This window comes from Adiantum capillus-veneris, chromosome 22, assembly GCF_014529385.1.
Source record: "Adiantum capillus-veneris isolate H3 chromosome 22, ASM1452938v2, whole genome shotgun sequence".
Lineage (NCBI taxonomy): Eukaryota > Viridiplantae > Streptophyta > Polypodiopsida > Polypodiales > Pteridaceae > Adiantum > Adiantum capillus-veneris.
In genome coordinates this window covers 112,769,888-112,841,976 of record NC_140952.1, presented here as the reverse complement: position 1 = coordinate 112,841,976, position 72,089 = coordinate 112,769,888, and the positions used below count along the sequence as shown (strand labels likewise).

The following is a 72,089-nucleotide window of genomic DNA, read 5'->3' as shown; positions in this document are numbered from 1 at the left end:
AAGGTGACCTGCGACGGGAATTAACACTTAAAGCACACACACGGCTCAGAAGCTAGAATGCTCCGAGCGTACGCCGACAACCTGTAGGCCCCAATATTGATGCCCCTTTCGGTATTTCTTTATTCTTTAGGAGGGTAAATTACAAAGAAGAGTCCTGGGAATCCTTTAACTGTATCCCGCTAGATACTGCCTGTTCTCGCAAAATTTCGACAGCATAACAACCCCAAAACTTATATATATACCTAGATGAATCCAGGATAAGCCCAGATTCACCCATAAAGGAAAGTGCAAGGTATAGACCCATGGTAGTCACCCACAAGACAATATAACCATCAGCTTCATCATGCATAGTATTGACTAAATACCATGACATCCCCACTAACGTCGTCAGTGCCCAATTGTGGGTGTAGAACTAGGTACTAACATATGCTCCCAAACACAACACCACACACACACACACACACACGAGCATACATCAACACAAAGTTCAACGTACTGAGTTTCTATCATGACTCCGGAGATCAAGGGCAGACTCAGCCATAATGAAGCCTAGCACTAATAGAAGCATTAAATCGGAAAAATTAGTACAAAAATGAGGTAGTTGATAGGGCATACGCACCACAAAAGATAGAAAGAATTAGCACAATATCAATTGGTCGTAACCCGGACGAAAACTTCACAATGTGAAGTCTGCATGTCCGCTATACGACTAAAAAATATACCTAGACGAAAACTTGCCGGAAACCAATTCCCCCGTTGGAACTCACTTCTACTGGCATAAATCCTCTGATTCCTACCCAAAAACAGTAAATTCAGCACGCTATATTTATTTGGTTTTCATCTGTTTTCAGCCCTAAACAGCCCCCGAACTCTCGTCTAACAGTGGGACACGCTTCCCAATGCTTCTGGCGTCTGTTATGTCCCACTCACGAGAGGGGATCTAGCGCAGACGCCATCGGGATGGGCATCCAATGTCCGGGCGGACGTATTGTGAACACGGCGAGTGTGGCCGGCCATTATTATAAAAGGGAGGGCAGGGCCTCATTTGCAGTTATTGACCCCCACTGGCAGAGTGCGAGGGTTAGCCCGCGAGGCTAGGAGTGTGCGAGGTTACCTCAAGGAGGTGAGGCCGGGTGGTATGGGACGCCTCGGTCTTGCAGGTGCACGCCTACTTCGGACGCTGGCCCCAGCACGGGGGAGCTGCCGGATGGTGGCTATGGTCGGGTGGTTTGTCCGACGCGTGTCTGTAGGCGGTCCGTGTAGCCGGGAAATCCACTCTCCACGTTCGTTTCATGGTATCAGAGCCGGCTTGGCTGCACGAAGGACTGTGTGCACACCTAGTCGGATAATCACTGTTTTATGTGATTTTTGATGATATAACTGTTTAATCAATTATTTTCTTCTCATGAGCATGTTTGCAGGTGAAATTTGATGTGCTTGTTGCTGATTTTTTATTAAATTCAGCAATTTAGCAGACGAAAAAGCTGAGTTTTTCATTAAATGTACTGTTTTTTGACAAAAATTAGTAAATTTTTCATTGACCTGCTGATTTTAGAGTAAATTCAGCACACAGTAATCTCTCTGTGTAATGCTCTCTGTGCAAGGCATGGAGTGAATAGAGAGGGAGCCTCTCTTGGTAGTATGAAGAGACAGAGAGAAAGACAGAGAGAGCTCTATACCTGCCAATTTACTGGTGGCTTTCCTCAATGCTAGAGAGAAGTGCTAGAGAGAGAGAGGGAATTTTTCGATTGCAAACTCAGCGTGGAGTTCTTTTGCCAGTGTGGAGTTTTTTTTTCCTGTGCTGGCTCCTTGCTGGCGCCCCTTTCGTGTGTTGGGCACGGAAAGGCACAAGCGCAGGCAGCGAGTTCTTCTTCTCCACGCGTCCCCAGATGCCCACGCTTCGTTGGATTTTTTTCCCACGCTGCCTCAGCCCTTAGCGTTGAGTTTTTTTAAGAAAACGCTATAGCTGCCCTTTGGTATTGTGGCCAAAAACTTATTGGGATTTTTTTTAAAAAACAAGTATGAAACCTGCAGTTATTAACTCACTTACAGAGAGTGAGTTTCTTTTGCAAAGAATCCACTTTTAAGCTCTCTGCTTCTCTCTCGAGCCTTCTTCTCGTACTCCCGCGCTCCCGCCATCACCTGCTTGTCTTCGGACGCGTACGCCAACGCATAGTGCTTTTCAGAGTTCAACTTTTCGCGATCGAAAAGTGCACAAAAGGTCCAGTTTCGTGTGAAACTTCCAGTTTTTCACGCACTTCGCCATGGATTCCTCCAGCTCGGATGTGCAACGTGACGACGCGCCAAGTAATGTTCAAATTCCATTCACGCATGCTCTCTACACATGGATTACAAGTACTTTCCAGAGCTTCGACCAGCGTGTTACCGCTCTGGAAAACGCGAACGTTCAGACGAACATTCGCTTGGCCTCTCTCGAAGGGGTCGTGCAAGGGCTTAGTTCCCGGCTTACTGCTCTAGAAAATACGGCTCAGTCCACAACTATGCGTATTTTCGAGGGCGAAACTCTGCCGACAACTATGCCAACTATACGGCTCAGTCGACAACTATGCGTATTGCGGACACAGATTGCTGCTTTTGGACGTTCAAAGGGTGGTCCAACTGCCACGATTCCGTACAAAACTACAAATTTCTCAGGGGAGGAGAAAGAATGTACGGAATTGGCTGTAAATAACTGGCTGCATCAGTGGACCACGTATTTTGACCTCCATGGGGAGCATGATGAACGGAGGATTCAGAAGATTCCTCTCAATCTACACAGTAAGGCGCTTACCTGATGGCGCGACATGACAGAGAAGCCTACGACGTGGGCTGATTTCTGTGTGAAATTCAAGAGGGATTTCGCCAAAATGGATCCTTTGAAAGCTTACACCAAATTGCAGAGTCTTTCAATGAAAGCTCTATTTTTTGATAAGTATACGACATCTTTCAAAGAGGCGCTCACCTTCTGCAAGGTGGATTCTACGCACGCTGTGCACATGTACCTGCTGGGATTACATGAGGATTACCATTGGGCCTTAATCAAGGACAAAGCCCCGACTGACGTTGAGGATGCACTGGCAAAGACCAGGACGTTCCATTTGATAAATGGAGCGAATTATGAGAAGAAAAGAACAGCAGGCCATCAATCAGGTGAGGGTGCTTCGAGGAAGCGACCCCGATTCCATCATAAGTCCAAATCACCGCCGGGATCTTCTCAAGAGAAGAAGAAAGCCAAAAATGCTTCAGTTGTTGATGTAGTGAAGAAGGGGGCTTGCTTCAGATGTGGCCAGATGGGTCACCAAATTAAGGATTGCCCCAAGAAGAAGACAAAGAAACTGCAAGGTCGTCCTTTGGTTCAGATTCATGAGATCTCATGTAACTCTGATGTCATTCAAGTTGAAATCCATCATTTAGCGCACAGTTCATGCACTAATTGTACTTTTAACACCAAAGTGTTTGGTAAGCACGATCTTCTCCGTTTCCCCGAGAAGATCAATGGTCACAACGTGACCGTACTCCTTGATAATGGAAGCTCACACAATTTTGTGGATGCAAAATCGACATTGTCGGCAAGTCCAAGCATTGTAGAGATTTGTGCAATCAATAGTAGACCGCTCTCGCCATAAAGAGTGGGGCCTTCAGAGGAGGGTTTTGACAACATTCTGGTGTCGTATTCTTCTCTCTCTATCTCTCAGTCTCAACACCTTCATTCACAGTGTTCATCACTTTGTTTGTGTCCATTGCACTCTCTCACTAAAGGAACGGGAGGCTCTCCCTACCGTAAGTAAAAGGAACCCTTGAGTACAATTTGGAGCACTCATCTTGAGCAAAGTTCAACATTCACTTCTGTTGCACCTAACATTGGTATCAGAGCTTTGGCATTGTTCTATATCACTCAAAAAAAGAACCACTGAATTTTTTTTAGCTTATTGCGGTCGCACGTAACCCAAGTTCTCTTGGGTGTGTCGATTCCTAATCGTGTTGTTCAAGAGTGACAGGAAACCCAAGGAAGAAGGGCTTGTCCAGCCTCCCCTTGTACCTCTTTTCACTCATTGAGAGCGGACCGTGCACTTAGCGGCCAGCCAATCGACGTGAGGTGGGAAAAAGCAACCTTGGTGTGAGCGCAAGGCCGCCAAGGGGTGCGCCCGCAGGAAAGAGTGTAGCTCGGGTGAAGAGACGATCCTTCTCTAACACAGATTGCAAGCTAAAGAAGAACCTCAAGACTCTCAAGAACCTCAAGGACTCAAGAACTCAAGAACCCCAAGAACTCAAGAACCAAGACCCACAAGAACCCAAGTTCCTCATGAACTTAAGAACCCGAGACTTCAGTGGATGGTCATCACCCAAAGCAGAATGGATACTTCGCATGGAGGTGGTGAGCATGGGAGTGGTTTTCCCCACCAAGAGGTTTTTCCGACCCTCCCCCTTCCCCATCTACGCCCAAGATTGCACTAACTCCTATGGAGGCTTTCGACAAGATGATCATGGACAGGAAGTTGGAACGCGAAGCAAGGAAGTTAAAACGCGAAGCACGAACAGCAGAAAGAAAGGCAGAAATTGATCGTAAGTACCAAGAATGAATGGCAGCCATAGCGCATGAGAGCGAGCAAGCACGCTTGAAAGCCAAAGAAAGACAAGCCGACTTGGATCGTGAGCGCGAAGTAAGAGAAGCAACATTTGATCGCGAGAACAAAGCAAGAACAGCAATGAACGACCGACACATGAAAGAGATGTTGCGACTCTTTTCTCAAGTGCAGGCACAGATGCACGAGATTCGGGAAAAGGAGACTCCCTCCGTCTCTTCTTCTCCCAAGCATGACACACATGATTTGCATGATTATGATAAGCATGATGATTTGAATGACAATGATAAGCATGATGAATTGCCTGATAATGACAAGCATGATGATTTGCATGAAGATGATGTGATTGTTCACAAGAATGATGTGTTAGTTGATACTTTGTCTAGTGAAGCTAACCTCATTACAGATTCAATAGATCACGAAGAACAGATCTTGGCTCTTGAGTCGAGGTCCACAGAACCCCCATAGGAAGATTCGATCAATCACGAAGAACCGATCTTGGCTCTCCAGTCGAGGTCCAAAAAACCCCTACAAAAATTATTATGTGTACAAATGATTAGTCTGTACGCATTGTTCGAGTGTTTCATTCGTGATGCTTTCCTGTATTTTAGTCACCGTCCTTATGTGATCCCTTTTCACAGGCATGCCATATTGTATGATGAGCACGATGCACTCATGAATGAGCACGGATGTATGCGGATTACTCATGAAAAGATGAAATGTTTGCACCCAAGGAATTCACATTTTATGTCTCTTCCTTGGCTTGACACAATATCAGAAAGAGCACAAGAAGGATTCAGCATCAAGCATCGGCATTTCCATGTTGTGTTTTGCCACAGTTGATTAATTTAGATCAGAAAGTCAAGTTTCGATCCCATTGTTTGCGTGTGTTTGATGAACGGTTTGGCACTCCATCGCTCTGTTCATCTCCATTGCATACACAGTTTTTTCGAAGGAATAGTATTTTTCCAGTCACTGTACATGGAATGGGTATGTTCATGTTTTTGTGTTGGAAGTGGTTTCAAGAATTTTCACCCTCGGAGATTCTTGAAGAAGATAGACGCATGACTATCGATGAAATTGAAGCATTGAAGGAGCCACACATGACGTTGTGTCGCTTTCGGCGCGGCCCAAAGAAGCAAGCGTTGCAGACCTTTATGAAGTTCAAGTATCGCACGACCCACGCATCAGAGTGGCCGGCGAACAGTGCTTCACAGGATTCCAGACGCTGTTGGCGATCTCCCTCGACGCCATACAGTTCGGTACTAGTACCTCACTTTGATAAGGAGGGGATGTCACGTGCACATCTAACCCTATGTGTACGTGGACAAGCTACTTCATGGCAAGGGTTCAGTTCAGTTAAGTCAGTCTAGAATAAGAAGTGATCTAGCACTTTTGTGAGTCTGTTCACAGACCGTGCATGTCCAGACACTTAGATTAGATGCATATCCGCTGGTTGCACACAGCATGATCATCAGATTTCCATCAGAACCCATTAGGAGCATTTTTACAGTGCATAGACCTATTTTCTCTATTTTTGACATTTTTCACTTATTATTTTTAAGCGACTTTTGTTGGGAACTGGGTAGAGCAAATTCAGTAAGGATGTATATAAGAAACCTAGCGCTAGCAGATTCTGGAAGAAGAGGCAGTAGGAACTCGGTTCAACAGGCACCTTCTCAGCAGGACCCCCAGCAAGGCCTAGCGTTTTTCAGCAAGAGCAACCCCCTAGCGTTTTTGCATTGAAGATCAGCCGACGACAGCAAGGACCTAGCTTTTTTGCAACAAGAACAGCAGATCATCGCTAGCGTTAGCAGATTTTCCACAGCAGAGCCCAAATCAGCCCTAGCATTTTTGCATCAGCCTGGCACCTCAGTGTTTTTGCAGATATTCGCGACAGGATCAACAAGTAGACCAGCATTTTCAGTTTTCAGCACATAGACATCGCAGAGCAAGTCCCGAACCTTGCAAATCTCACCTTCCCGTAGCAGATCCTCGCCACACAGTCAAATCCAACGTAGTTTGCCGATTCAGCCCTGAAAACACAGATTTCAGCATCTACGTTTTCAGCGCGTCGTCGTCGCATCGTCGCCATCGACATCGTCATCGACATAGAGTTAGAATTCAGCAGATAAAGATTTGCAGATTTCAGCCCTTAGCATTTTCAGATTTCAGCCCGTCTCGTCGTCGGCAACATCGTCGGCAAAGCATTGTAGAGATTTTGTGCAATCAATAGTAGACCGCTCTCGCCATAAAGAGAGGGGCCTTCGGAGGAGGGTTTTGACAACATTCTAGTGTCATATTCTTCTCTCTCTATCTCTCAGTCTCAGCACCTTCACTCACAGTGTTCATCACTTTGTTTGTGTCCATCGCACTCTCTCACTAAAGGAACGGAAGGCTCTTCCTTCTGTAAGTAAAAGGAACCCTTGAGCACGATTCGGAGCACTCATCTTGAGCAAAGTTCAATGTTCACTTCCGCTACACCTAACATAAAATGCGCCACTTGGCACGATTACAAGCATTTTCCTGTTTCCGGATTGCCGCCTAAAAATCTCCCGACTAGTTGCCCAATTGACTTTGCAGCAGAGTTGTAAAATGTTTCCCTTGTCATTCCGAAGGTAATGACGGAACACATTTCATGGCCCAAAATAGCAATTCCCTAATTTTTAGGAGATGCTTCCGTTGGGCTCCCACTAGTCTTCTAACCATCTATCCCCATTGGGACCGCATCCAAAAATGCAATGTGGCCCAACTGTCGGGTATTTTCCTTTGGTGACCCACCTTGGCTTTATGTCTTTATTGAGTTCACTTCCTAGTATCCATCAACTTGCTAAGTGCGACAGGGGGACCTACATGATCTTGAACTGAGCCTAGACATCCTCTTACTATACGAATTCCAATGCGGACCAACTTCCCGTCTGCGGGTGAAACTACCGTTTACATTGGCCATAGAATGTCCGACCATTTGCAACTTCAAAAAGAGAGGGTCTCAAAAATAAAACAAAAATCATTGGAAAGAAACCAACAACTAAGGTTAGTACTTGCCACGAGGAACATAGTTAACAGTTGCCACGTCCTCGTGACAGTACACTCTTTGTCATGGTACTGTAAGTGTAGGTTTCTTCTTTAAAGCAGACTTGAGAGGCGAACGGATGGCGGCACGCCATCGAGAGTGCACCTTGTCAAGTGGATGCATGGCCAAAAATTTCGCATTCTAGGGATCCTTGGAGTACCGAAGCATCTGTCGAGCACAATTGTCGACCTGCTGTTGACACTGCATCTCCATTCTTTCATAAGTTGTGGGTGGAGACGGACATATTCTTCTTCCAAATCATGACGAGGTCGATGTTTATTGGAATCCCCGTTGTTTTCTTCTATTCCCAAATGGTCAGGTGCAACAGTTTCCTCCTGGCAGGATTCGTCGACTGAATCCATATGTGCAGCAAGTAAAGGGATTGGATCCTCCATAGAAGAAGAATCGTCTGAGCTCTGAGACCACTGTAATAGACTTGGATACTCAAACCAAAGATCTAATGCAACACACGCGAGAGAAACTGAAAGAACTTAACAAAACTGAGAGAAAGAGACAACACGGTATGGTGGAGTTCCGCGCCCAGAGGTACTAGCCCCAAAGACCGGCGTCCCTTCTCGGTATTTCATTATTATTAGGCTTACACAAGTACAAGGTCTGAGGGTCCTCTCTCTCCGTAGTGCTCCCAAGCTAATCTGCTGGCAAAGGAGGCCCTGGCATCGTTTAAAAGGCCCTTGGCTTGTGAAAAGGAGTTAATGAAAAGCTAAAGGTCTAAAAGCATCTGGAACCCCAAAAGCTAGCGTCCCATGGTCTGTCGTCCGTAGGACTCCGTACTGCCACGTCCGTAGTTGGTTCCGCATTTTGTGCCACAAATCGCAGGCATCCGTACAGCCTACCACATCATCAACCTCTTCGTAGGTTTGGGTCTAGCTTTTATTAAAAAGGGTTTTAGGCCCCTTGGCCGGGGTGCCATAAGTTGGTACAACTTATAAATGAGTTCTTTTTAAAAATTGGGCCTCTCGGGTAAGTTCCATAAGTTGGTCAAACTTCTGCTAGCTCTTTCACTAGGGTTTTGGCCCCTTTCTATCCAGAGTCCGTCATTTAGGCCATGCCACTTCATCTCTTTGTGACACATTGTCATAAACTGATGATGTGGCAGTGCCCAAACACTCACACACGCGTTGGCTGGCTGTTGTACGGAAGCCCGTGATTCGCGTTGACTGGCTAGCATGGCAATTGTACGGAATCCCACTAAACGCGCTAACTGGGTGCTGACGTGGCAATGCGTACGGATTTCCACTTTTTACGCTGGTTGATAGTACGGATTTCCACAGCTTACGCTGGCTGCTTTTGGCTAGCATATTTTTGAAGTCAATGCTTTTGGGAGCCATTGTTTTTTATTTGAATTCTTTTTGGGCTCTGCTTTTAGCACCCCTTGTAACCTTTAAATTAAACCCAAGCGGGACTCACTCTGCAGACCATCTGGACACAGAGTCTGAGAGCGAGCACCCGCGGGTCGGTTGTACTTTGCTCAAAGATTAATATAAAAGAAATACCGAAAGGGGCGCCACGTTTTTGGGGCCACTCTCTTTTGATCTATGAAATATTTTGAAGTGAATCTTTGTTGTGTCGCGATAGAATCTTGACTTGGGGTGTCCAAGTTTGTTGCAGTGGTATCAGAGCACGGCCGATTTCTCTTCTACCGAGAAATCCGATCCCTTTTCTCGCGACACTCATGGATTCCGAAAAGAATCATTTGACTTCTTCTGCAATTGCTAAGGCAACGTCGACAACAAGTTGACGAGTACACAAAGCAGATGCTTCAGTTTGCTAAAGATCCTCAGTTTGCAAATTTTTTGTCTCAGTAATCCATGGCTTAAGTGCAAACTCAGATCAGTCAGCTTTTGGACACAAAAAATAAATCGAAAAAGCAATTGAAGAAGCGCAAGAAGGAGACTGACTACCCTAGTTACTTGGGCCGTCAATCTTCTTTTGCATCTGCAAGAACGCAAAAGAAGCATGTGCATTTTGAAGGACTACCCAGTTCGTCTTCTTCCTCTTCTTCGGACAGTTCCTCTAGCTATTCCGACTCGAGCCAAGAGGACAAAAAGGGCAAAAAGCGAAGCAAAAAGCAAAGCTTCGAAAAGCGCAAGAAAAAGGCAAAGAAACTCAGATTCCGACCAGTTTCTAATAGCTCTACGGAGGAGTCATCCTCTGACAGTTCGGACTCCGATGACCACATGTTTTATGCGAAGAAGAAGCACTTCTACAGAGCCAACCAATATGACTTCCTCGAAGACAAGAGCAAGAAGACTAAGGAGTTCAAAGAAGGTGGACAATTGATAAAATTTGAATCCTTTTCTAGATTCTAAGATGCTCCGAGGGCTTTGGCTTTCATCCACCAGTAATTTGACATAGCCTTCTCTCGAGGGTATTACTCTGAGCACTCCAAGATCAGGACGGCTGCATCCTTTCTAAAGGGAAATGCTCCAACATGGTGGTCCACTCTTCTTCTGAGGAAAGAAGCTCCAATCAAGTGGTTAAAATTCAAACGGCTTTTTATTTCTTCTTGGCTGACCTGGGAGTATGAACGGGATGTACGAACCGCTTGGAACCATCTTCGGATGACCAAGGGAGATTCTTTGGACGCTTACTACGAGAGGTTTCGGGACTCTTTTCTACCAACCTCTTCATTTAAAAAGGTCACCTTTTAGGAACAGATTGAGCGGTTTTGCTGCGGACTCCCTACAGAGATCCAAGATTACTGCCTTGAACAAAAGTCGGATTCTATACAAGAATTAATGGGTCATGCAAAATGGGGTTTCTCGATACATTCGGAGAATTTGACTTACCCCACTGATGAGATCTTGACTCAAAGGACCATACACACCTCCAACAATGAAAGTAGAAAGAAAAAGAGTTCCCAAGAAAAGAAAGATACACGACCCTGATTGACTCTTCGAAAAAGGGCTAACTATCTCAAAGAGGGGAAGTGTTTTGGTTGCGGGGAAGAAGGGCACATCTCCGCAAAGTGCCCCAAGAAGGCACAGCAAGGACAGACTGAAGATAGGCGAGAGAGTTCTAGAGCAGCAGAGGAACGTGGTAGAAAAGGAAAGATGAAAGCTGGACTAGTACCGGATTGCATGGGAACTGACCCAAGATAGATCGATGAAAGCACAGAACTTTGCCGAGCTTGGGGCAAAGTGAAAGATCAAGAAGCCCTTATCTTTTTCGATGGAGGAGCCAAGGCCAACTTCATTTCACTTGAATTGGCAGCGCGGCTCGAGATTACGCTTGACAGGATGGGACCACCAGCAGAGGCAGTTCTAGCAGCACCCGGACGGGATATAGCCATTACGCTTGTCATTGGCAAATTTCGTTTGCATTGTTAGGGGTATTTAGGGCACGAGGACTTTTACATCATGCCTTTGGAAGGGTGTGACGTCCTCCTAGGAGTCCCTTGGTACCATGAGAACAACGCCATGGTCGATTATCGGGCCAAGAAAGCAACTTTGACAAATGAAAAGGGCAAAAAAATTATACTTAATGTAAAACTGAAGGGCGAGTCCGTCCCTATTGTATCGGCTTCGGCCATGTCCAAATTAATGAAATCCAATCTTTTTGTTTACTCGATCTATTTGAAAGAGTTGAATGATGGACACAAAACGAACATGTCTAACGTGACAAAGAACGCCAAGATTTTCTCCATACACATGCTAATTGTTTCTCTGAAGGCCTGCCAGGCAAGTTACCACCATCTCGTCCTGAGGATCATACTATTGATCTGATTCATGGAGGCACACCATCGAACTGGCCACCTTACCGTGTTAGCCGAGCCCAGAATGAAGAGATCATGAACCAAGTGAAAGACCTTCTTGAAAAGGGTCTTATCCAGCCGAGTACTTCACCCTACTGCTCTCTAGTTTTGTTGGTATTAAATAAAGACGGATCTTGGAGAATGTGCATTGATAATAGAGCTCTCAATAAAATCACTATCAAGAACAGATTTTCGATTCCAAGGATCGATGATATTCTTGACCGAAATCGGGGATCCTCTTGTTTCAGCACGATTGATTTGAAAAGCGGATATCATCAAATCAGAATCGCTCCGAGAGATGTCTACAAGACAGCCTTTCACAGAAGTTTCGGTTTGTATGAATTTTTGGTGATGCCTTTTGGCCTTACCAATGCTCCAACAACTTTCGACCGAATGATGGATAATATTTTCCGAGAGTATTGATCTTTTGTCAGCACTTTCTTTGATGATATTATAGTTTTCTACAAGGATGAAGCAGAACATCGACACCATCTGCTACAGGTCTTTCAGGCATTGCGTGATCACAAATTAGTTATCAATGCCAAAAAGAGTGAATTTTTCTTACCGGGGATACACTTTCTGGGACACATCGTCTCAGCAGTTGGAGTATAGATGGACCCGGCCAAGATTGAGACTATCCGCGATTGGCCACATTTGAAGAATGTTTATGAAGTTAGAAGCTTTTAGGGCTTGTGTTTGTATTACCAGCGGTTCATTCGGAAGTTTTCAGAGGTAGCTTCCCCTTTGCACATATTGACTCAGAAAGGAGTCCCTTTCTCGTGGGGACCGACAGAGGTGACTGCCTTTCAGACACTTAAAGAAAAATTGACTATTGGACCAATGTTGACTTTGCCAGACTTACAAAAGTCATTCAAAGTATATTGTGATGCTTGTGGTCGTAGTCTGGGAGCGGTCTTAATGCAAGAAGGCCATGTGACTGCCTATGAAAGCCGATTGTTCTCAAGGCCAGAATTGACAGCACAGATTTATGAGAGAGAGCTATTGGCAGTGATCCATGCTCTTACTCAGTGGCGCCATTACCTACTCGGAGCCGATTTCACGGTCTTTATTACTGATCATCAGAGTTTACGCTACTTCTTGTCACTGAAGCAGCTTTCGGAAAAGCAGATGCGTTGGGCTAACATCTTGTCACATTTTCACTTCCAGATTGTCCATGTTCAGGGACAGAAAAACTTGGTGGCAGATGCATTGTCTCGGAAGCCCCTAGTCTTGGCTATTTCCGCGATTCATCATAGAAGTTTCGAGGATATGGTTGATCAGTACGCAACCGATCTGGATTTTTCCGATGTATTCAATCAAATACAGAATGGGGAGGTAGTAGTGGGATATTCCATACGGGATGGCTACTTGATGAAGAAAACGATGTTGTGCGTCACACAGCCATTGAGGGAAAAGGTTTTGACTGAGTGCCATTGTCCACCTTTTACGGGTCACCACGGCATCGACACACCTTGAAAGGTGTGGAGCGTTATTTCTTTTGGCCGAGACTCACGAATGATGTGGACGACTTTGTTCGCAGTTGTTTAGTGCCAAAAGGTCAAGTTTGACAAGCATAAGGCACAGGGATTACTACAGCCTTTACCCATTCCCCCCCGCCCCTGGGAAAGTATTGCAATGGATTTCATTTTTTATCTCCCGAAGACACAGAGTGTGCATGATGGCATTTGCGTTGTCATCGACAGATTCAACAAACAAGCTCGCTTCATTCCAGTGAAGAAAATAGTCAAGCCGAATCATTTAGCGAGGCTGTTCATTGCACAGATTTTTCAATTACATGGCATGCCTGAGACAATAGTCTCCGACAAAAAACCCCGATTCACGAGTTTGTTTTGGAGGGCTATTTGGGAGAACATTGGCACACGGTTGCAGTTCTCGTCATCATTCCACCCGCAGACAAATAGGCAATCTGAGATTCCAAATTCAGTTGTCCTGGATTTATTGAAGTCTTACATCTCTGATCAAAAGACTCAATGGGAAATTTTTTTGCCTTTGGTGAAATTTCCCTACAACAACACGATTATATATATATACCTTCATAAGTTCAGAATAGTCTAAACTCACGAATTATAAGAGGGAATAAAACACTCATAAAACTATAAAAGCAAGGGACACAAGAAAAGAAAAGAAAAACAAAAACAAACAAACAAACAAAGTAAATCACTTTGTTTGCTACGAAACAAAACTAGATAAAACAAAACATTATTAACTTAAAAATGTTTTTAGAAAAGGCATGTGTAAAATAAGTTGATGCAACTTACTTGGCTTAAAACAAGTACTCAATTTTAAGCAAAAAAAGGATAAGACATCTTAAAAACTTAATCCTAGAAATCAAAATTCACACAACAACTTCTAACGGAACACATTCTTAAGTCCTCAGGTAAGCTAAATATGAAATCGAAAAATGAATACTACTACAAACCTACGAAGAGCAAAGAATCAAACTTGACAATATGTGATCTCAACTTCACTCCTTGTCCAAACAGGAAGAATAAGATTATCACCTCTATCATGCATAGCTTGGACAACAGCTATGACATCCCTACTCCCGTCGTCAGTGAAACCGGCCTGTTCAATCCAAAAAGGGCGGTACACTTTACACTTAAACCTTATTTGCTTTCACCCATTCAATTTGTCGCCCACTTTACCTGTACTTTCAAGACACAACAAAGGGGAGAGGGATACAAGCTGCTAGATTGCACCTGTATAAGTAGACCGACACCAGATTGGCCCCTAACTTAGGCGCCCCTTTCAGTATTTCTTTATTGTTCAGAAGAGGGAATAAATGATGTGGTTCCCTACAAGCTGCCCCGCACAAGCTCGGCTGAATTTCAACTATTCCAGCCCGATTTCGACAGCATAACTATACTAGGACCCTTAAAAGTGAGTATTTCCACACATTGACTGACTTTCCCGACGCATACGGGCACTTTACAAAACCTGGCGAGAATCTGCAGCACGCTGAATTCTCTGTTTTCTACCCCGAAAAGGCGCCAGATCACCTGTACAGCGGTCCCTTCGCGTCCCCGAACCTCCTGGGGGTATTAGGGACCGTTTAGGGCCAAAACCCTAAACCTGCAAAAATACACAGCAGGCTGTAATTCACTGTTTCGGGCTCCGTTTCGCGTGCCCATCGCATCCGTAGCAAGTCCTCGAGCTCCCACACCTGTAGGGCTACTTGCCCATTGAATCAGACGAGATTTCTGGCGTGAAACCTCTCCGAATTCACCTGTACCTGCGGGGGATTAGCCGCTAGCTAATCCAGTACCTGTGCAAGAGACTCTTGCCTCGGCAATCGCGCATGAACCCTCACAACTGTACATTGGTCAAATGAAAAGCCCACTAGAGGGGCATAACATACTGCCATAGGGGAAAGAGAGGGCAGTGCGTAGCGTGCAGGGCATCACTCCTGGCACCGCACTGTACATAGGAGGGAAAGCAAGCATTCCATAGCTCTTAACCTGTGATAGACTGAAAATGAGCCCTTCTCCTCTCTAAAATCAGCGCCCCCTTCTCTTGCATGAGGAAAGTGCATCAGAAGGTGCCACTTGGCACATTTATAAGCATTTTCCCATTTCGGAGTTTCCGCCTAAAAATCTCCCAACCGGTTTACCAGTTGACTTCACGGCAGAGTAAGAAAATGTTCCCCTTGTCATTCCGGAGGTAATGACGCAAACACATTTTCAAGTCCCAAAATAGCAGTTCCCTAAATTTTAGGAGATGCTACCATTGTATCTTTCTAGGTCATCCAACCCTCTTTGTACACTGCAGCCACACCCAGAACTGAAATGTAGCCTCTGTAACAAAGGATTCCAGTTTGGCTAGTCAATGACCCCACTTGGCTAACCATAGTCCTTGTCCAACTTTAGTGCTCTCTTACCCTCAAGCCTGGACTCCCTCTGGACAGTTCCACACTAGCTATGCAATGCAGGGCAGTTAGATTTCCCGAGGGGTGTTTCCAAAAAGTGAAAGTAAATAGCTAATAAGAAATAAATCAACAAAAAGGATCGATAGTAGTCACACACTGGTGACATACCCCCCTCTTGAAATCTCAAACGTCCTCGTTTGCATCTATGTCGTACATGCTCACAGTCAACACTGATGTATTCAACACCTGTCGACACGTACGACACATACATGCTCATTGTCAACCCTCGTGTATTTAACACCTTGTCGACACATGTATTGCCTGCGTGTGAACCCTGTCCCGATGACATAGTGGTAGCTTCGCACTCTCCCATTGCTTTGAGTCACTAACTTTCCAATGACAAAATGGTAGCTACACATTTTGCCACTGTCTTATAGTACACGTTGGGCCCAGTAACACTTTCGAGCATACCCAAACCGACAGTTCAAGAATGCAGTTACACATGTACCCTTTAATAGAAGCAATTACTGTATCCTTGACAAACTGACAAGAAATACTCACTTCTATAGCACTAACCAAACTTTTGGACATTCCATAAGAGCAATTGCCAAACTGACAATCTGTACAGCTCTAACATTGATGTAACATGTACTTGATTTGAGCTCACTTTAAATACCATGTACATCATTTGTTTCAGAAGCCATTGTCACACTGACAATCCATGTAGCTTTGAAACTCAAGGGGTCAAGGTAGGTTGCAAATCGAAGGCTTCAAGGTAAAGTGATAACACAGTTGGTGACTCTGCAAGTTCACCTTCTTCCATCCACTTAGCATCCATTGGTGGATAGTTTCTGAACTTTAGCCTAGCAACCTTGCCTTTCACTTTCCTTTCTTTGTGTGCCAAAATCTGTTCGGGGACCAAGATCTCGTCAAGTTCCTCGACTTCCGGCTGATCTTCAACTGGCATATCCTCTGGCACATCACCCACATAGGGTCTGAGAAGACTCACATGAAACGCATTGTGAATCTTCCAACTGTCAGGCAATTTCAACCTATATGCAACATCACTGATTATGTCGCACACTTGAAAAGGCCCATAGTAACGCATGCTGAGCTTTGGAAACAGTCTTTCCTTGCCCTTCATCTTCTTTAACCTTGCCTTTTCAAAGCGTAAAAGCACCCAATCACCAAGTGAATATACCACTTCACGACGGTGACGATCAACTGCTTTCTTTTGCTTTGCCTGAGTCTTTTCCAAGGCCACTTTGACCTTCTTGTACATCTCATCCATGTCCTGAACATACTTATCTGCTTCAAATATCTTGTCCTTTGTATGCAGTATGGGAGGAACTTTCTTGCCACCTTCAACTATCTCAAAAGGTGCCTTGCCAGTTCATGAATGCACTGTATTATTGTATGCATACTCCATCAATGGCAAATACTGCTCCCACTTTCCTTTATGCTCTGACACATAGCACTTCAGCAGATCTAGGACAGTAGAATTTGCCTCTTCTGACTGCCCATCTGTTTGAGGATGAAATGACGAAGAGAATTTGAGCGTTGTGCCCATATTCTCAAACAAGCCTCTCCAAAACAAACTTGTCATGCGTGGATCACGGTCGCTGACAATCGACTGTGGCATGCCATGATACTTGAAAATATTGCTCATAAACAAGCGTGCCATCTGATCTGGCTTTATCTTCTTCCTGACAGGAATAAAATGAGCCTGCTTGCTGAATCTGCAAATAATAGTCCAAATACCATCGTTTCTTGTCTGCGTTCTCGGAAGATCAAAGATAAAATCCATAGCAATGCTTTCCCATGGTTTGTCTGGAATAGGTAGTGGTTGCAATAACCCTGGTGCCTTTTGCCTGTCAAACTTGACCTTCTGGCAAATTAGGCATTCTCGCACAAAGGAATCCACATCTCTTCTCAATGTAGGCCAATAGAAGAATGTCTCAACCGCTTTAACTGTAGCATCTATACCACGATGCCCTGCATACGATGGGACATGACTCTCTTCCATAACTTTGCGTCGCAATGGCTTTGTGACACACAATCTGCCATGCATCATCATGAGCCCGTCTTTAAGAAGATAGTGTTCATGACGTTGTCCATCCATTAGTTGCTCGAAGACCCTTGCAAAATCTTCATCATTTGCATATTGTTCTCTCATATCATCAAGTTCATGATCATAAGGAATTGACACAACAGAAATTTGTGGCTTCCTTGACAAGGCATCAGCCACAACGTTCTTCTTGCCTTCCACATGCACAATCTGAAAATGGAACATGGACAAGATATTTGCCCATCGCATATGCTTCTCAGATAACTTTGTCTGTGTCAAGAAGTATCGCAAGGTCTGATGGTCCGTTTCAACAACGAAATCTGCACCTAGCACGTAGTGTTTCCAACTTAAGAGCGCATGAATCACAGCCAGTAACTCTTTCTCGTAGACCTGCATGGTCATCTCTGGCCCTTGCAAAATTCTGCTCTCATAGGCTACTACCCTGCCATCTTGCATTAGCACTACACCAATGCTACTACCACAGGCGTCACACTAGACCACAAATGACTTGCTAAGATCTGGCAACACAATGACTGGATCTGAAGTCATCTTTTCCTTTAAGAGATTAAAAGCTGAAATCTCTTTCTGTGTCCATCTAAAGGTGACTGCCTTCTTTTGAAGAGCATGTAAAGGTGAAGCAATCTCAGCGAAATTTCGGATAAACCTTTCTATAATAGGAGCATAGTCCCAAGAAACTTCGGCCATCGTGCACCGTCTTCAAATCTGGCCATGACTTGATCGCTTCAACTTTTGCAGGATCCATTCTGACACCATCCTTTGAGACAATGTGTCCCAGAAAGTGGATCTCTTCCAGAAAAAACTCGCTTTTCTTTGCATTGATGAGCAACCTATGACTGCGTAGCTCTTTGAACACAATGGCCAAGTGATGCCTATGCTCCTCTTCATTCTTTGAGTAGACTATCATGTCATCAAAGAATGTACCAACAAACTGCTGGTGTGGACGGAAAATTATGTCCATCATCCTATTGAACGTAACAGGAGCATTTGTGAGACCAAAGGGCATCACTAAAAATTCGTAAAGGCCAAACGTTGTTCTAAAAGCACTCTTGTGCACATCCTCTGATCTAATGCGGATCTGATGGTACCCACTCTTTAGATCTATCCTGCTAAACATAGCTGCTCCTTCTAATTTGTCAAGAATGTCATCAATTCTAGGTATAGGGAACCTATTCTTGATGGTATTCTTGTTCAATGCACGGTAGTCGATGCACATACGCCATGAGCCATCCTTTTTCTGCACCAACAACACTGGAGAACAGAATGGAGATGAACTGGGCTGAATCAGCCCCTTTTCTAACAGCTCCTGTACTTGGCCCATTATCTCTTTCTGCTGAGCCGCACTAACCCTGTACGGAGGCTTATTTGGTGGGCTACTGCCTGGCACCAAATCTATCGCATGGTCCTCGGGTCTCTCTGGCGATAATTGAGACGGTAATGAATCGGAAAAACAGTCACTATACTGTTGTAAAAACATTGACCTTTCTTTATCTAGCACAGATAAATTTGATTCATCACAATCTGACACTTCACGTGCAAAAACCAAGTACGCAGAAAGATGCTTTTTCATTACAGAAGTAATAGCAGAAGCTGATACAGTGGGAATAGACTCCCCTTTAAGCTTTACATCCAGAATGTGAGTCTTTCCCCTGCTCTGTACAGTGATCTTTTTGTTGTAGGCATCCATGATTCCCTGTACACGAAATAACCGAATACCTAACAACACATCACATTTGTCCAGTGGCATGATGTAAAATTCTTCAGCATCTACATAGGACTGGATATGTAGGCGCAACTTTCCAATGATGGGTGTCACAGCCTCTGTATGGCCAGGACATGCCAAACCTGCCTCTGCTATATACTACATCTCTTCAGGTCTGATTCCCAACTTTGAAGCCAATTCTGGGGAAATGAAGTTGGCTTTGGCACCTGGATCAAAGAAGATAAGCACTGTTTGATCCCTGACCTTTCCCCATGCTCTGCAAAGCTCACTTGCATCTGAATTTGGCTTATCGCCCACCATATCTGGCACTAGACCAGCCATGGGCTTCTTTCCTTTCCTGTCCTCCTTGTCTTCAGAATCGGCTGGCCTTTTCTTTGTGTAAGCAATGTGGCCAGGCTGCTCACAGATAAAGCATTTGTTCTCTGACCTCAGGTGCTTCTTTTGCTCTTCCGACTTGCCAGGAAAACGTCTTTTCCATTTCTTCGCTGGTCCCTTTTCTGATTCAGCCGTAGCTTTATCTTTCCCTGCGTTGGCTGGCTCCTGAGTCCCTTTCGGAGCCTCCTTGGGAACATACTTCTTCGTTGAATTTTTCTTGGTTGATCCTTCCTTGACGCCAGTATTGAATTCACAGTCTTCTCCCTTGAGCAAACCATTGCCAGTGTTTGCTACCTCGATGAGCTGCATCAAAGTAGTGACTTTGGTCTTCGTGCACTATTTTCTCAATCCTTTGGGTAGGCCACAACAGTATTTTTCAATCTGTTCTGTCAATGGCACAAACCTATAGGAAGTTACTGGAAGTAGAGCTTTCCAAAACTTCCGATTGTAATCATCCAGATTCTTGCAAGTAGCAACATTAAGTTGATGCCATTCTGTCATGACATCTACTTCAAAGTCATCAGATAACCATGCTGCTGCAAAAATCTGCTTGAAGTAAATCCATGTGGACGGAGCTTGCCCTTGCAGCAATAAAGTTGTCCACCATTGTCCCGCATTCCCTGTCAAGAAAGTGGCTCCCTTGCGGACCTTTGAAGCCTTTGTAAAGTTCCCCCCTGCATAGGCCTTGTCAAACTGAATGAGAGAGCCTTCTTCCTGTCATCAAACCCTGTAAAGGTCGTGAATGTCACACCTTTGCCACCTTCTTTGTACGGAGTTGGCCTCTCCAGCGGCGTTAAATTGTCATATGGAAGTGACTCAAACATGGTAACACTGTTAGGGTTCATTTGTGTTCCCTGACCGCAATTAAGTTGTCTTGGAAATGCCATATTTGGCTGCTGATTTGTAATTCCAGCCATACCAAAATTTGCCTGTGGCATCCCAAATTGGCCATGAGTGCTTTGAAACCCTGGTAGAATGCCCGTAACACCATACATGGGGTTAGGCATCATTGGTTGAGCACCCCCGAACACTGTTCCTGGCATGTAAAACTGATTTCCAGGTGCATGACCAGCCATGCTCTGGAATACCGATCCACCTCCAAAATAGCCAGGGTGTACTGAAGGTGGTGGAAAGACCTGTTGCATAGCTTGTAGGTTGCTTCCCTGCCCATTAGAACCAGCTATAGGCTGCTGAAAGGTGGCGGGCCGAACTAGTACAGCTTGAAAGACTTGCATCTCAGCCACCTGTTCTTGCACCTTAGGCACAAGTTGTGGAGACTGCATGTTCTCCGTCAAGTGTACAGGTGTTTCCATTGACTGTGCAGTATGAATCACCTATGCTTGAGCCTTAACAGGCTTTTGAATATGATCCAGTGACCCAACTTGCTGAGACGGAACAGGAGGTTGCAGAAAGGCTAAAAACCTCGGGTTTCTGCATTACTTGTGTGAACATAGCCACAACAGTAGCCAATTGGGTCCTGAATATATCATCATTTGTCTGTGGTGGTCTTGAGGACTCACCCACTTCATCTGTCTGTTGACCCTGTGAAGAGGAAACCTCTTCAGTCACATCATCTGATCTGTCAGCCATAATTGCAATTCCCTGTGTCTGGTCTATGATCCCCTGTGTCTTCAAGCCCAACCTGACCAAGGCTCACTTCTATGGGAAAAAGTGATTTAATCCCGTTGATGGAACCATGAAACCGGCCTATTCAATCCAAAAAGGGCGGTACACTTTACACTTAAACCTTATTTGCTTTCACCCATTCAATTTGTCGCCCACTTTACCTGTACTTTCAAGACACAACAAAGGGGAGAGGGATACAGGCTGCTAGATTGCACCTATATAAGTAGACCGACACCAGATTGGCCCCTAACTTAGGCGCCCCTTTCGGTATTTCTTTATTGTTCAGAAGAGGGAATAAACGATGTGGTTCCCTACAAGCTGCCCTGCACAAGCTCGGCTGAATTTCAACTGTTCCAGCCCGATTTCAGCAGCATAACTATACTAGGACCCTTCACAGTCAGTATTCCCACGCATTGACTGACTTTCCCGACGCATACGGGCACTTTACAAAACCTGGCGAGAATCTGCAGCACGCTGAATTCTCTGTTTTCTGCCCCGAAAATGCGCCAAATCACCTATACATCGGTCCCCTCGCGTCCCCGAACCTCCTGGGGGTATTAGGGACCATTTAGGGCCAAAACCCTAAACCTGCAAAAATACACAGCAGGCTGTAATTCACTGTTTCGGGCTCCGTTTCGCGTGCCCGTCGCATCCGTAGCAAGTCCTCGAGCTCCCGCACCTGTAGGGCTACTTGCCCTTTGAATCGGACGAGATTTCTGGCGTGAAACCTCTCCAAATTCACCTCTACTTACCTGCAGGGGATTAGCCGCTAGCTAATCCAGTACCTGTGCAAGAGGCTCTTGCCTCGGCAATCGCGCATGAACCCTCACAACTGTACATTGGTCAAATGAAAAGCCCACTAGAGGGGCATAACATACTGCCATAGGGGAAAGAGAGGGCAGTGCGTAGCGTGCAGGGCATCACTCCTGGCACCGCACTGTACATAGGAGGGAAAGCAAGCACTCCATAGCTCTTAACCTGTGATGACAGACTGAAAATGAGCCCTTCTCCTCTCTAAAATCAGCGCCCCCTTCTCTTGCATGAGGAAAGTGTACCAGAAGGTGCCACTTGGCACATTTATAAGCATTTTCCCGTTTCGGAGTTGCCGCCTAAAAATCTCCCAACCGGTTTACCAGTTGACTTCACGGCAGAGTAAGAAAATGTTCCCCTTGTCATTCCGGAGGTAATGACGCTAACACGTTTTCATGTCCCAAAATAGCAGTTTTCTAAATTTTAGGGGATGCTACCATTGTATCTTTCTAGGTCATCCGACCCTCTTTGTACATTGCAGCCACACCCAGAACTGAAATGTAGCCTCTGTAACAAAGGATTCCAGTTTGGCTAGTCAATGACCCCATTGGACTAACCATAGTCCTTGTCCAACTTTAATGCTCTCTTACCCTCAGGCCTGGACTCCCTCTGGACAATTCCACACTAGCTATACAATGCAGGGCAGTTAGATTTCCCGAGGGGTGTTTCCAAAAAGTGAAAGTAAATAGATAATAAGAAAGAAATCAACAAAAAGGATAGATAGTAGTCACACGCTGGTGACACTCAGTGCCCAAGAGTAGGTGCAGGTTTATATAGAGGTCATTCATGCTTTGAACGTACTCTACAAAACCAAAGAGCTGAGTTTCTATCACCCTCCGGAGGTGATGGGCATACTCAGCCATGATAAAGGCTAGCAATTGTCAAGCTATAGTGAAAATACTAGAAGCGCTAAAGATCAAAACAGCAACATAAGGTGTTATTAAGTCAAACAATAAGTGGGCTTTTTAGCTCCCCACTTCTATTGAATTTACTGCTGATTATCTTGAACATTCCAAAGGAAGAAACACGATTCACTCTTCGACGGGGAAGGCGCCATTTGAGATCATTGAAGGTGCTCCGAAGGTTCCACCCTTCCTTAGCACTAAAGATAAGATTTTTGAAGCCGACCATTACATGAGGGACTTGGACACTGCTTTTGCCAAGGTGCAGGAGGCTTTATCGAAATCTCAAGAACGACATAAGAAGGCACGCCTAAGAAAACGAAAGGGAAAATAGCGCCTTTTTCCAAAGCTTAGCATGAGGTATTATGGCCCTTTCCAGATAAAAGAAAAGATAAATGATGTCTCCTTTCGACTCAAGCTGCCCGATACTTGGAAGATTCACAATGCATTCCATGTGAGTCTATCGAAGCCTTTTAAAGGTGATGTGCCAGTTGATGGGGAGCCTGATGAGCAACCCAAAGTGAAGGAAAGCGAGGAGATACTCGTTCCAGAACAGATTTTGGCAAACAAGGACAGAAAGATAAAAGGTAACGTGATTAGGCGGTTCTTGGTTGAATTCAAGAATTATCCTGCATTGGATGCGAAGTGGATGGAGGAGGAGGACCTAGCAGATACTCCTCAGATTTTGGAACTTAACCTTGAAGCATTCGGTTTAGCATAGTCTACTTTGATAGAACCGAATTCAGCAAGGGTGAATCTAGTGCAGCAGGTTTGCACAAGAGGGGAGTTACTTCGCTCCTTTGTCGACAAATTACCCCGATTTTTGAATAAGGTCACTGATGTCCCCTTTGGGTTTCAGGGATACTAATGGGCTGACCAGTATTCTGTTGTATGATTTTATGACGCGGAATTCCCGAAATTGAATATGATTGATTTGTACTCTCTCATTTGACTTGTTTGAGTGCATGAACTGAAAGACAAAATGATTGCAACATTCCGGTCTCATAAATCTCTATAGACATGATTGCAATAAGGATTAGTTAATCGGGCATCAGTGAGGTCCGGAATGGATCTAGATGCGATTACGAAATACGTTGCTGATAGTCATGGTCTAAGATTTGGAATGAATGTTTCTGTGATTTGTCATGTGATGTCCTCTGATGTCGAGTGATGTGACTGTTGTTTTGTATAAGTGCTAGATGTGTCCTGTCTAGTGCATGGTGCTAACAGTCAGTGTCTACTAAGACATTTTATGGCCTCTGTCTGTTTTGCAGGTGTAATTGACGGCGATTACAATTCTTTCAAGAGGGGGGTATGTCACAAACTGCTGACAATTCTTTCAAGAGGGGGGTATATCACAAACTTCTCACATGGCAGTGCCCGAACACTCACACACGCGTTGACTGACTGTTGTACAGAAGCCCATGATTCATGCTGACTGGCTGACGTGCCCGAACACTCACACACGCGTTGGCTGACTATTGTACGGAAGCCCGTGATTCGCATTGGTTGGCTGACGTGGCAGCTATACGGAATTCCGCGATACGCGTTGACTGGGTGTTGACGTAGCAATGGGTACGGATTTAAGAGTTTTTTACGCTAGCTGACAGTACGGATTTTTGCAGCTTACGCTGGCTGCTTTTGGCTGGCAAATTTTTAAGTCAATGCTTTTGGGAGCCATTGTTTTTTATTTGAATGCTTTTGGGACTCTTCTTTTAGCATCCCTTGTAACCTTTAAATTAAACCCACGGGGGCTCACTCTGCAGAGCATCTGGACGCAGAGTCTGAGGCGAGCACCCACGGGTCAGTTGTACTTTGCTCAAAGATTAATATAAAAGAAATACCGAAAGGGGCGCCAATCTTTGGAGCCAGTATCTCTTGGCACGGAACTACGCCAGACCATGTCGACTCTCTTTTGATCTGTGAAGAATTTTAAAGTGAATCTCTGCTATGTCGCGGTAGAATCTTCACTTGGGGTTTCCAAGTTTGTTACACACATCGCGTATCTTCGAAGACTCTGTGAAGTTTCCTCCCGCATAAGTTGCATCAAATTGTTGTATGAAAGTCAAAGACTTCAATTGGTTTTAAAATTCACTACCTGGGCCCTGTCCACCTTCCTTGTCAGTTTTGGCATCTCAAGTGAACTGCCCAATGTTAGGTATTTATTTTACTTATTTGTCAAAGTCTGGGTAGGGCAATTTACTAAGGTTGGTATATAAGCAACCCTCGGCCCCCATTGTATTGTAAATCACTTATTCATTGCCAAGGTTGGTTGGTTTAGGAGACTCTCTCTCTCTCTCTCTCTCTCTCTCTCTCTCTCTCTCTCTCTCTCTCTCTCTCTCTCTCTCTCTCTCTCTCTCTCTACGCTTCCGCATCGTCGACTTTGACATGGTATCAGAGCTTAGTGCTCCGTGACCTTGGTGGAGCAAGGCGTCTTGAAGAGTACCCGTGAAGAACCGTGGAGAGTCCTCACCCACTGTCGGCATCATCATCCTTTGCAAACTGCATTTTAAAACGTTGGAGGACTTGGCGCATTAATGCTTGTTGTCACTGCGTGTTGCCGATGCCCATCACAAATCGCCACAATTAGCGTTTTAAAATGTTGCTAGCATACGTGGCTCATCGGCAGGCCTGCACGTTGTTTTGCCCTGCGTTTTGATATGCAACGGCAACTCTACTTGGTAGCAACAGCAAGACAACCACACCACCTACTCTCCTACGTTTTGATATGCTGTTTCCAGCGGACCTTGACGGCGACAACTCCCCCCTCTTTTGACAGCAATGAAGACGACAACCCCCCTGTTTTGATAAGTGGCTTAGCATTTTAAAACGTTGTGAGCCATCTTATTGGGGACCGTTTAGAGGCCGCCGAGAGAGCAAAAGCCGATTGTTTTGGCCACTTGGAAGTGAAGGATCCATGGTGATCTTTGAGCAAATCTTGTGGAAAGGCTTGGGTATTTTTGTGGCACCTTTTGGAGTACAAGAAGGAAGTAACCCTCCAGATCTTGCAACTTCAACATGGTCCTCCCCTTGCTCGTACGTCAGCGACGACATTGATGGCCAACACCGACCATCGGCTATGGAAAGCGGATCAAACACCATCCACTTTGCAGCCTATACATCGACACAGTTCTCAAGGAAACCAGCAAATTGTTTGGCTCGAGATTGTGAAGCTAAAAGCAAATGCACAAGTTCGCTAGAGGACACCGGCAAAGGCAAGCTTGACAAGGATGGCAATACCAATACTCAGTTAGCTGCCTCTATACCCACGAGGTCCGACAACGGTTGTTATATATGTGACTCGACGCTTTGTTTGTAAAACCGACCTATGCAACGTAGAGGGCGATACTATTTCAACTACCTGTTAACTTTACACAGAGCACTGAGAAGGAAAGAGAACACAGTTGCGTCCAGCGACTAGAATGTCATTGCGCACATGAGACCGACACGCTGTAGGCCCCCAAGACTGGCGCCCCTTTCGGTATTTCTTTATTAATTTAAGGTAGACGATCCGACCACTTAGTACAAGGTTTCACAAAGCTGTCCAAACCTCGCGAGGGCTGAAAACGCAGGTTTTCAACCTGATTTCGGCAACATAACGGCGCAAAAACCCCTATAGGTCAAAAGTACTTGTCTAGGGCGGATTCCCTCGCTATCTGGAAGCTTTCTGGTGAGCTGTCACATAAATTCAGCGGGCTGTAATTCTCTGTTTTTCACTGCAGGGTGCCCAAAAGCCTGTACATGCATCCCAAGGCTCTCACGAGGCTCCCCTGGTGTTCCCTTGCAGTTTAGGTGTGAAACCCTAAACCTGCAGAAAAACACAGCAGGCTATAATTCCCTGTTTCGGATCATTTTTAGCGGAGCGAACACACCTACGCGGGTCTCCCAAGGGCTCCCGCACACAATGGGACAATTCCCCTGTGAATTGGATGAGTTTTCACGCGAGAAAACTCTCCAAACTCGCAATCTTTCGTGATGGAACTGTGCGTACCTGTGGGGGATTAGCAATTAGCTAATCCGATTCCTGTTCAAAAGGCTCTTGCCTTGGCAAACGCACATAAACCCCCAGAACTGTACATGTTCGTTTGAGTAGCCCAACTAGTGGGACATTACCATATGTGCCAAAGGGGAGAAAGAAATGCACGAGAGCAAGTCATCGCACTACATGAGACAAAGGAGAAGGCAAGCTTTCCATTAAAGTTGTAGACCTGCACCCACTACTCACACATTGTAGGTCACTTGTATGAGCCAAAAACCAGCCCCAGCCTCAAATGGGCGCCTCCTCTTGCTGAGGTGTCCTGCAGGCTGCTCTCCTCCTGCCAAGTGTCCAGTTTGCCCCTTTGAGTTAATTCCCTAGTTCCCACTCACTTATAAAGTTGTAAGTGACTTGCCGAGTGGCCCAAATTCCTTCTGGCGCACACAGGCTTCCATACTCATCAAAATTCAGTGCTACTTGACCCCACTAGTGCTAGACTGATCGGCCTAGACTCCCGATGTGAGAAACCTGTTCGGCTGCAGCCGTTTCACATTGGCAATGCAATGTCCACTTGCACATTTTCAAGGGTTCCGGGCAAAACAAGTAAAAATAAAAATAAATAAAAACATCCAGTACTTATTTATGGAAAGCAACAAGAAAAATACACCTCCTGTTGACACACCCACCCTTGAAATACTGCAAGCGACCTCGCGTGCATGCCAATAATACATGCGGTATCTCTTGATATCACACATATTCTATGATGGGAATCCAAGATATACATGCTTCCGGAAATGTAGCGTTGGACGATTAAACAATCCCACCAACCTGGCTACGACACATATGTCAAGCATAGAAGTCTTCTAGTGTACTCTCAAGCACAAACTTCTCTAGCTAAATTCTGTATGGAAAGAGTAGATACAATTGCTTAACTACTCTCTTGAGCATCATGAACCATGCTCTTGCCTTGCTCCAAAAAGGCTACATCAAGTCACTGTGGGTTCCATCTGAAAGGCTTCAAGATACAACTGCAATAGCTGAGGTGAATCAACCAATTCACACTCTTCCATCCATTTGGCATCCAACGATGGATAGTTCTTGAACTTCACCAAATAGCGTCTTGCAACCTTTCCACTAACCTTTCTTTCCTTATGTGCCAATATCTGTTCAGGAACAAGGATCTCATCCAATTCTTCCACTTTGGGTTGTTCCTCATCAAGCATATTCTCTGGCACATTACCAACAAAGGATCTTAGAAGACTGACATGAAAAGCATTATGTATTTTCCAGCCTTCTGGTAGCTTTAACCTGTAAGCTACATCACTGATCTTTTCTGAAATCTAAAAAGGACCATAATATTGCATACTAAGCTTAGGAAACAAGTGTTCCTTGCCTTTCCTTTTCCTTAACCTGGCCTTTTCAAAGCGCAAAAGCACCCAATCACCAAGTGAAAATACAAGTTCACGACGGTGACGATCAGCAACCCAGTTTGCGGATGAAACGAAGAAGAGAACTTTAGCGTAGTGCCCATTGTTCTCAAACCATGCCTTCTAGAAAAGACTCGTCATACGTGGATCCCTGTCACTGACAATTGACTGAGGCATCCCGTGGTATTTAAAGATTTTGCTCATAAATAACTTGACCATGTGTTTTGGCTTTATCTTCTTCCTAACAGGAATGCAATGGGCCTGCTTACTGAACCTACAAATGATAGTCCAAATCCCATCATTGCCTGTTTGCGTTCTTGAAAGATCAAAGATAAAGTCCATTGCTATGCTTTCCCATGGCCTATCAAGAATCGGCAATGGCTACAACAATCCCGATTGCTTTTGCCTGTCAAATTTGACTTTTTGGCAAACTAAGCATGATATTACAAATGTGTCAACATCTTGACACAAAGCTGGCTAATAGAAGAATGCCTCAATCCCTTCCACTGTCGCATCAATTCCACGATGTCCAGCATAAGGTGGAGCGTGACTTTCCATCAAAATCTTTCGCCGTAACTGTTTAGTAACGCATAACTTTCCATGCATATGAGAAAGTCATTCTTAAGCATATAGTGCTCATGATGTTGCCCATCAACAAGCTGGTCATAAATCCTTGCAAAATCTGAATCTTCAGCATATTGTGTCTTCATTTCATCTAGTTCACAATGGTACGGAATTGACATTGCTGAAATTTGGGGCTTTCCTGACAACGCATCAGCCACCACGTTCTTTTTCCCTTGCACATGCACAATCTGAAAATGGAACATTGACAAGATGTTTGCCCATCGCATGTGCTTCTCAGACAACTTCGTTTGTGTGAGAAAATATCGCAAGGTTTGATGATCCGTTTGGACAACAAAATCAGCCCCTAGCAGATAGTGTTTCCAACTAGTGAGAGCATGAATTACTGCCAACAATTCTTTCTCAGACTTGCAAGTTCCTTTCAGTCTTCAAAAGAATTCTACTCTCATATGCCACTACTCAGCCATTCTGCATTAGAACTGCGCCCAGACTATGGCCACACGCATCACACTGAACCACAAAAGGTTTCGAAAGATCTAGCAAAATGATTACCAGATCTGAAGTCAGCTTCTCTTTTAAGTGTTTGAAGGCTTAAATTTCCTTGGCTGTCACTTGAAAGTAGCTGCTTTTCCTTGCAGTACATGGAGTGGAGAAGCAATCTCAGCAAAATTTCGGACGAACCTCCTGTAGTAGGAGCATAAGCCTAGAAAGCTTCAAATGTCATGCACGGACTTCAAGTCTGGCCATGACCTAATTGCTTCCACTTTGGCGGGATCCATGCGTACCCCATCCTTTGAAACAATGTGCCCAAGGAAGTGAATCTCTTCCAAAAAAAATTCACTCTTCTTCGCATTAATGAGTAGCCTGTTCTTGCGTAGCTCATTGAAAATTGCGGTCAAGTGATCCCTATGCTCCTCTTCAGACTTTGAGTAGACAATCATGTCATTAAAGAAGGTACCCACAAAGTTTCTATGTGGTCTAAAAATTATGTCCATCATTCTATTAAACGTGGCAGGAGCATTTGTGAGACCAAATGGCATGACAAGAAACTCATAGAGACCAAATGTTGTCCTCAACGCAGTCTTATGGACATCTTCTGGCCTAATGCATATCTGATGGTAGCCACTCTTTAGGTCTATCCTTGTAAATAATGACACTCCCTCAAGCCGATCAAGAATGTCATCTATTCTCGGTACGGGGAACCTGTTCTTGATGGTATTCTTATTCAAGGCGCGATAGTCAATGTACGTGCGCCATGAACCATCCTTCTTCTGCACTAGGAGTACAGGCGAACAAAAAGGGGGCGAACTGGGCTGAATTAGGCCCTTCTCTAAAAGCTCGTTGACCACACTCATAATCTCTTTCTGCTGGGCTGCACTAACCCTGTATGGTGGTCTATTCGGTGGACTAGAACCTGGCACAAGATCTATGGTATAATCCTTAGGTCTCTCGGGAGGTAACTCCCCTGGCAAAGAGTCCAAAAAACAATCACTGAAACCACTCAAAAAAGTTGACCTATCTTTATCTCAGGTAGACAAATTAGATACAACTTGAGGTACTTCTTTTGCAAAGATCAAGTACGCAGAAAGATGATTCTTTTTTACAAATGAAATAGCAGAAATAGAAACAACTGGAACAGACTCGCCTTTAAGCTTTACATCAAGGACATGAGTCTTTCCTCTATGTGCAAGGGTAATCTTTTTCTTGTAAGTATCCACCATAGCATGCAACCTGTAACACCATGGGATACTCAGTAACACATCCCAGCCCTCAAGTGGCATAATATGAAATTCTTCCGCATCGACATAGCTCTGAATGTGCAGACGAAGCTTCCCCAAAATGGGAGTAACAGGCTCTGAATGACCTGGGCATGCCAAACCTGCTTCCCCTGTCATACCCATCTCCTCTGCACGAATGCCCAACTTTGATGCCAATTCTGGTGATATGAAATTTGCACGGGCTCCTTGATCAAAGAAAACCAACATTGTCTGGTCTCTAACTTTGCCCCAAGCTCTGCACAGCTCCGTGGCATCTGTGTTTGGCTAGTCTCCAACCAAATCTGGAACAAGTCATGCACTTGGCTTTGGCTTCTTCCCTTTATGGTCTAACTTGTCATCCTTATCCTGTGACTTCTTCTGTGGGCATTCATTTACAAAATGTCCTTCCTCTTCACAAATGTAGCATTTCTTGGCCTCTCTAAGAGCTTTCCTTTGTTCAAAGGTTTTGCCAGAAAAATGCCTATTTTGTCCTTGTCCTTGTCCTCGTCCCAAAGAAGGTTTAGATTGCTTCTTGGACGTGTCAGCTTCTTCATCGGAGGGTTTCTTTGTGGGAGGCACAGAAGACTTTGCTGCAACATTGCCCTTGGCTTAAAACTGTTTGCCCTGGGATCCTTTCTTCTAGCTATTAAATCCATCAGAATCTCCCTTCGACAGATTGCTAGGCACTCTTGTATTCTCAATCAACTAGAACATATTCATGATAGTAGTCTTTGTGCAGTAGTCCCTGATTTTCTTGGGCAATCCGCAACAGTACTTCTCAATCTATTCTGACAATGGCACAAACGTGTAAGAGGTGACTTGCAACAGTGCGGCCCAAAATTGTTTATTGTACTCTTCCAGATTCGCACACTGTTTAGCATTCAACTCGTGCCATTCTGTCATCACATCCACTTCAAAAGTGTTTGTCAACCATGCAGGCGCAAAAAGCTGTTTGAATTGGACCCACGTTGTTGGGGCTTGACCTTCGTTCAACAATGCGGTCCACCATTGAAGCGCATTCCCTTTCAAGAAAGTGGCAGCCTTGCATATCTTCGAAGACTCTGTGAAGTTTCCTCCAGCATAAGTTGCATCAAATTGTTGTATGAAGGTCAAAGCCTTCAATTGATCCTCAGTTCTCTGAAAGTTTCAAACTTCACTCCCTGTCCACCTTCCTTGTAATCCTTAGGTTGACTCAAAGGAGCCATGTTGTCATAAACAAGTGCCTGTAACAGTGGGGCTCCAAGATTGTTCGTTCCAGCACTCGCATCAACTGTTTTACCTGTAGTATCTGCATTTTGTACGTATGGCTGCAAAAGACCAGCCATATCAAATTGTGTTCCAGGCACTCGAAACTAGCCATAGGCACCCTGAAAATCTGGTTGGACACCCATGTTCGCGTACATAGGGTTACCCATGCATGTTTGCATTGTCCCGAACACATTCCCTGGCATATAACATGTGGAAGGTCTAGCCATAGCTTGAAACACTGAACCACCTCCAAAATAAATTGCGTAATGGAAGGGTCTGACGCATAGCCTGTTCATTACTCACTTGACCATTCACAAACGGTTCCTGTCCACCTAAAGCAAGTTGCTTTGGATCATTGGACACCGCTAGTTACTCAACCACATGGGCTTTTCCTCGAGCATCATGAGTCCTATGTGTAACAAACTGCTGACATGTCGAAACCCTAATTCTGCCCAAAACCCTAATTCTGTTGAAACCCTAACTCTAAAATCAATTCTGTCCAAAACCCTAATTATGCTGAAATCCTAACCCTAAAATCAAAAACCCTAATTCTGCCCCTAACCCTAACCCTAACCCTGATTTGCTGACGTGGCGGGCCGACACGTGGCCTGCTGTATGGACACCAGCGCAATTTACAAAAAGCTGGCAGCTTTTGGCATTGCTTTTTGGAGCGGAAGCTTTTGAGTTTTAAAGGCTTTTTATTGTAACTGCTTTTCAAGCCAAGGGCCTTTAAATATGAGGCTAGGGCTCATTCTCTGGCATGCTTCCTGGAGAAGGTGCAGAGTCTCCAATACCGGCTTGTCCTTTGATGATGCAATATAAAGAAATACCGAAAGGGGCGCCAAGGTTTGGGGCCAATACTCTCTGGGGTGGAATTTTGCCACTCCGTGTCGCGTGTCGTCTCTCTCTTTCAGTTCAATTGTTATTGAAGTGCTAAAAGTCTGTTCAGTCTGCTCCTTTCTATTGGCACATGGTGCCCGCCTTGTGACACTGCACATTGGAAATCTCCTTTTTCTGCAACGGCTCAGTCATGCCCTGTGTAGGAGGCTGAAAACCTTGTGTCGGAGCCTGTAAGAACTCCTGCATCCTTGGGTTGTTAGCTAACTTCTGAAACATGTCCATGCAGCAACGCAGTTGAGCTCTAAACAACCTGTCCTCTTCTTGAAGAGTTGAAGGAACTTTCTCTGTGCCATGTGAGGAAGATCCCTCTTCAGGTACTTGGTCTCTCTTCTCTGCCATAACGACAAGCTCTGTGTTGCTTTCACCCACAACAATCCACGCTGCACTTTTTGAAGAAAAAGTGACTATCCCGTCCATGGAACCATAAAATCGGCCTATGCAACGTAGAGGGCGGTACTATTTCAATTACCTGTTAACTTTACACAGAGCACTGAGAAGGAAAGAGAACATAGTTGCATCCAATGACTAGAATGTCACTGCGCACACGAGACCAACACCATGTAGGCCCCAAAGACTGGCGCCCCTTTTGGTATTTCTTATTAATTTAAGGCAAATGATCCGACCACTTAGTACAAGCTTTCACAAAGCTGTCCAAACCTCGCGAGGGCTGAAAACGCAGGTTTTCAACCTGATTTCGGCAACATAACGGCGCAAAAACCCCTATAGGTCAAAAGTACTTGTCTAGGGCGGATTCCCTCGCTATCTGGAAGCTTTCTGGTGAGCTGTCACATAAATTCAGCGGGCTGTAATTCTCTGTTTTTCACTGCCGGGTGCCCAAAAGCCTGTACACGCATCCCAAGGCTCTCATGAGGCTCCCTTGGTGTTCCCTTGCAGTTTAGGTGCGAAACCCTGCAGAAAAACACAGCAGGCTGTAATTCCCTGTTTCGGATCGTTTTTAGTGGAGCGAACACGCCTACGCGGATCCCAAGGGCTCCCGCACACAATGGGACAGTTCCCCTGTGAATTGTTTTCACGCGAGAAAACTCTCCAAACTCGCAATCTTTCACGATGGAACTGTGCGTACCTGTGGGGGATTAGCAATTAGCTAATCCGGTTCCTGTTCAGAAGGCTCTTGCCTTGGCAAACGAGCATAAACCCCCAGAACTGTACATGTTCATCTGAGTAGCCCAACTAGTGGGGCATTACCATATGTGCCAAAGGGGAGAAAGAGATGCACGAGAGCAAGTCATCGCGCTACATGAGACAAAGGAGAAGGCAAGCTTTCCATTAAAGCTGTAGACCTGCACCCAGTACTCACACACACACACACACTGTAGGTCACTTGTGTATGAGCCAAAAACCAGCCCGTCTCAAATGGGCGCCTCCTCTTGCTGAGGTGTCCTGCAGGCTGCTCTCCTCCTGCCAAGTGTCTAGTTCGCCCCTTTGAGTTAATTCCCTAGTTCCCACTGACTTATAGAGTTGTAAGTGACTTGTCGAGTGGCCCAAATTCCTTCTGGCGCACACAGGCTTCCATACTCATCAGAATTCAGTGCTACTTGACCCCACTAGTGCTAGACTGATCGGCCTAGACTCTCGATGTGAGAAACCTGTTCGGCCGCAATCGTTTCACAGTGGCCATGCAATGTCCACTTGCACCTTTTCAAGGGTTCCGGGCAAAACAAGTAAAAATAAAAATAAATAAAAATATCTAGTACTTATTTATGGGAGGCAACAGGAAAAATACACCTCCTGGTGACAGTTTGGCTCGGGAGTTTGAAGCCAAAGGCAAATGCAGGAACTCACAAATAGACAAAGACAAAGGCAAGCTCGACAAAGATTACGGTAATGAAGATTTGACGCAAGAGATGGGCATGGCATATGTGGTGGCAACCATAGTGGCCACGGCACCAGATTTCTAGTCAGAGGGCGGTTGTTGCCACTAGCTTCAGCCAGAGAGAGGCTTGTGAGTGACAGTGGGTCGGAGTTCAAGGCACATGCATATGGCAGGGAACCAATCAGACATATCTAAAACACTATGGATGAGTGCACCAATCCATTGTTGTTGGTCGGATTATGGACAAGATGTGTTTCGAAGTTCATTGTCTGGAAAGTTTTGGACGTGATGTATTCACAGTTCACGAATGGGGATTCTTGGACGTAGTTTGGTCTACACTTCAATTTTCTACAAGGCAACCGATGCTCAAGATGGCATTCCTTTAAGGAACAAAGTTGAGAGTAGCAAATCCGAGGTGTATCCAGTAGACAGTTCCTCTGCCGGGTGTCCATGGTAGCTTCCTCATCGACTTGGTCTCACTATTTATGTCCTATGAGCTGTAGAGAGGCTTTAGTTTTGGCATGTCAAGTGAACTGCCTTATATGATCCCATTATTTAGTTTGGCTTTTAGGTATTTATTTTACTTATTTGTCACAGTCCGGGTAGGGCAATTTACTAAGGTTGGTATATAAGCAACACTCAGCCCCCATTGTATTGTACATCACTTATTCATTGCCAAGGTTGGTTGGTTCAGGAGACACTCCCTCTCTCTCTCTCTCTCTCTCTCTCTCTCTCTCTTTCCTTAGTCTCTACACTTCGGCATCGTCAACTTTGATACATAGGGTTAACCATGGCTGGTTGCATTGTCCCAAACACACTTCCTGGCATATAACCTTGCAAAATTGTGGAAGGTCCAACCATAGCTTGAAACGCTCAACCACCTCCAAAATAGCCAAGATATGAAGTAGGTAATGGAAAGGTTTTACGCATAGCCTATTCATTACTCCCTCGACCATTCACAAATGGTTCCTGTCCAAGTAAAGCAGGTTGCTTTGGATCAATGGACAACGTTAATTGCTCAATCACATGGGCTTTTCCTCAAGCATCAAGAGAGCCCTCTGCATGAGAAATCTCCTGTAACAGACTTGGACACTCCAAGTCAAGAATCAATCAACACAGCACCAAAAAACCACTTCAAAACAATTCACAGATCACAATAGATTTGCACTGGCCCGGCGGAGTTCCGTACCTAGAGATATTGGCCCCAAAGACTGGCGCCCCATTCGGTATTTCTTTATGTATTAAATCAATGTCAAAGTACAAGAGAGCGGTTAGGGTTTCACTCTCAGACTCTGCATCCAGATGCTCTGAGAAGTGAGCCCCTCACCGCGTATTTAAAGATTACAAGGGATGCCCAAAAGCAGAGCCCCAAAAACTTCCAATTAAAAAGCAATCTCTCTCTCTCTCAAGAGAGTAAAATAAAGCAGGTATTCCCTTGCTCTCTCTCTATCTCCAAAGCGTAGCCCAAAAAGCATGCCAACTTGCGTCGCTAGGAAGAGAAAAAGCAAGCCCGCAAATTCCAAAAATCCGTACACTGCTGCCACGTGGCATTTGCCCCCAGATTAGGGTTTCCAGCCACTTTAGGGTTTCAGCCAGCAGTTAGGGTTAGGGTTTCCAGAAATTAGGGTTTCCAAAAATTAGGTTTTTTGGCAAAAATTAGGATTTGCAAGAAATTAGGGTTTCTACTGTTGGTAGCCACATCGTCACTTTGAGACATACCCCCCTCTTGAAAGCATTGTAATCGACCGCGATTACGCCTGCAAAACCGACAGAAGCCATAAACCATCTTAGCAGACACTGACTATTAGTACCTACGTACTAGGAACACACATCTAGCACATGTACCAAATTGAAAGTCACATCACACGACATCACAGGACATCACATGACATTCAACAATCATTCGGATCTTAGACCATGATTTATCGGCAATGTAGCTAGCAATCGCATCTAGGTCCAATCGCGACCTCATCGATGTCCGATTGACTAACCCCTATTGCAACCATTTCTATTCGAGATCAATCAGACCAAAATGCTGCAGTCATTTCGTCTATCAGTTCCTGCACTTAAAAGAAGTCAAGAACAATTCAGTATCATAATCAGAAATTCCATTTCATTAAAGTCATACAGCAGAATACTGTCAGCTTTCAGTATCCTTGAAGCTCAAAGAGACATCAGTGACTCTAGTATCTAAATCAAGGCATCTGTTGACAAAGGAGCGGAGTGACTCCCCTCTTGTGCATCCCACTGCACCAGATCTCCGGCCAAGCTGAATTCTGGGTTCCGTTTGGACTAGACTATGCTAAACCAAAAGCATCGAGGTAAAGTTTAACAATCTGAGGAGTATTTGCTAGGTCCTCCTCCTCCATCCACTTCGCATCCAATGCAGGATAGTTCTTGAACTTAACCAAGAACCGCCTTCGGACTTTACCTTTATTCTTTGTATCCTTATGTGCCAAAATCTGTTCAGGAACAAGGATCTCCTCGTTTTCCTCCACTTCAGGTTGCTCATCAGGCTCCCCATCATCAGGCACATCACCTTAAAAGGTTTCAAGAGACTCACATGGAATGCATTGTGAATCCTCCAAGTATCTGGCAGTTTCAATCAGAAGGAGACATCATTTATCTTTTCAGTGATCTGGAAAGGTCCGTAGTATCGCATACTAAGCTTTGGAAAAAGCCTCTCCTTTCCCTTTTTCTTTCTTAGGCGTGCCTTCTCAAAACGTAAGAGCACCCAATCATCCTCCTTCAATTTCAAGTCGCGACGATGGCGATCCGCTGCCTTTTTCTGTCGTTCTTGAGACTTCTGCAAAGTCTCGCGAACCTTGGCAAAAGCCGTATCCGGATCTCGCGTATATTCATCAGCTTCAAAGATCTTATCTTTCCTGCTTAGGAAGGGTGGAACCTTTGCAGCACCTTCAACAATCTCAAATGGCGCCTTCCCCGTCGAAGAGTATATCGTGTTATTGTAGGCAAATTCCACCAAAGGTAAGTACTTTTCCCATTGAGTCTTCTAATCTGAGATATAAGACTTTAATAAATCTAGAACCACTGAATTTGCAATCTCAGATTGCCCATCAGTTTGCGGGTGGAACGATGACGAGAATTGTAACCACGTGCCAATGTTCTCCCAAATTGCCTTCCAAAACAAACTCGTAAATTTGGGGTCTCTGTCGGAGACAATCGTTTCAGGCATGCCATGTAATCTGAAGATCTGGGCCACAAACAGTCTTGCTAAGTGATCCGGCTTGACTGTTTTCTTCACTGGAATGAAATGAGCCTGTGTGCTAAATCTATCAATCACAGTCCAGATACCATCGTCACCACTCTGTAACAGACTTGGACACTCCAAGTCAAGAATCAACCGCGACAGCACCAAATAACCACTTCAAAACAATTCACAGATCACAATAGATTTGCACTGGCCCGGCGGAGTTCCGTGCCTAGAGATATTGGCCCCAAAGACTGGCGCCCCTTTCGGTATTTCTTTTTATATTAATCAAATCAAAGTACAAGAGAGTGGCTAGGGTTTCACTCTCAGACTCTGCGTCCAGATGCTCTGAGAAGTGAGGCCCTCACCACTAATTTAAAGGTTACAAGGGATGCCCAAAAGTAGAGCCCCAAAAGCTTTTAAAATAAAAGAATCAGTTCTCTCTCTCTCTATGAGACTCAGTAAAAAGCAAGTTCTCTTTTTCTCTTTCTTTCTCCCAAATCAAAGCGAAAAGCTGAGATTTGTGTCGCTCAAAATTTCCCCTTTAAAAAAAAATAATAATAATAATAATAATTATCCGCCTCCTCGATTTCCGAAAATTAGGGTTTCTGTTGTCCGCCACGTCATCACTTTGTGACATACCCCCCTCTTGAAAGCATTGTAATCGACCGCAATTACGCCTACAAAACCGACAAAAGCCATAAACCGTCTTAGCAGACACTGACTGTTAGTACCTACGTACTAGGAACACACATCTAGCACATGTACAAAATCGACAGTCACATCACACGACATCACAGGACATCACATGACATTCAACATTCATTCAAATCTTAGACCATGATTTATCGGCAATGTAGCTAGCAATCACATCTAGGTCCAATCGGGACCTCATCGATGTCCGATTGACTAACCCCTATTGCAACCATGTCTATTCGAGATCAATCAGACCAAAATGTTGCAGTCATTACGTCTATCAGTTCTTGCACTCACAAGAAGTCAAGAACAAATCAGTATCATTATCAGGAATTCCATTTCATAAAGTCATCCAGCAGAATACTCTCAGCTCTCAGTATCCCTGAAGCTCAAAGAGACATCAGTGACTTTAGTATCAAAATCAAGGCATCTGTTGACAAAGGAGCGGAGTAACTCCCCTCTTGTGCATCCCACTGCACCAGATCTTCGGCCAAGCTGAGTTTCTGGGTTCCATTTGGAGTAGACTATGCTAAACCAAAACATCGAGGTAAAGTTTCACAATCCGAGGAGTATCTGCTAGGTCCTCCTCCTCCATCCACTTCGCATCAAATGCAGGAAAGTTCTTGAACTTAACCAAGAACCCGCCTTCGGACTTTACCTATCTTCGTATCGTTATGTGCCAAAATCTGTTCAAGAACAAGGATCTCCTCGTTTTCTTCCACTTCGGGTTGCTCATCAGGCTCCCCATCATCAGGCACATCACCCTTAACAGGGTTCAAGAGACTCACATGCAATGCATTATGAATCTTCCAAGTATCTGGCAGTTTCAATCGGAAGGAGACATCATTTATCTTGTCAATGATCTGGAAAGGTCCGTAGTATCGCATACTAAGCTTTGGAAAAAGCCTCTCCTTTCCCTTTTTCTTTCGTAGGCGACGGGCGTGCCTTCTCAAAACGTAAGAGCACCCAATCATCCTCCTTCAGTTTCAAGTCGCGACGATGGCGATCCACTGCGTTTTTCTGTCGTTCTTGAGACTCCTGCAAAGTCTCGCGAACCTCGGCAAAAGCCGTATCCAAATCTTGCGAATATTCATCCGCTTCAAATGTCTAATCTTTCGTGCTCAGGAAGGATGGAACCTTCGCAGCACTTTCAACAATCTCACATGGCGTCTTCCCCATCGAAGAGTATATCGTGTTATTGTAGGCAAATTCCACCAAAGGTAAGTTCTTTTCCCATTGAGTCTTCTGATCCGAGATACAAGACTTTAATAAATCTAAAATCACTGAATTGGCAATCTCAAATTGCTCGTCAGTCTGTAAGTGGAAGGATGACGAGAACTGCAACTGCGTGCCAATGTTCTCCCAAATTGCCTTCCAAAACAAACTCATAGATTTGGGGTCTCTGTCGGAGACAATCGTCTCGGACGTGCCATGTAATCGGAAAATCATCGTGATCATTCTGTGTTCTCGGGAGATCAAAAATGAAATCCATCGCTATACTTTCCCAAGGGCGGGTGGGTAAGGATAAAGGCTGTAACAATCCCTGTGCCTTATGCCTGTCAAACTTGACCTTCTGGCATACCAAGCAACTGCGCACAAACTCTTCCACATCTTTCTTGAGTCTCGGCCAAAAGAAATATCTCTCTACCCCTTTCATGGTGGTAGCAATGCCGTGGTGACCCGTAAAAGGTGGACAGTGGCATTCAGTCATAACCTTATCCCTCAACAGTTGTGTAACGCACAACATAGTCTTTTTCGTCAAGTAGCCTTCCCGAAGGGAGTATCCAGCTACTGTCTCCCCATCGCGTATCCGTGTGAAAATATCTGCAAAATCTGTATCTGTGGCATACTGATCGACCATATTCTCGAAGCTCCTATGATGTATCGCGGAAATAGCCAGAACCAACAGTTTCCGAGACAAAGCATCTGCCACCACATTCTTCTGCCCCTGCACATGGACAATCTGGAAGTGGAACTGTGACAAGATGTTCGCCCACCGCATCTGCTTTTCCGAAAGCTGCTTCTGTGACAAGAAGTAGCGCAAACTCTGATGGTCTGTAAAGACAGTAAAATCCGCTCCGAGTAGGTAATGCCGCCACTGAGAACCGCCAAAAGCTCTTTCTTATAGATCTGTGCTGTCATCTCCGGCCTAGAGAACAAACGGCTCTCGTAAGCTATGACATGGCCTTCTTGCATTAAGACCGCACCCAGACTACGACCACAAGCATCACAATATACTTCAAATGACTTCTGCAAATCCGGCAAAGTCAAAATAGGTCCCGTAGTCAATTTCTCTTTCAATGTCCGAAAGGCAGTCACCTCTGTGGGTCCCCACGAAAAAGGTACTCCTTTCTGTGTCAAGGTATGCAAAGGGGAAGCAACCTCTGCAAACTTTCGTATGAACCGCCTGTAGTACGAACGCAGTCTCAAGAAGCTTCTAACTTCATGGACATTCCTCAAATCGGGCCAATCACGGATAGTCTCTATCTTGGCCGGGTCCATTTGCACTCCTGCTGCTGACACAACTGTGTCCCAAAAAGTGTATCTCTGGTAGGAAAAATTCACTTTTCTTTGCATTAATCACTAACTTGTGATCTCGTAATGCCTGAAAGACTTGAAGCAGATGATCTCTGTGTTCTGCCTCATTCTTGGAGAAAACAATGATGTCGTCAAAGAAAGTGCCAACAAATAGCCTGTACTCTCGAAAAATCCAGTCCATCATCCGATTAAATGTCGCAGGAGCATTGGTTAAGCCAAAAGGTATCACCAAAAACTCAAATAACCCAAAGGTCGTCCGAAAAGCTGTCTTGTAGACATCTCCTAGCGCTATCCTGATCTGATGATATCCACTCTTCAAGTCAATCCTGCTAAAGCACGAGGATCCCTGTAACCTGTCGAGTATATCATCGAGTATATCATCGATCCTAGGAATCGGAAATCTGTTCTTGATGGTGATTTTGTTGAGAGCTCTATAATCGATGCACATTCTCCAAGATCCGTCTTTCTTCAAAACCAACAACACTGGATACGGTGAAGTACTAGGCTGGACAAGACCCTTTTCCAAGAGGTCTTTCATTGGGTTCACAATCTTTTCATTCTGTACTCGGCTCACACGGTAAGGTGGCCGATTCGGTGGCATGCTTCCAAGTATCAGATCAATGGTTTGATCTTCAGGCCCTCTGAAAAGCGATCGGCATGAGTGTGGAGAAAAATCTTGGCGTTCTTTTGATCAGGTCAAAACATATTCAACCTTTATCCAGCGTTCAGATCTCTCCCAAAAGAATGAGTAAGAAACTGAAGTTCATCAAGTACAATCTCTAAGCCCTTCATTTATCAAAGTCGCTTTCTCGGCCCGGTAGTCAACCACGGCGTAGTTCTTGTGGTACCAAGGGATCCTGAGTAGAACGTCACTCGCGTGCCCTGAACACCTTTGTCATTGCAAACAAAGTTTGCCAATGCTCAGTGTAATGGCAACATCCCATCCGGGTGCCAGTCGAACTACCACCGCCTGTGGCGTCAGTCTGTTGGGCGTACTTCCAAATCGAGCCGCCAATTCCAAGTGAAAAGAAGTTGGCCTTGGCTCCTTCAAAAGAGCTTCCTGATCCTTCACTTTGCCCCAAAAGCGGCAAAGTTTGTACTTTCATTCATTTAATTCGGTTCAGGTCCCACGCCATGTGGCACCACTTCTGCTTTTCTATCTGCCTTTTCTGCCACATTCCTCAGCTGCTCTCGAACTCTCAGGCCCGTCGTTGTTCTTATCATTCTGTTCTTTCTGTGCCTTTTTAGGGCACTTCGCGGAGATATGTCCATGTTCCCCGCATCCAAAGCACTTCCCCTCTCTAATGAAGCGAGCTCTCTTCTCAGGAGTAAGCTGGCGTCGTGCATCCTTTTTCTCTGGGTTGCTCTTTTTCTTTCTACTTTCATTCCCAGAAGTCTGTTCGGCTCGTTGTGTCATGGCCTCATTTGTGGGGTAGGTCAGACTGCCAGAGTGAATGGCAAAGCCCCGCTTCGCATGACTCATCAACTCCTTAATAGAAGCTGACTTCTGTTCCAAGCAATGATCTTGGATCTCTGTAGGTAGACCCAAGGTAAACCGCTCAATCTGTTCTCTGAACGAGATCTTCTTGAATGAAGAGGCGGGTAGAAAAGAGCTCCAGAATCTTTCACAATAAGCATTGATTGTATCTTTCTTGGTCATCCGAAGATGGTTCCAAGCAGCTCGTACATCTTGTTCATATTCTTGCGTCAACCAAGAAGAAATAAAAAGATTCTTAAATTTCAGCCATTTAACTGGCGCACTCTTGTTAAAAGAAGCGTGGACCACCAAGTACAAGCATTCCCCTTAAGGTAAGAGGTAGCTCTCCGAATCTTGGAGTGCTCTGAATAGCGTCCTCCCGCGAAAGCGATGTCAAACTGCTGTATAAAAGACAGCCTTCGAAGCATCTAAGTATCCTGAAAAGTATCAAACTTGATCGAGTGGCCACCTTCCTTAAACTCTTGGACTTTCTTGCTTTTATCTTCAAGAAAGTCATACTGGTTGGCCTTGTAAAAATTCTTCTTGTTCGCATAAAACTTTCCGTCATCGGAACCTGAGCTGTCTGTAGACGAGTCCTCAGTAGAACTGTCAGTCTCTGGGCGAGATGTAGCCTTCTTTGCCTTTTTCTTGCCTTTCCGAAGCTTTGTTTCTTGCTTCGCTTTTTATCTTTTCTGTCTTCTTCGCTCAAATCTAAAGAGCTAGAAGAACTGTCAGAAGAAGAAGAAGAAGAAGAAGAACTGGGTACTCCTTCAAATCGAACACGCTTCTTCTGTTTCTTTGCCTTGTCAAAAGTCGACTGACGACCCAAATAACCCTGGAAAGTCAGTGCTTTTCTTCTGCTTTTTGCCGTACTTTTGGGCTTTCTTTTGCGCGTCAAAAAGCTGAGCAATCCGTGCATCAACCACGTTCTCCAGTTCCTTCTCCGTATATTTTTTTGGAGGCAGAAGGTTTCTTGAGAGCGGGTTTCGGGAGTGGGGTTGTGGTTCTCTGCCACTCCGTCTGTACCTCTTCCAAAGAGGTATGGTTCATATATTTTGCCATCTTCGGGTCCTTGGCAAAATTGAGCATCATCTTTGTTGCATCGCCAATCAATCGACGACGCTCCATCTCTCTTTGCTCCGCCTGGTAGGCCGAGGCGGGCCATACTCTCTGTCTGAATCTTCGTTGTGATCCTAGCCCGCATCTCCAGATGCAGAGGGAGTCGACTGATCATTGCCTGAAGCCATAGGTGCCGCGGAAAAAAAATCCAGGGATCGGATTTCCCGTAGAAGAGAAATCGGCCATGCTCTGATACCACTGTAACAGACTTGGACACTCCAAGTCAAGAATCAACCGCGACAGCACCAAATAACCACTTCAAAACAATTCACAGATCACAATAGATTTGCACTGGCTCGGCAGAGTTCCGTGCCTAGAGATATTGGCCCCAAAGACTGGCGCCCCTTTCGGTATTTCTTTTTATATTAATCAAATCAAAGTACAAGAGACTGGCTAGGGTTTCACTCTCAGACTCTGCGTCCAGATGTTCTGAGAAGTGAGGCCCTCACCACTAATTTAAAGGTTACAAGGGATGCCCAAAAGCAGAGCCCCAAAAGCTTTTAAAATAAAAAGCATCAGTTCTCTCTCTCTCTATGAGAGTCAGTAAAAAGCAAGTTCTCTTTTTCTTTCTTTCTCCCAAATCAAAGCGAAAAGCTGAGATTTGCGTCGCTCAAAATTTCCCCTTTTAAAAAAAAATTAATAATAATAATAATCCGCCTCCGCGATTTCCGAAAATTAGGGTTTCTGACAGAAATTAGGTTTTGCAGGAATTTTAGGGTTTCTGGCAGAAATTAGGGTTTCTGTTGTCCGCCACGTCATCACTTTGTGACAACTCTGTGTTCTCGGGAGATCAAAAATGAAATCCATCGCAATACTTTCCCTGGGGCGGGTGGGTATGGGTAAAGGTTGTAACAATCCCTGTGCCTTATGCCTGTCAAACTTGACTTTCTGGCATACTAAGCAACTTCGCATAAACTCTTCCACATCCTTTTTGAGTCTCAACCAAAAGAAGTATCTCTCTACCCCCTTGATGGTGGTAGCAGTGCCGCGGTGACCCATAAAAGGTGGATAGTGGCATTCAGTCATAACCTTTTCCCTCAACGACTGTATAACGCACAACATGGTTTTTCTCATCAAGTAGCCTTCCCGAATGGAGTATCCTGCTACTATCTCCCCATCCCGTATCCGTGTGAAAATATCTGCAAAATCTGTATCTATGGCATACTGATCGACCATATCCTCAAAGCTCCTATGATGTATCACGGAAATAGCCAGAACCAACGGCTTCCGAGACAAAGCATCTGCCACCACATTCTTCTGTCCCTGCACATGGACAATCTAGAAGTGAAACTGTGACAATCTAGAAGTGAAACTGTGACAAGATGTTCGCCCACCGCATCTGCTTTTCCGAAAGCTGCTTCTGTGACAAGAAGTAGCGCAAACTCTGATGGTCTGTGAAGACAGTAAAATCCGCTCCGAGTAGGTAATACCGCCACTGAGTAAGAGCATGGATAACCGCCAAAAGCTCTTTCTCATAAATCTGTGCTGTCATCTCCGGCCTAGAGAACAATTGGCTCTCGAAAGCAATGACATGGCCTTCTTGCATCAAGATCCCACCCAGACTACGACCACAAGCATCACAATATACTTCAAATGACTTATGCAAGTCCGGCAAAGTCAAAACTGGTCCCGTAGTCAATTTCTCTTTCAATGTCTGAAAGGCAGTCACCCCTGTGGATCCCCACGAGAAAGGGACTCCTTTCTGTGTCAAGATATGCAAAGGAGAAGCAACCTTTGCAAACTTCCGTATGAACCGCCTGTAGTACGAACACGGTCCCAAGAAGCTTCTAACTTCAAGGACATTCTTCAAATCGGGCCAATCACGTTGGAGAGGGGAATGGGGGAACACGCCCGGCACCAACACAAAGGCCTCTCTATAGCTCAAGGTATTCGCAGCACCCCTATCCTCTCGGAAAAACACCTTCAAACACACAACTCACACCAACAGACCATCGCCTGCTCGATTAACACTACTCACACACTCCACAAAACCACCACACAAGGTACACCTACTACCACTGTCTGTCACCACCCTTACATGCGCTCACAACAACTCAATCTCACTCTCTCACACAACACACCGTTGGTTCGGGGAGGCACACACATCCACACTGCCGACACCGGGGAGAACCATGAAAGAAGGAGAAAGAGAAGGGGAGAAGGGGAAACAACAGCAAGGGAGGCAACAACAGCTCGATTACACTTCACCAAACACTTATACAGACTCACACTGCCATCACCATGGCCATTTACACAAGGAAAATGCAAAGTGCTTGACAGGCACACTCCTTTGTCCAAAAGCTCCCCTTTGCAGGCTTCAAACGGCACAAAAAACTAGGCCAAAAAGCCCTTAATTTGATTAATTTTTTACTCTTATAGGGTGGGGGGTTCAATTTGGGAAATTGCACTTTAATTGGTCCATATGGCACCCATTTTTGGTATCTTTTGGGAAGGGGGGCACCGCCTTGCTCCATCTGCTCTCTTTTACACTTTGGGGAGGGCATTAGCGATGTCGCTATTGCCCCCTAGCATTTTTATTTTTTTTCTTCTTCATTTTTTACCCTTATGGCCTCAACCTTGCACTGCTCCACATGCTTGACTTTGACTTATCCTCTCTATCCGACTCCTCCAGCCTTCTCTTTGGTCCTTGGCCTACTTCACCTTCACTTTGCCCGGACACGCTTTGGCATGGTCATTTTATTGCCCTCGAGCTCTCCCTCTTTCTCCCTATGCTCCTTGTCGCGCTATGGGACCTTTCTCTTACCTGAGGGGGGGAGGCAATAGCGATATCACTATTGCCCACTTTCTCTCCTTTAAAATTTCGGGGCCCCAAGGGCAGTGGGAGTTGCCCCCTACTGGGCTTGCCACGTCACCACTAACGCCACCAAACCTTCACGCGTGGGCGCGCCATTGCGCCGCCCCGCCTCGCCTCCAAAACCGCCACGGACAGCGCCGCCATGGCCAAGAGCTCACAAGCTCTCCAACTCCCCTTGTGTACTAATGGGGGCTCACGGCCCACACTACATAGCGTGTCCCCCAGCTTTCCAGTCCGCATGTGGGATAAACTCCGGCCACGTGGCAGCTGCCCGTGAGTCCTCTCCAAGAACCTCCTTCCCATGAGAGGATTACAAAGAAACTTCAATTTTAAATCAATTATTTTGGGGCCCCTTGGTCAGGCTCCTCTTTATTGCTCCTGAACCCTATTATCAAGTAGACAAAACTCCCTCAAACTCCACCTGCCCGGCCCCAAATACACTTGCCGTATCTTCATTTCGATCCCTCGGCACCCTCGAACCAAGGCCTCCAAAACGAAAAAAAATCATCTGCAGTTGCCCGGCTATTATCTACTGTCAACTTTGATTGATCATTACTCCGTCCTCCGACCTCATAATGGCATGTTGTCGACTCCGAGTAGCTCCACATAATGCATACTGTTACTGAGAACTTTGGCGAGGCTCAAAGACGCCAAATGGCACATTTTCCAGTGCGATCAAATGAGCTTAGACCCGGCCCTCGGAAAATCTTCAACTGACCTTAACTTGCTATCCAGAGCTCTGATTTGCGATCTGAGAAGACAGGCATGCTCCGTAACTAGAGCTCTACACATGTATATACTGACACCAGCCCGGGCCACCTGTCCTCAGTTGCCCTGTCCGTCGAGGATCTGCTACACACTTCACCTTTAAACTGCAATATCTTGAGCACCGGGGCTCTGTTTGACGAGCCGTCTGGAACGGCTTGGAAAGCACACTGAAGACCACATTCTAGCACATAAAACCCACATTTCGGGCACAGAAGGCCACCAATCTCCTTGGCTCTTTACAGCAACCCTTTGGTCTAAAAAACCACTTCGAACATACACCTCCGCTATCCTTTGGCTGCCTAGGGCCTTGGTACCTGCCCTAGCCTTCTGCACTGCACTCGGCTGCTGCCTCTGCCTGGCATAGATCATCCCTAGCTCGGACCAACTTTGGCTGCACCAACGTATAGTCTCAATCTTGGCCGGATCCATTTGCACTCCTGCTGCTAAGACAATGTGTCCCAAAAAGTGTATCTCTGGTAGGAAAAATTCACCTTTCTTTACATTACTCATTAAAATGTGATCTCGTAATGCCTGGAAGACCTGAAGTAGATGATCTCTGTGTTCTGCCACATTCTTGGAGAAAACAATGATGTCGTCAAAGAAAGTGCCAACAAATAGCCTGTACTCTCAAAAAATCCTGTCCATCATCCAGTTAAATGTCGCAGGAGCATTGGTTAAGCCAAAAGGCATCACCAAAAACTCAAATAACCCAAAAGTAGTTCGAAAGGCTGTCTTGTAGACGTCTCCCGGCGCGATTCGGATCTAGTGATATCTACTCTTCAGGTCAATCCTGCTAAAGCATGAGGATCCTTGTAACCTGTCGAGTATATCATCGATCCTAGGAATTAGAAATCTGTTCTTGATAGTGATTTTGTTGAGAGCTCTATAATCGATGCACATCCTCCAAGATCCGTCTTTCTTTAAAACCAACAACACTGGAGAGCAATACAGTAAAGTACTAGGCTGGACAAGACCATTTTCCAAGAGGTCTTTCACTTGGTTCATAATCTCTTCATTCTGGCTCGGCTCACACAGTAAGGTGGCCGGTTTGGTGGTGTGCTTCCAAGTATCATATCAATGGTATGATCTTCAGGACGAGCAGGTGGTAACCCGCCTAGTAGGCCCTCTGAGAAGCAATCGGCGTGAGTGGAGAAAATCTTGGCGCTCTTTATCAAGTTTAGACATATTTGTCCTATCCTTATCGCTCAATTCTTTCATAAAGATCGAGTAAACAAACAGACTACATTTCATTAATTTTGAAATGGCCGAAGCTGATACAATAGGGACAGACTCGCCCTTTAGTTTAATATCAAGTACAATGGTTCTGCCTTTTTCTGTAGTCAAAGTCGCTTTCCTCGCCCGATAATCGACCACGGCGTTGTTCTTGTGGTACCAGGGAATCCCTATGAGAACATCACAACCCTCCAAAGGCATTATGAAGAAGTCCTCATGCCCCAAATACCCTTGACAATGCAACCAAAGTTTGCCAATGACAGGTATAATGGCTACGTCCCTGCCAGGTGCCGCTAGAACTGCCTCCGCAAGTGGTCCCATCCGATCGGGAGTGATCTCGAGCCGCGCCGCCAATTCAGGTGAAATGAAGTTGGCCTTGGCTCCTCCATCAAAGAAGATCAGGGCCTCTTGATCTTTCACTTTGCCCCAAGCTCGGCAAAGTTCTGTACTCTCGTCCATGGTGTCGGGATCGGTACCCACACAATCTAGAACCAGTCATGTTTTCATCTTGCCTTTTCGTCCACGTTCCTCAGCTGCTCTCGAACTCTCAGGCCTATCGTCGTCCTTATCATTCTGTTCTATCTGTGCCTTTTTAGGGCACTTCGCGGAGATATGTCCCTGTTCCCCGCATCCAAAGCACTTCCCCTCCTTGATAAATCGAGCTTGCTCCTGAGGAGTAAGCTTGGGTCGTGCATCCTTTTTCTATGGGTTGCTCTTTTTCTTTCTACTTTTATTCCCATAAGTTTGTTCGGCTCGTTGTGTCATGGCCTCATTTGTGGGGTAAGTCAGAATGCCATAGTGAATGGCAAAGCCCCGCTTCGCATGACTCGTCAACTCCTGAATAGAAGCTGACTTCTGTTCCAAGCAGTGATCTCGGATCTCTGTAGGTAGACCCAAGGTGAAACGCTCAATCTGTTCTCTAAACGAGATCTTCTTGAATGAAGAGGCGGGTAGAAAAGAGCTCCAGAATCTTTCACAGTAAGCATTGATTGTATCTTTCTTGAGCATCCGAAGATGGTTCCAAGCAGCTCGTATATCGTGTTCATACTCTTGTGTCAACCAAGAAGAAATAAAAAGCTTCTTAAATTTCAGCCATTTAACTGGAGCAGTCTTGTTTAAAAGAGGCGTGGACCACCAAGTGCGAGCATTCCCCTTAGAGTAAGAGGCAGCTCTCCGACTCTTGGAGTGCTCTGAATAGCGTCCTCTCGCGAAAGCGATGTCAAACTGCTGTATAAAAGACAAAGCCTTCGAAGCATCTGAGTATCCTGAAAAGTATCAAACTTGATCGAGTGACCACCTTCCTTAAACTCTCGGGCTTTCTTGCTTTTATCTTCGAGAAAGTCATACTGGTTGGCTTTATAAAAATTCTTCTTGTTCGCATAAAAGTTTCCGTCATCGGAATCTGTGCTGTCTGTAGACGAGTCCTCAGTAGAACTGTCAATCTCTGGGCGAGATTTAGCCTTCTTTGCCTTTTTCTTGCGCTTTCCGAAGCGTTGTTTCTTGTTTCACTTTTTACCTTTTCTGTCTTCTTCCCTCGAATCTGAAGAGCTAGAAGAACTGTCAAAAGAAGAAGAATAAGAAAAAGAACTGGGTACTCCTTCAAAGTGAACACGCTTCTTCTTTTTCTTTGCTTTGTCAAATGTCAACTGACGACCCAAATAACCCGGGAAGTCAGTGCCTTTCTTCTGCTTTTTGCCGTGTTGTTTGGCTTTCTTTTGCACGTCAAAAATCTGAGCAATCCGTGCATCAACCACCTCTTCTAGTTCCTTCTCTGTATACTGTTTGTGATCAGAAGGTTTCTTGAGAGCGGGTTTCAGGGGTGGTGTAGTGGTTTTCTGCCACTGCGCATGCACTTCCTGAAAAGAAGTCTCGAGCATATATTTTGCCAATTTCGGATCCTTCGCAAAACTGAGCATCATCTTTGTTGCATCGCCAATCAATTGACGACGCTTCATCTCTCTTTGCTCCGCCTGAGTAGGCCGAGGCGGGCCATACTCTCTGCCGGAATCTTCGTTGTGATCCCTGCCCGCATCTCCAGATGCAGAGGGAGTCGACTGATCCTTGCATGAAGCCATAGGTGCTGCGGAAAAAAAAAATTGGGGATCGGATTTCTCGTAGAAGAGAAATCGGCCGTGCTCTCATACCACTGTAAACAGACTTGGACACTCCAAGTCAAGAATCAATCACCACAGCACCAAATAACCACTTCAAAACAATTCACAGATCACAATAGATTTGCACTGGCCCGGCGGAGTTCCATGCCTAGAGATATTGGCCTCAAAGACTGGCGCCCCTTGCGGTATTTCTTTATGTATTAAATCAATGTCAAAAGTACAAGAGAGCGGTTAGGGTTTCACTCTCAGACTCTGCATCCAGATGCTCTGAGAAGTGAGCCCCTCACCGCGTATTTAAAGATTACAAGGGATGCCCAAAAGCAGAGCCCCAAAAGCTTCCAGTTAAAAAGCAATCTCTCTCTCTCAAGAGAGTAAAATAAAGCAAGTATTCCCTTGCTCTCTCTCTATCTCCAAAGCGTAGCCCAAAAAGCATGCCAACTTGCGTCGCTAGGAAGAGAAAAAGCAAGCCCGCAAATTCCGGAAATCCGTACACTGCTGCCACGTGGCATTTGCCGCCAGATTAGGGTTTCCAGCCACTTTAGGGTTTCAGCTAGCAGTTAGGGTTAGGGTTTCCAGGAATTAGGGTTTCCAAAAATTAGGGTTTTTTGGCAAAAATTAGGATTTGCAGGAAATTAGGATTTTTGGCAAAAATTAGGGTTTCTGGCAGAAACTAGGGTTTCTGTTGTCGGTAGCCACGTCATCACTTTGTGACATCTCCTTTTCTTGCAACGGCTCATACCTTGTGTCCAAGCCTATAAGAACTCCTGCATCCTTGGGTTCTTGACCAGTTGCTGGAAAATTTTCATGCAACTAAGTACTTGAGCTTTAAACAACCTATCCTCTTCTTGAAGAGTTGTAGGAACTTTCTGTTACAAAGTGATGATGTGGCATGGCCGACTAGACGCACTTCGGACAAAGGGAGGTCCAACCTCTAGTGAAAGATGCAAATAAAGCTTTACCAACTTACAGAGCCTAGCCGAGAGGCCTAAATTAAAGAACTTGAAGCTCAAAGTTGTACGAACTTCTGGTACCCCAGCCGAGGGGCCTAAAACCCTAAAGACCAAAAGCTTGCACTCTGAAAGAGGGTTCCATAAATCGCGCTGACATGCTGATGTGGTGATCGTACAGATGCCGACGTGGCAGGCTGTACGGAAATTCTGCTTTTTGTGTTGGCTATGCCACGTGGCAGGCTCTCTCTCTCTCTCTCTCTCTCTCTCTCTCTCTCTCTCTCTCTCAAAGTTCAGTGATTTTGAAGTTTATGTTCCTGTGTTGCTATTGATTTCTCTCTTGGAGTGTCCAAGCTTGTTACACTTTCTCTGTGCACACGAAGACTGACATGTTGTAGGCCCCAAAGACTGGCACCCCTTTCGGTATTTCTTTACTCAATTGAAAACAAAAAATTTGGACATTTAGACCAAACTCCCACCAAGATGTCGAAAATTGTAGGTTTTCGACCCAATTCAGCAACATAACCATGCCAAAATCTCTGTAGATCAAAAGTACGAGTCTAGGACGGATTCCCTTGCATTTTAGAAGCATTCCGATGAGCTGTAAGTAAACTTCAGCACGCTGTAATTTCCTGTTTTGGTCACTGACAGGTGTCTAAATCCTTGTATAAGCACCCCAAGGCTTCCCCGAAGCTTCCCAGGTCTTATCTTGCACTTTTAAGCGCGAAACCCAAAACCTGCAAATAAACGCAAGCAAGCTAAAATTCTCTCTTTTGGATTGTTTTGAGCGGAGCAAACAAGCCTATGAGTGTCTCAAGAGCTCCTGCACGCAATGGGACACTTCCCTTCGTGAGAAAACTCTCCTGTTTTGCATCTGTCACGATGGGTTTAGGTGCAAAACCCTAAACCTGCAAATAAACGCAACCAGATAAAATTCTCTATTTTGAATCGTTTTGAGCAGAGCAAATAAGTCTATGAGCGTCTCAGGAGCTCTCGTACGCAATGGGACACTTCCCCTTTGATTTGGACAATTTTCACACGAGAAAACTCTCCCGTTTCACAATCTCTCACGATGGATCTGTGCATACATGTGGGCGATTAGCAATTAGCTAATCTAAATCCTGTTCAAAAGGCTCTTGCCTTGGCGAACGCGCATAAAACCCATGACTGTACATAGTCATAAGAGGAGCCCTGCTAGTGGGGTATTACCATACATGTAAGGGAGAGAAAGATGCACGAGTGTAATCACAAAATTAAAAAAATCAGCCCCCACTCTCTTTTGGGCGTCCCCAAGCTTCGAGAGTGTGTGTTGTCGAGCACGTTGATCTCCTACTGACATGTGTCCACTATGCCTCTTATGGTTCAGTTTCTTGACCCCTCCCAACTTATAAAGTTGTCAGTCACTTGTCGCTTGGCCCAATTTCCATTTAGGCGCACACATGCTTCCATACTCATCAGAATTTAATGCTAACTGACCCGACCAGTCGACGGGTGACCGACCTAGATTCCCAATGTGAGAAACCTATTGGTTGGAGACGTTTCACACTAACCATGCAATGTCCACTTGCACCTTTTCAAGGGTTTCAAGGAAAACAAGCAAAACTAAAATAAATTAAAATATGTAATATATATTAGAAGAAGGCAACAAGAAAAATACACCTCTCGGTGACGTAAGATTATCCGCAACAATGATGTCTTATTCAATGTGAAGAAAATGCATTAGATTCCAAAGGGTTGCAATGAGAAAGGTTAGTTTCTAAGATATTGTGCCACCCGTTTATAAGCAACGACAATAAGTTGTCCACGTGCAAGAAGGTGAAGACAGTGTGCAAAGTGATGCTCTTAGTAGCTCTGAGCACAAAGTAGTGGCAATTCATCAAGTAGAGTTGAAATGCTTGGAATACAATCAACTCATAGTGAAGGATTTATTGCATTGAGAAGGTCAACTCAAGTTTCTAAGCCACTTAAACAATTTGTGCCATGCCTAGACTACATTATGTTGAAAGAGCGCTCCTACTATTATGAGACTATGTTGAGCTTAAGTGAAAAAGTGTTACCTAAACAAAAATGAATTCTTTGCAAAAGCATAAGACTTGTGACTCGGTGCCTTTGCAAAAAAAAAAAAAATACTTTGCCATGTAAATGCATCTATAAGCTGTTAGAGTAAGCAAATGTACAAATTTCTTTTAAATTACCAATGTCTTTGTCTTATAAGACTAGTTCTCTTTTTTTTATTGTGCACAAATTTAAATAGTATGCATGCTTAGAATCATGTTTGTAATGGCGACGTCAATCAAACACCGAGTAGAATTTGTCACTCTACTTGGAAGAATGAAATGGACTAAAGAGCAGACATGCTTGCGGCAGCTATGTCTCCCAAGCACCGAATGGATTAGTCATCCATCTTGGAAAGATGTCGTAGGGTAAAAAGGGATCCTCTACCTACTAAGCAAGATTGACTAATGACTAAAGCTTTATCTCTTCTACCTCATAGTCAAGGACATCTATGATTTCAAGAGAGAGGTAATGTCATAAAATCTAAAATCTAACCAACCCAAATGATTTTCTCATATTAAACTAATCATTTAATGTGGAAGCAAAAACGGGAACAAGGGTTAGAATATCGACATGTGCTTTCAGATCTATCTCAACACGGGGCCAATGGTAAAGGATTCAAGCAGAATCACACTATAGATTTTAAAGAAGTCTTTTCTTCCACTATCAAAGTGACTATTTTGTGCGAAGATCTTGCTTTGGTTGCTTGAGACAACATGGATAAGCTTAAGAAAAGCCTATATGGTTTGAAGCGAGCACCAGAAGGTTATATAGACAGAGCGAAATCGATCATTGCCTCTATACAAAGAAGGCTACGGAATCCGGATGTCAATTGGCTCATCATGTGTAACCTTTATTCTAGGTCTAGTTTGGCATTCAAAAGGTCGAGCCCCCTCTATAACAAAGGCTTTTCTTGGTAGATGCGAGAATTGAATTGCATTTGCAACAAAGTTTGAAAGGAAATGTCACTACAAGCAAAACAACTGGAACTGGTCGATAAAAGCATGTAAACAAAGAGGTCTATAATAATCATCAGAGTAATGTCACATTCACACCTTCTCTTTTAAAGAGATCCTTGAAGCTGTCTCTATATTATCACAGATTGGAATGGTTTTCTTCGTAGAATCGAAAAATAATAAAAAGCTTTGAAAGCATGGAGCATGGAGATTGCAAACGGAGAGGGATTCCTTTGCAAATCCATTTATGGCAATCAGAAGCTATGCTAAATGAAAGCATGTGAAGAGTAACTACCTTACATGTGGGTCCAGCAAGTATAGCACCATTCCAATGGAGGGGTTGTTTTTGAAGGATTCAAAGAGCAACAGCACCACCCCTTGATTTTTCGAGCAAAATGCGAGCCTTGTCCTTATACTCTTCCGTCTCTAAATGCCACAAAGAAGCTGCACTAGTAAGTAAGTGGCATGCTAAAGGGTAATCGAATGCAGGAAAGTGTCTGCATGATAAGCACAATATACAAAAACATTGAACTGAACATACGTGTTATACGAAGTAATCAGCAACTGGGTCCGAGAAGCGCTTGATGTAGCATCTCATACCGGCAGAATTCGCATGGCCCTCGCAGTCAATGCCAAATGTTGCAAATGCTGGTTGAGTCAGGCGCATGCTAAGCCCTTCATAAACAAGCTACACTCTACATCGCAAGCGACGTAGGCAACGATTTGTTGCTAACACACAATGAATAACTTGAACACACAAAGTTCGTAAATATTGTGGTGTGTGGTCGTGTGTCCGACCACCTAGTGTGGGAGGACACTTCTCTTGTTCTTGGCATGTAGCCTTTTCAGTGCTCAGTATAAGGAGCTGTCTCACTCGTTGAGGGCAAGCTTAGTTTGGTCCAGTCTCTCTCTAAGTGTCTTGTAGAGTGCGGGCAAGCTTAGTTTGGTCCAGTCTCTCTCTAAGTGTCTTGTAGTGAGCACTTTTAGTTTGGTCCAGTCTCTCTCTAAGTGTCTTGTAGTGAGCACACTACAAGACACTTAGAGAGAGACTGGACCAAACTAAGCTTGCCCTCAACGAGTGAGGCAGCTCCTTATATTGAGCTATGCAGATTGAAATTAAAATTGAACTAGAGCGCTTGAACTTGCTCGGTGGGCGTTGCTATAGAACATAACACGACATACGCAGATTAACATCGTGCATCGAGCACAGAAGTGAAGAAGTACAAAGTGCATTGGCGAATTAAAAAAAAGAATTGCATATATATCATATAAAATGGTCCAATTTCATGGCATTGAAAAAATTTCAAAAAAGAATTTCATGTCTATTTATTACTCTAAATCAATTGCATAATTGTGAGAAAAGAAGTGTGTGTCTATTTGATATATAGATTTTCTTTATCAAAATTGGTCATACACTAGTGAAAAAAACATTTGGCTAAACTAAACTTAAGGAAGTATTAACAAACTCAAAAAATACAAAAAGCATCAACAGACCATAAAAATTGAACTGCACTAGTATCGACTTGGTAATAATGTATGGGTGTCCTCCAATTGTGCAAGCTAGAGGACAATGTTTGAATCAAGCTACATAAAGCAATGTAAATAGTTAACATTTTGTCTTGGAGTTAGGTGCAAAGTGAAAATGCTAAATATACATTGCACATCATGCAGAAGTGCCATGTCCCCTATTCGGCATATCTCGCAATTAATGCATTCTAAGACTTAAGATCCAGGCAGGGTGCTTCTCAAGAACTCTTTGTGCTTTCTGAAGTACACCACATTTGGCATACACGTAGTGTCAAGCATGACATTTTGTTTCAATAGCCACTAAATGAGAATATCATTGTGAATTAGGTTTCCCATACTGTTGTTCTCCATAGCACCGCATGCCTTCAAGATGCAAGCATAGGTGATTGCATCTGGAGAAATGTCCTCGTTTGGCATTTGCTTAAAATAGCCCAAAGCTTTCTGGCCCTATCACTATTGAGCATATCCCACAATCAGTGTGTTCTAAGAGACGACATTCTAGACAGAAAGCACCTCAAGCACACCACATGTGGCATACATGTTAATCAAGGTAGTGTCAAACACTCAACTCTTGTCTAAAAATATCATTGTTTCTCATATTGGAGTCCTACGTAGTGCAAGAAGTGCCCTTGCTTCACATCCTAAAAACAACCATCCAAAGTTTTGTTGCCCGGTCCTTGTTGGGCATATCCCACAATCAATGCATTTCAAGAGATGACATTGCGGACATACATGTCGATCAAGGCAATGCCACATGCCTTTAAGATGAAAGCATAGGTGATTATATCTGGAGATATGCCCTCGCTTTTGTATCTGTTAAGGATAACCCAAGGCTCCTTGGCCCTGCCACGTTTGGCATACATGTCCACCAAGGAAGTGTTAAGCACGACGTAGATTGTTGATTATATGTTTGCCATTCTCTATGTTCTACATAGTACCACATGGCTTCAAGATGCAAGCATAGGTGAGTGCATCTGGAGAAATTTCCTTGCTTCGCAGTTGTTGAAAATAGCTCAAAGATTTTTGGTCTTGCTGTTGTTGAGCATATCCCACAGTCAATGTGTTCTAAGAGATGACATTCCAGACAGAAAGCTCCTCAAGCCCTTTGTTGTGCTTCACATCAATTGAAAACATCCTAGGGCTTTCTAGTCGTACCACACTTTGCATACATGTCCACAAGAGCATCACCAAGCATAGTATGATGTTGCAGTAGCCCTTGCCTCAAAATATCATCATGTATTTGCTTTTCTTTGCTGATAGCTCCAATTCGAAGAATTCCCTCATGTTGCATTTGTTGGAACATTCTAAAGCATCAAACTCAAAAAACACAAAAAGCATCAACAGACTATAAAAATTGAATTGCACTACTAACCTGGTAATCGTGTACAGGTGTTGTCCAATTGTGTAAGCCAGAGGACAATATTTGAATCAAGCTACATAAAAGCATTGTGAATAGTTAAACATGTTGTCTTGTAGTTAGGCATCAATTGAAAATGCTAAATATACGATGCATGTCATACAAAAGTGCCATACAAAAGTATGGTGGAGAGTTGGCAGTGTGGTCTCTCTCCAAAAATTATAAGAAATGAAAGGCGTACCCTACCCCGTAGCATTTATGTGTTGAGCCAAGCAAATGCATAGGCATGGGGAATTAGAAGCAAATAATGGACCTTGCAGTGTTTTCAAGTTGGAGTCGTGGTTGTGCAGTTGAAGCGTCCACTGTTGTGAATATATGTCCTTTTTTTCACACACAAAATACGAGTTAACACAAATACAAAAAATGTCAGTATATAGATTAAACTTAAAGAGAAGCAGAGCTAACAATATGTTCTACATTATAGACAGTGCAGGGCTTATTGTTGTAATAATGAGGATACCTTGCAGTCAATGTGTTCCAAGAGATGACATTCAAGGTAGAAAGCTCCTCAAGCCCTTTTTGTGCTTTGCAATTCCTAGAAACATCCAACGGCTTGCTAGTCGTGTCACATTTGGCATCTGGAGAAACGTCCTCACTCAACATTTGTTGAAAACATCCCAAAGCTTTCTCACCCCACTGTTAACTATATCCCGCAATCAATGTGTTCCAAGAGACGACATTCAAGACAAAAATCTCCTCAAGCACACCATCATCTGGTATACATGTCGATCAGGGTAGTGCCACGCATGCAACTCTTGTCTAAAAATATCAACATTGCTCATATTAGAGTCCTACATAGTGCAAGAAGTACCCTCAATTTGCATCCTAAGAACAACGAGCCAGAGTTTCATGGCCTAGTCTTGTTGGGCATATCCCGCAATCAATGCATGTCAGGAGATAACATTGTAGTCATAGATGTCCACCAAGGCAATGCCACATGCTTTCAAGACAAAAGTGTAGGTGATTGCATTTGGAGATATACCCTCGCTTCGTATCTGCTAAGAACAGCCCAAGGCTCCTTGGCTCTATCACATTGGCATACATAGATGTCGATCAAGGCAGTGTTAAGCACAACATAGATTGTTGATTATATGTATGGCATTCTCTACGTTCTGCATAGTACCACATCGCTTCAAGATGCAAGCATAGGTGATTGTATCTAGAGAAATGTCCTCACTTTGCATTTGTTGAAAAAAACCCAGAGCTTTTTGGTCCTGCCATTGTTGAGCATATCCCGTAGTCAGTGTGTTCCATGAGATGACATTCCAGATAGAAAGCTGCTCAAGCCCTTTTTATGCTTCGCGTTTGCTAAAAACATCCTAGGGCTTGCTGGCCGTACCACACTTCTCATACATTTCTACAAGAGAATTACCAAGCATAGTATGATGTTGCAGCAGCCCTTGCCTCAAAATCTCATCATATATTTACTTTCCTTTGTTGATAGCTCTAATTTTCACAACACAAAGAAGAACCCCCTCACATTGCATTTGTTGAAAACATTCTAAAGCTTGTTGACCTTGACCCTTTTGAGCATAGCCTGCAATCAAAGCACTCCAAGAGACCACGGTGCGATAAGGGAGCTCCTGAAGGACACATTGCACCTGAGGAAGAGCACCACACTTGGCATACATGTCCACAAGAGCATTACTCACTACATTGTTGCACTCGAGTAAACCTTGCCTTGAAATATTATCATGCAATTGCTTTCCCTTGCCAATGTTCTCCAATCCCATCACATGCTTTTAGAATACACACATAGGTCACAATAGTAGGAGAAATTCCCTCGAATTGCATTCGTTCAAAGCAGTCAAGAGCTTCTTGGACTTGCCCCATTTGAGCATATCCTGAGATCAAAGAGTTTTAACAGACCATGTTGCAAGAAGGGAGCTTCTCTAGAACGCTTTGCGCTTGAGAAAGATCACCACACTTGGCATACGTGTCCACAAGAGCAAAACTCAACACAATACTATGCTCCAACAATGCTTGACTCAATATTTCATCATGGATTTGCTTGCCTTTGTCTATGGCCCGGACCATAGTGCATGCTTTCAAGACTCCAAACATTCGTGACTACATTAGGAGGAATTCCTTTATGGCACATTTGCTCATGTGCCATACAAAAGTATGGTGGAAAGTCGCGACTGTCTCCCCAAAGCTTATAAGGAATAAAATTTGTGCCTTGTCCTGTAGTCTAGTTGTGAGGTTCAAGCAAATGTATAGACATGGAAATTGGAATGCAAATAACGAACCTTTATGATTTACTGACACAGAGTGTTCTCCATCAGCTTCTAGATGCTCTCATTGTCCATTTGCAATGCTTTTCCCAAATGTCTCTATATACCTCAAAAAATGTAGAATAGGGGGTTTTATGAATACCTCTTGAGCACATGTGCTATACAATATCTCTATATAGTGACCCCACTGAGAGACTTGATCACTGGCCTTACCAAATTCATCCTTCTTCCACTCCAACAGGTCATACGGAGAGAGCCCTGCACCACAAAGTTCATGAGTGAGATGTCTCTCTTGTGTTTATAGCATGGGAGCTTTGTTAAGTATGGAGCCTGATTTACCCCTTGTACTTTTCTGTATTAAAAACACACATTTGTAAGGCCCCCATTATGAGAAGAAGCCATCGTGCGTGAAGAAAAATCACTCGCCGGAAACCAAAATTTTCACAACCTCTTATGAGAGAGGGCAGCCATTTTGGCCTATAAAAAGAGGCCTATTCTACACACAGAAACAGATTGTGAAGCATTATGGTGCATTGTGAAGTTGATGTGAGGTGGTGAGAGTGAAGTAAGGCGGGAGCTCCAACAGGGTATAATCCCTTTGTAACTTACTTCTTGTTTTGAAGTACTAAATCCATTAAGTGGCTGCTTTCCCATGGATGTAGCCCACATTGGGTGAACCACGTATATCGTCTGTGCTCTCTCTCTCTGTCTCTCTCTCTCTCTCTCTCTCTCTCTCTCTACTCTATAATCTCTCGTGTGTGAAAATTTATCTCTCTCCATTAAGTAAGCTACTCAAATATCTATTTAGCTATGTCATATTTCCTAACAATCTTCCCAAGGAAAATTCAGATTTGTAGGGATGGAATCAAACATGCTCCTTGGTTGTTGCTCTCGCAACACTCTCCTCTCTTTGCCTAAAGCATATTGTGTCATGGCAATTATTTGAAGTGAACCATCTAGATATCTTATGGTTTTCATAGGTGACACTTTGTGGCTATGAGCCCTTCTATATTCATCATCTCTATCATGGTTTCTTTGTCTTTCATACCTTCTCTCATGTCGATCATGTCTATCAAGATCTCCATCATCTTGTCAATCATGTCTATTGCGATCTTCATCATCATCTCTTTTTCTATTATTGCCATCGTGTTGACTATCACATTCACTTTTTCTATCATGTCTACCATTGCTTCTATGTTGTTCCTATTCTTTCAACCTAGCCTAATGCTCAAGCTCCTTTGCAAAGCTATGATTCTCTCTCTGTCATTAGAGACAAAAAGAAAAATTTTCACAAAGTACTCAATAAGCTTAGCACCATTCACTATGAGGCTTTCGGTAAACATTTTCTGCTTTGTGACCCTCTCGAGCACTAGAAAATATTTGCATTGGAAAAGAGACAACAACAACTTCTAGTGCGTGGGGGAAAGGATGTCATAGTCAGCGATTACTAAAGGTTTTTAGCATCTGATGCGAGTATTAATAGCAATTGTGTCAGGCCTAGGGTAAGACTAGCTAGGGCCAAGGGCGAAGACACACATGTGATGGGAATGGGATCATGCTAGCTAAGGTGGGTGATAGAAAAACATTGTGCACACAAGTGAGTGTGTGTAGGCTAGATTGTTACTCAAGCAATTTAGGTTCCAAGATAGATTAACTTGGACTCATAAACATGATCTTGAGTAGTTTGCTAACCCATCACACTCACAATAGACAAGAGACATGTAATGCAAACTTGGAATGGATTTGTTTATTCATGAAAGTAGCTTTAAGTAGCTCTATAGTCCTGCACCGTTACATGTGGGATAATTCCACCTCTTCTCTCAGTCACTCATACTATAGTGGCTCTAGGACAAAGCTCGTACCTTACAATCCTCCCCTTGAGGTTTGGACTAGGAAAATACATCGAAGATCCTTTATCCACTAAGGATGACACATGGTATCCACATAGGATGACAATACATATCTATAAAGGATAACAAATCCACAAAAGATGACAAAAAGAAATTCCCCCCCTTGAAGTAGAGAGGCTACAATCTTTAGAGTATGTCATCATAGTAGACAAGGTTGATCTTGCCTTTTTCTTTGTCTTCTTCTTCATCCTCCAGCACATGAGCTGATCCTCTTACATGTTTCTTACCTTTGTAGCTTCTGCTATTGCTGCTGCCATTGTTGCTTTCTCTACTTGAGTAGCATCGAGAAGGAGGATGCCCCTTCTTATCACATCTCTTGCAAGATTTGCTTGTGTAGCAATCCTTTGCTACATGTCCCATTCTCCCACAATCATAACACTTCTTTACATTTGATGATGCGACAAGGGTGCGACAAAAGCTCCTCTTGATGATATCGATGAGCCCTTTTGCTTCTTCTCTTCTACTTGAAGTGAATTGATGTTGTCTTGTAATGCTGGAGCCGGTTCTTTATCTTCAAGGATGGTGACTAAGTGTTCATAAGAGGGTGTAAGTGCACTTAAAAGCACGACCACTTTTTCATCTTTTGGTATATCACACTTTATGTAAGTAAGCTGGGTTATGATGCTTTTAAGTATCTAGCTATGTCCTCTCCTTCATACATTATGGTTTCGTAAAGCTGTCTTTTAAGGTTCACTTTACTTCTTTTAGATCTAGCCCAAAGTTTTCTTCAAGAACAGCCCATGCTTTATGTGCACTTGTACATTATCAATGAAGTGAACATAGTTGTCGTGAAGTGCAGTGATAATGTTTCCAAGTGCTTGTTCCTCCTTTATTATAGCTTGTGCACTAAATGCCCTAGTATGCACTCCCTCTTGATCATCTAGTGGCACTTTGACCAGTCCCCATAATGTATTCTTTATCAAGTAGCCCCTAATCATCGTATGCCATGTGTGGAACCCTTCCCCATTAAATTTCTCTACACCCTTCTCACTCATTGTGCTAATATAGGGGTCTTAGCTTAGGAGACTCTCTAGCCAGTGTCTACCTCTTTACACAAGCACAACTAGAGAATAATCTCCATAAATGTAGATGATGACATACATTGCAAATGGTGCTTGGTTGCAAAAATTTTAGAGTTAACTGAGAGAGAGAGAGAGAGAGAGAGAGAGAGAGAGAGAGAGAGAGAGAATTAAACTCTCTCTCTCTCTCTCTCTCTCTCTCTCTCTCTCTCTCTCTCTCTCTCTCTCACACACACACACACACACACACACACACACACAAACTTCTTCAGTTCTGCAGGTCTGCCAAAAATCCAGAGATTAATCAATGGGTTGCCAGGCTAATTGAAGATTCCAATGTACACTAATTTTTCAATGATCTAGGGCTCTACAAAGAGCTCTTGAGAAACGTGTTGCACACACACAAGTTGCACAAAGAAAATGAAAGCTAGGGAGATATAAATTTATAGTGAAAAGATGTAAGAATTGATCTAATTAATGATGCAAAGGAGACTAATCACTTTTGTTCTTTCTAATTCTATTAATGTGGGTAGTGGCACTTCAATAGTACGTATCCCCTCATTAACAAAGTTCAAAAGAAAAGGGTTAGTTGATGCAATGTGCAATGAAAAGAAGCTTTTGATTGACAATTACAATGGCTGAAAGAGAGAGAGGACGCCAATGTAATCTAGCATAGAGATTAAGGCCTAGGAGTGAACCATCGGCTTTAATACCACTTGATGGGAATGGGATCGTGGTAGCTAAGGTGGGTGATAGACAAACATTGTGCACACAAGTCAGTGTGTGTAGGCTAGATTGTTACTTAAAACAAATTAGGTTCCAAGATAAATTAACTTGGACTCATAAACACGATCTTGAGTAGTTTGCTAACCCATCACAAGCTCACGATAGACAAGAGACATGTAATGAAAACTTGGAATGGATTTGTTTATTCATGAAAGGAGCTTTAAGTAGCTCTACAATTTTGCACCATTACATGTGGGATAATTCCACTTCTTCTCTCATTCACTCATACTCTAGTGACTCTAGGACAAAGATCATACCTTACAACATGCGGTACAAGGATGCCTATATTTAGCACACCAAGGGCCTTTATTACGCATGTTTGGGTGGAGAGTTGCATGTGCTAGTCCCCAGTCTCTCATATTGGTATCCAAGCACAATTACATACCAAGTTTGGGTCCGCACGAATGCCATGCGCATGATTGTAGTTTTTCAAAAATTTCGTTTCGTGGAGGCATAATACTTGCAATCTCGAGAGATTTTTGAGCAAGTGTCTTGCAGTTTAACACCCCTTTTGAAGTCGTATGTACCCTCAAAATTGTGTTTTGAGCTGCATAGAGGAAAGTGCTCTATAGATGCCTCAAGATATACCATGTGTGTTCATGCAACTCTCCACCCAACCATGCCTAATATAGGCCCTTGGCCTACTAAATATAAGCTCCCATGTACCACATGTTTCTCCTGGCCCCTGCCCTGGCCCATCTTATCCTAGGCTTGACATTACTCCCCCCTTGGAGAAACGCTTTTGTCCTTGAAAACAAAAGTGGTTATATCTTCATAAGAACATTAATGTTTTCCACAATGGCATGCTTGACGAATTCAACTATCCATTTTACCATAACACGGTATAGGAGGAGGTTCAATGAAATCAAGAAGAACATCTTGATTTTCCACATTGTTTTCCCTTTGCAATCATTTGTGTAACCGGCCTATAACCTACATAATGTGTGAACTCCATTTATAACTCACTAGAGTACTTTAAATGTGTCATAAAATCTAATATCTAATATCTAACCAACCCAAATGATTTTCTCATATTAAATTGATCACTTAATGTGGGAGAATAAACAGGAACAAGTGTTAAGATATAGACATGTGCTTATAGATCTATCTCAACATGGGGCCAATGGTAAAGGGGGCCAAATGAGAGATGGTCTATCAAAGAGCAAGGCTAACAAATGGAGCATAAGACCTTAGGGTTAGCTTCATTGAAGACCTCCAATAATGTGTGTAAAAGGCCTTTGACCTTAGGTAAGCTAGGGCTGAGCTTGAGGCGCGAGAACCCGACCCAACTGTTAAGGCGGTTACGCCGCTAGCGGAAGCTAAATAGCGAGAACTCAACCAACAACAGAATTTGTCAGACGAGGACAAAGCTTGACCCGCAGGCGCATGGAAACAACTAGGTGGGTGTCAAATCACCTACTCGACCTTCTAATGACAATCACTACTAAGGAAATCAAATCTAAGTTCTAAAACACGCAAGTGACTGAAATCCGTACTACGAACGAATGCTATACGAAACAGGATCTAGAATCATTGAATCGATCTCAAACTCAAGGGGAAGTCTATGCACTAGGTAAGAACAACACCCTAAAGACTTGAACTGTAAAATCAACCTATAATCACTCCGTGCGATAAACGCGTATGAAGACATGCCGAAAAATACAGGTGACCGAAACTTGACCCCGATGGTACTAATGTGTAGCTCTACTCGTTGTGGTTCTATAGATATGCTGCACGCTCTATTCCGACACACGAGTTGGAAGAAAACTCACACCGAAGCTCGTAGGAACTTACCACACGTAGAAGCCGATAGCGCGCACTCTTGGTATCTGTGCGTAGCTCTCACCGTTGCTAACACAATGGCGGTGTCGCTTCTCCAATGGCGGTCCCGTAGCTCGCGTAGCAAGGAGATAAGACTCTCTCTCTCTCTCTCTCTCTCTCAGACATAGTCACGGCGCTCAAAAACTCACTTTGATTAAATTTGAATCCCTCTTAGGTTACAAAACTTTGGCTTATATACCTCAGCCTTGGAGGTGAGAACATCTCTAATTATTTACATCAGCAGGTGAAATTACGTCGGGATTACAGGCTGGAAACTCAATTGAGTCCCGTTACTTAATGAATGGCTCAAATCAAAATTAATGTCGGAAAGACATTTATTACAATCAATGGTTACAAAATGATGGGTGTGAGCAAAAATGTGGGTGTGATCCTCTGCTGGCTCAACACTCCCCCCCTCCGCGTTCATGTCGTCCCTGACATGACTTTTAGGCTTGTTCAATAGAGTCCTGTCGTCTTGAGCATCTGCAAATGTGATTCGTAGCGTAGGTTGCCGATGGTCAAGGTTGGGCCGAATATTTTGCTTTCGTGAGTGAAAAAGCCGGTGTAGAAAGCTTCTTCGAATGTTTGCATGTGGAAGCTAGGCAAAAACATAATTCTTTGGTATAAGAGATGTAACACCTTTGGTGATGGCTGCAATGAAAGATCATACATCATATCCGTCACTGTGTCGGCCGTCGATAGTAGACTCGAGGTCGTGGCTTTATCTGGCGCGAACACTTCAATGCATGCTAAGAGAGTCCTGCAGATTTTCTTTAGCATCTGACACGAAAGGTCAGGAGAGCCAGTAAGGAGTTTGATGGTGCCCGTTAGGGTTTTCACCATGTAGGCTTTACCTATTCTCTCTCCTTCCTTTGGTCCTGGCATCCTTGGGTAATTAAGCCAATTTGGCTTCTTTTCTGCAATCCTGCCATGCTCTTTCCAGCTTCTGACTCTTGGCACCGGGCAGAAGGTTGCATCCTCCCGAATCTCCTTTGGAGCCTCTACCAAGTAGATGAGGTAGGCTGGGTATTTGTTCAGCCAACCTTTCCTCCATCTAGGTTGAGAACCTACAATCTTCTTTGATTGTTCATCCTTTGTGATGTCGCCTTCGTAAAGAGCGACATACTGCTCCTCCTCTATTCTCTTTTTCGTCTTTATCACTTCAAATTTCATCAGAGGGAAAGGCAGGCTGGGTTGCATCCACTCTTCATGGAGCACTTTTGTGTCTAAACCTTGAAGTCTAATGGAGATGAGGAGTCTCCTTTCCCATTCCATTTCCGCCTTGGCACTTTCCTCTGTTGACTTTTCTATTTGGTCCTGGAGCCTTTGTTCTTCTTCTTCAGAGATTCCTGAAGTCGAGGCCACTTCTTGAACTGGGGCTGGATCTTCAATTGTGGTTGCCTCTCCAGTTTCAGGTAGCTCTATGGCTGCTCCCCCTGCTTCTTCTTGTGGTGGCTCTGTTTCTCTTCTTTGTTGCTCTTGGAGGTCTTGGAGCTGTTTGCGGAGGGCCTCATTTTCTGTCCTTAGTGTTTGGTTTTCTGATGTGAGCCTCTCCTCTGCAGCCAATGATCCCTCCGCCATGTGCAATCTTTGCACTTGCTCTAACCTTAGCTCTCTTTGCAAACTTCTGACCTGATCTTCCAGAGCTGGTACGAGGGCTCCCTCTTGTTCTGTTCCTGCTCTGCTAGCTCTAGGGGTGGTCCTGAGTCTCGTGATTGTCCTTTCTTGAAGTTCGACTCTTTCCCTTAGCTCAATGAGCTCATCCTTGGCTGCCTCCAGCTCATCTTCTATTCTCTCCTTTGCTTCCTGTGAACTTGTTACCTCTCTTGAAGCTTCGGCTAGTTGGAGTATCAAGCCGTCTCTCTCGTTTTCGGCGTCGTAGAGTGATGCTTTATGACTTTCAGATTCAGTCATAGCATTCTCTAACTTCTTCTGCAACTCTGCTTCCTTTTGTTTTGCTGTCTCAAGTGCTACTTCCTTTGCTCTGGATCTTTCTTTAATCTTGCTGAGCAGTTCATGCACCATGTGCATGTCTTTTTCATCTTCATCTGTCAACTTGACAGCTCTTTCTGCCACCACCTCCAATGGCTTCGGCTCGTCCATTTTCTCTTTACTCTCCATTGTACCCTTTGTCTTTTCCTTTGTCCCTTTCCGATCATCTTGTTTCCGTAGGGATATCCCATAAACTGCCTCCAGGGCCTCTTCTTCACTGTATCCGATCGCTACTAGATCCTCATAATCATCTTTCTTTTGCTGAACTGGATCTATCTCCTTTTCCTTGGTCCCGGCCTCCGGCTTTTCCATAATTTCTGTTTCTATTTCTATTGTGGTTTCCTCCACAATAATTTCCATCTTCTTCGGGCTTGGTACAACAGTAGAAGAGGGCTGATTGTCCTCAGTCATCTTGGCTTTCCCTTTGTTTGCTTGCCCGTCTTTCTCTTGAGGTTCAGTAGACTCATCTACTTTCTTCTTCCCCTTGTCGTCCTTTTTCAGCTCAGCTTTTAAAAGCTGTACTTCCTCTTCAGTATAAGGCTCGACAGGTTGCTGCTCAATTATGGCCTCCGACTCCTCATAAGCTCTAATATATTGATCATATTGATCAACATGTGGCCTGGCTGAGCTGGTTCCGACTTTACTGGGGTCCGGCACCCACATTTCTTCGAAGTCCCCCTTTAGAGCTCTTTCCGCTCTAAATTGCTCTACCAGCCTTTCCATTCTTGCGGCTTTTTGACTTTTGGTTTGCTTGGGATCGGCCTTCTTCTTCGCTTTCTTCTTGAGCGGCTCGTCCACAGCCTCTTCATGTTCTGAAACTATTTCTAGTTTTCGGCGTGCTCTTGTGGACGCCCTCTTGGATACTTCTTGCTGTTCTTCCTCCTCATCGGCTTCTCTAAGCCACTCATTCTGGGAGGGAATCCGTGGCCCTTGATCTCTAGCTCCAATAGCTTCATAAGCTATTCTTGTTAGGATTTCTCCTCCTCCTATGTACTTTGGTTTCTGGTTGTGCATGGCGATTACTTGCTCGTGGATGTATTGAGCATAATTTATCTCTTTTGGCACGTTGCTCTTCAGTGCCCATGTGATGGTTGTCGCAATGGCATGGGGTGGTGTAGTATACTTCTGCGGTCTTTTACTGCACACATGGAAAAACTGGTTGTATAATCGGCAAAGGGTTGCCGCTCGTTGATCTGCCATATCTCCGTAGGTTGTATTTTGTTTCTTTGATCCATAGACCTCTATGGCCTCCCTTCTTTCTCTGACAGAACTCCCTTTGTTGTGCAGCTTCAATGCATCTGCAATGAGCTGTGGAGTGATCTGTACTTCAACTGTTTCTCCATCCATGGCTGTCAACGTGGCTTTCCCATCCTTCTGAATGGATGTTGCCAACTCATACACTCTTCTTGTGTCTACACCTGATGGTCTCGAGGTGAAGAACCTGTGTAAGTCAGCCTTTTCCAGGTATCTGCTTATGTTCTCTGATCTGCTATAATCCACTAATTCTCGTGGGATCATAGGTACATCGACCGATTGCCCTTGAGGATCTCTGAAAGTCCCCTGGTAGATCTTTATTCCCTCTTTTTCTAGTACTGCTTCCTCCACCCAAGTCTTGGTTGGCTTGAGGGTTTCTGTTGGAATATCAAAAGGTTCTGCCTCTGCAAGAGCATCCTTGATGGTTGGTCTTTTTCTCTTAGTTGCCGATGACTTAGCGGAATCCATGGATCCTGTAACTCCAATTACAGAAGTTAGCGTCTTTTTAGTACTGAAAGCCGAAATGAAGCTTTTAACTATTCAAATGACTTGAAAATTGAAACATGAGCTATTCAGGGCCTAAGGATGCAATGTTGGTGAAAAAATATGCAAACTGGGCTCAAAAACATGCTTGAGACATCATACGCGTATGATATCTTTTGTGTCAGAATGACTTCATATTGGTTGTGCTTGTAGCTGATAGTGTATACATGAGTGTCATATGCTTGGATTTGAGTTTGGATCCCATTTGGTCAAGTTTTGGCCAGTTTAGTCCAATTCAGGCTCTTGGGCAAAATTTTGAAAGGGAAATGGATTTTATGATCCAAATTGGATAAAACTTGGTGGATTACTTTCAAATGGCATGTAGAACACTTCTGTTTGGTGGTTGAAGCCCTGAGGTGCCAAAATCACATAGTGAGACATCATACGCGTATGATGTCTTTTAGTGCATTTTTGGACCAATTTTCTCTATAAGCTTGGATTTGGCTTTAGATAGGCTTATTCAGTGGATTTATCAAGTTTGGGTAGAATTTGGACCAAAAATGGCTCTGGGGACATCATACGCGTATGATGTCTTTTTCATCAATTTTTCATGGGATTGGTTCTGTGGACTCTCCATGTGCTAGTGAAGGACTGTTTATACTCAAATCTTGGTTTGGACTTGAATATGTTGGATTTGGGACAAAAATAGGCTTTGTATGAAGGATTTTCTCTTAATTGGGCTAATGGGGTGATCCACTTGACCAAATGGTTCCAAACTTCATATGTAGCATGTATTGGATATATATAATGGATGTATGATGACAAATGAGCATTTTTGGCTCTGTAAGTGCAAATAGACATTATACGCGTATGATGTCTTTTGTGTCAAAATGGTGCTTTTTGGTTCCAGATAGCTTGTAGATGTGTTAATCAACAATCCTACAAAGTTTCAATGAGTTTGGAGTTATTTTGACAAAATTAGGACCAAAAATCAATTTTATGGCCTACTTTGCGTCTTTTTGGTTTTCCTTGGGTTTTCTAACTCCAATTCTCATGATACTTGGTTCATAGGATGTGATTAACATGTGGAATGAGGCTATGCACTCAAATGTTGAAATGAATGTGAAAATCATGCTGTGAGACATCATACGCGTATGATGTCTTTTCTTGAAATGTTGGTCTTTTTGTGCAAAGAATGCTTTGTGCTAGTGCCCTAAGCCCTGCTAACTAGTTTTCAACTTAAAAAGTCATCAGTTTAGCTAAAAAGCCCCCTTATAGGCATTTCAGTCTCCGAAGTCGTCTTTTTGCCTTGGAGTTGAATTTCTTCAACTTTTCTTCTTGAGAGTTGCATTTCCAGCTCATTGGATATGTTGTGAAGCCACCTATTCGGTTGAACTTGACTTTGGCTCCCCGTTCTCCATCTTTCTCCATTTGGTTGCCCGAAAGCGTCTTTTTCACCATCGGTAAGTGAATCAGCTTTCTTTTGGGTTTTGCTTGCAAACATAAGTCATCCATGTATAGTTGAAACTGCTCGTGAAGTTTCATGTCATTTGGTCGTCAATTTTAGCCGTTATGCCAAAATGACGCTTTGTGTGTCCGCAGCCGAATCGGTTGTTCCGACCTACTTTTGGTGATCCAAACCCGGAGATACTCCATGGTTGCATTGCTCTCGATGTTGTTAAGCTTCCTGAGAAGTTTTGTGTCGTTCCGACAACTTTTTTCTGTTTGCCTCTTGCAGGCTCTGTTGACTTAGGGTTTTTCCAGTCGTTCTTTCTCGAGCTTTGAGTGCTAGAAACTCATCTCCTATACTAGGGTAACCCACCTCTAAGTTCTTGCAAAGTTTGGTTAGGCGGTTGTGCCCCTACCTAGCGTTCTTCCCCATTCCCCGTCTGCTCTTGTTTCTTGGTTTTGGTGAGTTTTCGCGACAAAAGTTAACGATAAGCATCAAAAGCTTATGGCAACGAGTCTACCTCTCATGTCTGGTGTCCTCTGAGCTCTCGTAGCAGTCGTAGAAGGCGGTAGAAGGTCGGATGCTCCTGTGTGCTCTTTGCTCTCTCCAAGAAGGTAATAGTGGAAATGAGCTTGATAGTGAAGTGAAAAATACTTAACTTCGGGCTTCCCGGATCACTTGTTACCAAATTTGACATGTGCTCCTATCTCGTCGTGAAATGCACTTTAGGATTTGAAATTTCTCAATTTGGACTCCATTTGACATGTTTCTGAGAAATCTGTCCACTTTGCCAAAATTCTGTCATTTCGGGCTTTCCGCAACTTTTTCAGAATTGTACCCCATTTTTACCATGGGTTGCCCTTGTCATTAGGATCATCACCGTCTATTCTTTTCTTTTTTCCGATCTCATTTCACCTGATTTTTTATATTTCTTTTATTTTTATTAAGAAAATCATAAAAAATAAAGGAAAATAGCAAATTGAAGCCAAAAAATTCCAACCATACACGATAAATAGCTGGTAACCCTGTGTATATGAATATACACTTCTTTGTGATTTTTGGACTTGGATTACCACTTTTTCCACTTTTTAGCTCCAAAACTACTCTTATTTAGTGATATTTACACATCTAGAGACCCAAATTCATCATCTGATCTCTTCTTTGTTGCAAAACAAGGTATATAAGGGCATAAATATTATCAATATCCGCAATCAAACATAAAAAATTGCAAAATCATGTAAGACACTGCCCTTGTAATATAATTTTTGTTTTTCTTTGTTTTTTCCGCTTGTAGCTGCTTTGTAGCTCCTGTATACCTCCCCCCCTCCTAGTATACCTCCCGGACGACTATGAAGTGTCTGTGGGTGAAGCATTGTAGTTGTTTTGGTCATAAGTTCCCAATGCAATTGTAGAGCGATGATACAACAGTCTTTCCAATAAAGCTGCTCTTTGTTTGATTGAAGGATTGGTGGTCGGGTTTTGGGTTGGTTTTGGCACTTCAGTAGTAGAATCAGTAGATGGATTCTTCATTACCTTGTTGTCTTTTTTTACAATCCAAATCTGCTTCCGCTTTGCTTGTGCTTGCCACAAACTCTTTGCGACCCAAACCTGCTTTGTTCTGTGTGTTGATTTCCTTGGCTTGAAATACCTAGGAGTTTCCGTTGATTGTATTGAAGGGAGTTCCTTTTTACAAATCTTTGGGAT

General features: G+C 44.0%; 1 protein-coding gene across 1 annotated transcript; it reads right to left on the bottom strand.

Moving 5' to 3' along the window:
- Window positions 1-57,154: 57,154 nt before the first annotated feature.
- On the bottom strand, window positions 57,155-60,857 carry LOC147430037 (putative pentatricopeptide repeat-containing protein At1g69350, mitochondrial). Its single transcript, XM_086495089.1, has 5 exons — window positions 60,719-60,857; window positions 59,813-59,928; window positions 59,306-59,506; window positions 58,865-59,175; window positions 57,155-57,323 (listed from the first exon to the last, which is right to left on the bottom strand). The coding sequence occupies exons 1-5, from the start codon at window positions 60,855-60,857 to the stop codon at window positions 57,155-57,157; spliced, it is 936 nt and encodes a 311-aa protein (XP_086351215.1).
- Between the last annotated feature and the right edge of the window lie 11,232 nt (window positions 60,858-72,089).

Bases quoted from the DNA above. Each gene is read 5' to 3' on its own strand.
- LOC147430037 (XM_086495089.1), bottom strand. From the start codon at position 60,857: ATGGTAGACATGATAGAAAAAGTGAATGTGATAGTCAACACGATGGCA. The intron at 59,507-59,812 runs GTATTCATAAAA...CTCCTAATGTAG, and splicing joins ATAGCACATGTGCTCAAGAG to TCACGAATGTTTGGAGTCTT. The intron at 57,324-58,864 runs GTAAATATATGA...TTGATGCTTTAG, and splicing joins AGAGCTATCAACAAAGGAAA to AATGTTCCAACAAATGCAAC.